Here is a 72,089-nt window from a genome sequence, read left to right as displayed (position 1 = left end):
CTTCATTCCAAGTTTCTTAGTTTTACAATGAGTATAATTCTCTTGTAAGTGAATATGGACAGAGCGTCCAGAATCTCTGGCGCTCTGCTTCATGATTGAATCTAATTAAGCGGCGCTAGGGGATGGATATTCATCGTGTTGAATTAGGGCGCCACGTGGAACATATGAACAGTTGCAATCAAAGCGCAACTAAGGCATATTTTGCTATCGACAACGGATATTCAAGCATGGTACACGATTTGAATACTGATTTCACTCAGGCCATACCTTGCATCTTTCCAACATCATCGAAAACTGTTGACTGCTTCTCTCTGCATGATTTCGTTCTATTTTCGTACTTTCTTACTTTCGTATACTTTCTTAGTTCTCTCGCGTTGGCGTCTGTGTAAGTCTCAGTGGGGTCTGTGCTCCTGTGTAGATCTCACTGGCTGATTGGCTTCTCTGCATACCTCATTGGCGCCTCTGTAGATCTCATTCGCGTCTTTGAAGATCTCGCTGGAGTCTCTGCAGATCCCATTAGTGTCTCTGTAGATGTCAATGGCGTCTCTGTAGATCTCATTGGCGTCCTTGTGGATGCCAAAGGCCCTCTCCGTTGACCTCATTGGCCTCTCTGTCGCACTGGCGTCTCTGTAAGTCGAACTGACGACTCAGTAGATCTCATTAGCTTCTCTGTTGTCATTGGCGTCTGCAAATTTCATAGGCGTCTCTGTAGATGTCATTGGCCTCTTTGTTAGTTGCATTCGCGTCTCTGTCGTATTGGCGTGTCTGTAGAACTTAGTGACATCTCTGCACATCACTAGTTCTTATACACCTGGATGGTTTCTACACTGATCTTATTCACGTATATATAGTCATGGCCGTCGTCTCTGTATTTCCCAGTGAGTATCTCAATAGATTTCTTAAGCCCAAGAAGAGAACTGCTAAGCGACTGCACAATTAGATCTCATTGTCATCTGTATAGCTCTCGTCGTCGTATATCAAGACTTTGTATCCGAGATGAGCTTTGCTTGTAACTGGTGCATCAATTTTATTACCGTTTTGTTATTAGCCAGTTTAGCAGGTAACATTTTAGGAAGAAGCTGCCATCAGTTTGCAGTGATGCAGGGAAGACGATACTCTAGGTATGATACCCAAGCTTCGAACTCATTACTCCGTGGATAATTTTCGATTATAGGTATCTCAGTCTCGCTTTGATTGTAGCTGTTGATAAACGCAACGTGCTTGCTGGTTTATTACACATGGATGTTTATACATCCCCTAGGTCATAGGCAGAATTCTATACAACTGTCAAAATAGGATCGTGGACGATTATCCATATTTACAAGCGTCCCTAGCTCCGGGTTTAGCGGAATTAGACATAATTGTGAATTGTAGTTCCATTGTTTTTGGGACTCCGTCAATATTTACATACGTGAGAACTATAATCATTGTAAACCAACTTATAGATGAGGCATTTGATGAATTAACTGGATGTTGATCAAAATTGTCATAGAGCACAAAAGATATAGGTGCTATACACATATATCCACATGCTCGACCAGTCGGTACATTGCTGTCCACTTAGGGATACTTAGCACTGCTAAACTTCAATCCCATTTTTAAAAATAAAATTATCTCTGTTGTTGTAGATACGACCTAACAGGAAACTGTTGTCGACTTTGCACAGCATAAGACTAAACAAGATGGTAAATGGTAACTGACTGTTTCCCCCACTCATAAAACCAACCGCCTTCGTGACAGCAAGTCATCATTCAAGTAGATAATATCAATCTTTCATTTTGCCCCCACGGGGACACAGATGATATCTTTGTCTGTGATAATGGTATTTTGGCAAATTATAGTTTGTGTGTGTATTTCACATGGCGGTTAGTTATTAAATGTGATCATTAGGTGTACCTGTAGGTGTCCGGTGTGACGGGTTTTTTTTGCATTGGGCATTTTTCAGAGGTATTGGGGTTTGTTTTAGTATGTGTAGGAGAAATCCTGCGCCTGCTGTGCGGGAATCTCGTAGGCTGACAGACAGGCTACCAATTGTTTCAGCTCACACGATGGCCTTAATGTGCCTGCTCTCACCTCCAAGACGACCATTAGTTAATGGATTTGAGGTTAGAAGTCATTCGAGAACAAGATCGCCCTGATTTAGTGGTATTAGTAGAGGGAGCCTTTCTCTGACATCCAGGTCCTCTCCAAAGGCTAGACTCCATGTAAAACACAGGCGGTTTTTCGGTTTTGAACAGACAGAGATGAAATTCGGAAATCTAGGAGAGGCATCCATTAGAGAGCGTTGAGCTGAGACGCGTGGGTGGCTAGATTCGTGTGTGAGACAGGAGAAGGTAGCAGGGCAGTCAACGGCAGATATCGATATGCCAGCCAGATCTCCTTCATTCCTTCTCCTTCGTCACCGAGGGTTTGTTAAAGTCAGAGGCACGACAGCTACTCGGGTTATTGAGTGCAGTTTTGGTCGATGGAAGGGATGCTAGCACGTTTTGCAGCAGTTGTCTTGAATGATCAGTAATTAGAACAGATTTTCTTCAACAAATGAGACTATTGGCGTTATTTGCAGTGAAGGAAACCACTGACATTTTCTAGCAACTTGTTTAGCTACTCAGTCCCGCTCGTCTCTTTAGATGATATCAGGTTTCATTTTTAGGGAGATGACATTTCCACTCTATATGTTCTTCATATTTCGCCCCAGTTTAGTTTGAAAGTAAACACTGTTAACTATTTTGTCCATTGCTATTTCTTCAACACATGACATGTATATTATCCGTTTCGACGTTTCCGTACAAAGGTATCTGTCAGTAGGGAGAGCAATTGAAGATTCAACAGCCACGTTATCCGGAGGTTTAGCAGTTTGCTACTGAATAATCAAGCACAGCACGTATATTACCCAGATGATCAACAGGTTCACGACTTAAGATTCAAGAGCACGTCGACATTTTTCAAATGTTCATCTGTTTTGAAACTGAAGATTAAGGCGCCATGTGCACATTACATCACCGTTACAACACTGCTAAGACAACTCTCACATCTTCAGATCTGCAGAAACCACAAAGCTACATACGTGCGCCTGAGGATTCAACAGCATAACACTATAAAAAGACTCACATTTAATCTACTTAATCATTTCATTTAGATCAATAAATTGTGTTCGCAACCGGGACACAGTGCAGGAAAAAGTTTCGATTTCCACGCATCTAAACAGCCAAGTTTCGAATATGTTGATGCGGTAAATATATCGTTTTACGTCATTAGTGGGTGGATATAATTTCACTTTGTGGAATGCTGTGATAGAACGACGCACCATGACAGATTCATTGACCATCTTTTATTTCAAGAGACGATGTACAGGAGTGGTGAAAGTGACATATAAATCCTTACACGTTAAATCAGACAGGGCTCATGCAAACGAGAATCTGTCATCGCCTTGTCTGTGACGTTAGGAAGACGTTGGCAAGTCAATGATCCGTGCACAAAATGGACACTAAATTTCAAATTATTATTCCGTGGTCAAAGATGATGACGCATGTGTCTCAGACGTGCCTTTCTTTCAACTGTGTTCACAGAAGCAACGTGCTGGTGTATGTAATGCTTATGTTTCCACTCAAGCTCCCTGGGGAAAACGTCTGATAATGGGAAATTTCCCTCATGCCTGCTAAGAATGTATCGCCTATACTCTTATGATGTATTAAATTGTAAACCAATCAAAACCTTTTAGAATAGGAATATTCCCACGACCGTATGATACAAAGGACTATATACTAGTATGAGAGTAAAATCAGGGCAGCAATGAAAGTCGGTGAAATCCAGCCTGTTGTCAATTTAGCTATAGTTATAGTTATAGTTATATCCTCCTCACGTAAATGTTTAAGTAGTAGAAACTTAGACATTCCCTACCTTAGTCAGAGTTCTGTTCACGTAAACAGTAGAAACTTAGACATTCCCTACCTTAGTCAGAGTTCTGTTCACGTAAACGGTAGAAACTTAGACATTCCCCACCTTAGTCAGAGTTCTGTTCACGTAAACAGTAGAAACTTAGACATTCCCCACCTTAGTCAGAGTTCTGTACAGGTAAACAGTAGAAACTTTGACATTCCCTACCTTAGTCAAGGTTCTGTTCACGTAAACGTCTACAGAATAACAACTTACTCCCCTTGCAAAATGGCTTCAGCAAAATTGGGTAAAGGAAAACATGATTTTAAATGCAATTTATTACAATGTCGCTAGTCTAGTAGCAGTAAAAATGTTGTTTTAAATTCACTTGTGACGCATATAGAAACGAACGCATATAACTTCGGCTAAATCAAATACCAGATCAGATGTGAAATCCCGTAATCAAAAACAGTTTTATTTTCGATGTTAAGAGAGGTGTGCATCCTTTTTCCCCGCTGTCTTCCACGAATATTACTGCTGGATATGACTATATGACCTCTCCTCATTAAATTATAATTAAAAATTCATTTAAAGATTAATAAACAAATAAGCTAGATTATATTTCTTTGGTTTGATTGTAATATTGATTAATTAAACTTGATAAGGTGCAGTATCAAGCATACCATCATGAAGGGTAAAAGAAGAGCTGCGACGACAGATTGGTGAATGGTCACACGAATCATCCGCTACGCGTCTGAAAAAAATCTCGATGAGAGATCTCTTCCTTTGACGACAAAGCTATTCTTTATAACTCACTAATCACAAGTACATGACTATGGTCGGGCAACACGAGCTAACTAGCCATCTACCGGGTGGTTCGAATCGTTGGGATATTTCTGCGTGAAGGATGGGTGGTCCTACAACTAATTGCTCCCCGGAATAAACAATCTTCTAATTCTGTTTTGTTGATCCCGAACGTCACAGTGTTTACAAACACAGAGCTGTGCAGCTTCGGGGGCAAAACAAAAACAGTTTTATTACCCCTCTGATGTCCATGTCTTCCACCAGAAGGTGATTAAATAGTAATTAGACGAGGTTTACCGATACAAACTGTTCTTCCTGGCTTGTAAGGAGTGTGTATTGGCGTCAGAAATGGCCTCAGGGATAAAGTTTGCACTTTGTGATGTGCATCTATATGAAATACATTTAGAACAAGTATGTTTTAGTGTTGTATTTTTAGCAACAAACATTCACTGAATGACAAGCGGTATTAAATAAGAACAAAGAACTGATAACAAATGGGCGAGTGCATGTTTGAATAAATAAAAGAAGGAATGTGTATAAAATTACCTTACCAGTTAAATGACTTATTCTGCTCATGTAAATGCTTAAATAGTAGACTTACTAGAACAGTGGAGGAACTTTTATTACAACAGCATCTGCCGTAACATCAACGTATTCCAAAACCACTTTTACTCTGGAAGACCTATCAAAAAAACTTCCTTTCCCAAACAGAGGAATATATCTGTACATTCCGGTCACACCGACACACCACGACATTATTGGATTCCAAAAAACCATAAATCCCCGTACAAAGCTCGCTTTATTTCTTGGTCAAAAAGCTGTACCACCACACTTGTATCCACTCTCTTAACGACGGCACTACAAGTACAGTCATTTTGGAGTAAGTACTGCTGTGCAATTGCCAAAAATTCAGGCATCAACTGTGTGTCTATGCTTATAAACTCGTCTCACTGAAGAACTAGACGCTCAAATGGGACATGGGATATCTCACACGGAATTTTTCCATGTTCATCGAGTTGCTTGAATTTCATTAACAACATCTATGTGAAATTCGGTCCACCCATATATCAACAGTGTATAGTTATTCCGATGGGTACAAATCGTGCCCCCCTTTCACTTATACCTGTCTCATTTGAATACGACGATATGCAAAAACTACCAGGCCCGATCTTTTCTCATTCACTAAACGGTATATTGATGATCTGCTAGCTTTAATCCATATAGCAAAGGCTGTGAAAGATACTTACCCACCTTCGCTGGATTTAAATGAAACTACAGACTGGTACATCTTATCTTCACCTTTATTTGTCCAAAGACCAAATCGGTTTCTTCTCTCGCAGACTTTACGACAAGACGGATAGTTTAGGACGTGTACATTTCTCGCCTTATAGCGTTTGTTATATCCTGTCTGCAGTGAGACGATTTCAATGAACATCAGAAGTTATTACTACAAAATCTAGTGTGTCAAGGTTATTCCATCAAACGTCTTTACTCTAAGCTTATAATTATCTGGTAAGTCAATATGGACAGAGCGTCCAGAATCTCTGGCACTCTGCTTCATGATTTTGCCTAATTCCGCTTAACCAAGGGTTAGGGGCTGTATATCCATCGTGTTGAATTAGGTCGCCACGTTGGAATTATGAAAAATTGCAACCAAAGCGCAACTAAGATACATATTCTATTATCGACAACTTGTATACCAGCATGGTACACGATTTAAATACTGATTTCACTCAGTCGCCCAGAACATATCTTGCGCTTTTCCAACATCATTAAAACCCTCCTTCTGTTCGAATGATTCCATTGATCACAATCACACTTGATTGTTTGTCTAGATTTGTGCATTACGAAAAAAATAGAAGGCAAACGTTAAAATGAAAATTTGCATCACTGGTCAGAACTCCTGTCTGCTTGGCTGCAATGTACGCTTTTCTGCCAGTTTGCCGCTGCAAGCTCGTATTGGTGAAATGCTGTATACTTGTATATTCTTACTGCGAAAAGCAGACAACTTGTCTAGATGTCAAAGTGACAATGATTCCCCAACAGGATGACTATGTCACGCTTAGAAATTAGGTTAGCCCCTTAGATCTTCAGAAATTGCTAGGACAATTCTTTCTGGACATTTATCTGTGCGTAAATTTGGTGTTACCAGGGAGAAAGTGAGGATTGATGACTTTTGTGACCGAACTAAGTAAGCTGTACCTGTCTGCCTGTACAAGAAATCACAATAATCCGTTAACTCCGGTGTCTATTTATACCTCGGCCATTTTGTTTTACCACATCTAGGCGATCGAGGTGAAATTGGTGTGGGTAATTTCGCGTTGAGTAGGCTTTAAATCTATTGGTTGATTATTCCATGACCTTTTTCGGTTGAATGTCAGCAGCAATGATAAACTGACACAAACCCCTGAGTTCCAGTAATAACACTTCAACATTTCAAGTGTGATTTATCTGCCATGTCATCTAGAAAGCCTTCAAGCTGAAATTATTTCTTTCACGGGGTTTTGAGGATTTTTGTCAGAAATATCTTTCATTAGGCCTGTTGGAAAAGGTTACAGAGGTATTGCCTTCGTTTTCCAATTTTTCAGAAGAAGCAAACGAAAGAGATACCCAAGATTTATTAATCTCACCGTATATTTACACTTGATTATGCGTGTTTCTCCGCAGCTGAAATGTCGCTTCCTGTTTGGCGGAGCATCTCGAGGACATGATCTCAGCCTACTCATCGCATAAAAACAAAAGAGAACCTGGACATGATTTTCTGTGTTATATGCAGAAACATTTGTTAGTTATTAAGAGTGGACAGAGTGTCCGCTTCGTGGTAAGGAGGCTCAAGCTACTCGGATTATGATTGTGTTGACATCTGGCTTTAACAATGACATTAAGAGAATAGGCATAACAGTGAACAGGTACTCAGTGTCCTTCCCACAACCAGGAGCTATACCCTTTACTCAACAGCAGGATATTATTGAACATTCCCTGTAGATCTAGAATACGAGGTTTACTTCATGTTTTTGTTTTGTTTCTTTTTTATGTCTTTGTGTATAAGTTTTGATTTATTTATTTATTTATTTATTTGATTGGTGTATTACGCCGAATATTTCGCTTATACAGCGGCGCACGGTATATATGTTTTGTGTATCCTGTTTAAGCTTATATGTATACACTTAGCACCGCCAGGAAACTGTGAAACTGTAGTTATAGTATAAAAAATGTAGAGTTTTCCGCATGATCTCTCTCTCTCTCTCTCTCTCTCTCTCTCTCTCTCTCTCTCTCTCTCTCTCTCGACGTTAGCATAAGGCATGGGTCACGGTGCATGCATGCGAAAGGATTAACCACCCTTTTGTAAAAGTTTAACTGAGCATACACGGTGATCATTTCTTAATTCACACCGACTGCCAGATTGGGCTGTTATGGGTTATTCTCAGAGTTCTTTATCTAGCTTGTTTTTAAGCACAATGGCTAAAACTGGAGAAGTAGGGGAAAGTCTACTTGTCAGTACCACTTCAGGAACCGTTCAGATCACTTGCTCTAAAAACGCCAATCTGGCCCGTCTGGAGGCGACGTCATAGCAATATTAAGGTAACGACTGAGGCAAAAGTCGTGGCGTTGTAACCCAGTTTTACTATCTGGGCTTCTCGATCATTTCCGGAACTCGTCAGCCCAGAAGTGGAACTCTTATTTTGGCCTTCTTTTGGACGAGCTATTAACTCCGTGTCATCCAACTTCAAAGACTCTTTCCGTCCTTTTCGTTTTGGACATAAAGGTCTCTCCAGAGTGCAATCAGAGTCTGTGAAGTGGGCAGACTCGGCGTTTGCAGGATACGGGGCCAGCTGAACAGGCCAGCGCTTCCCCGACACTGTCCGGATGAAAAATAGCTACCTCCCCCGCATCCCTTTTATCTGCCCTAACTACTATGCCCAAAGACATCACTGCTCTTTTATTCGCCAAGATTTACAAACCACTAAACTCTGCCTTCTCACCAATCACTCATGTCCCGCTATATCTTATTTTAACTGCCTCCCAAAAAATCTTACGTCACTGTACTATACAGGAGAATGTTCAACAGCACGTACACCAAAGCTGGGCTATTCCAAGATATATCGCTACAGTTATCATACAAAATAATATCTTAGGAACCATAACTGTCGCTGCAGAGAAATATTAACACAGTCAATGCATATTAGTGCAGTAGCCGCGATCTTTCCACCTAGACCTATTGAAACTGTCCAGGATAAAGCGGCATTGGAACAGTTTGTTTGCCGAAGAATGAAGAATTAAGTGAAGCTGAGGACAAAAATTATATGTGACTGTATAAAGGAGCACTGACAGAAATTTTTTTTTTGTCAAATTCGTTTATACAAATGATATCGTTTCAATAATAAATCTTATGGTAGGGCTGTTTTTCATACCCTTGCTTGTCTTGTTACAACCTATTTATATTCTGATGACAAAAACAACCCCAAGACTCTCAGAGCTGAAGTCAGTTAGAATCAACTCGAAGCATCAGTTAGTCAAGACGATAAGCCACTCGTGTTATTTTACAACTAAATTTCTATATCCTTCACTGAAACGCCTGGCATGGCGTTCTCTGCGATTGGAAATCCAAACCATGGTGGACTTGGTGTTGCCTTTTGTTTGCCGGAGATGTGGCATTCAGAAGTTTTATTAGTCGTTAAACAATTCTTAATGTCTAGTAAGGACATTCGCCGGTTGTCGTCTGGGAGGTCACTCTAGATGTAGACGATACGCCCTATCCTATAATGATGTCACGAGTTCAAAGCCAACCTCCGTTGGTTTGCCCGCGGCTTTAGTTCAAGAGATTTATCGCATACCAATCGATTGTCGGCAGGTTTCTGAAAGCTTTCCTATATTTCCTTCATCCACAAATCTGACTGCTTTCATGTAAATAAAATATAATCATTTTACATTATAAAATGTAAAGGCGTAATTCCTTAAAAGGATAGACAACACTATAGAACAAATGTATACGTACATGCACAAAGTATTCCACGAAGGTATAAAAAAGCGTAATTTCCCAAGCCCAAGGCACGAGTGACGCGACATTGTGTTTCTCTCACACTGCGTGGCAAGGATTTCAGATTAAAGGTTTATGTATGTTTGGCCAGGTCCGTTTACGTCTGTTTCCCTTGTCCGAAATAACTAGGCTTATATTATTTGTCGTGCTCTCTTTTAACACAAAGCAAATCGCATTTTAATGTGGACATGAATTAAAAAGCATAACCAACAAAACCCGATGAAACCCTAGACTTCAATCGCCAGAATTTAGTCTTATCTTTCTATTTTAAGATATTCCTGGAAGTCCGCTAAATAGTCCGACTAAAGTGAGCATAATGAAGGGCAAGACAGCCAGCGGAACCTGTAAATCTTGGGAAATTACCAACAGTGTAAAGAAGCTGTGGCGAAAGTCGAAGACGTCTTAGAATAGAATTAATTCGACAGAATTTCCAATATTACCCCTTGAATGGTGAGACAGGGCAACTTACTGTCAATGGATTGTTTGCCTTCCTAATTCCTGGGCAGTTGGTAACTTTGTGCTACATTAACGCTCAAAATGTTACCTGTGTGACAATGAGATATTATCGTGGAATCAGCAATTACAGGAAGCTTTTACAAGCCGTCCGATTCCACAAAGAGACACATGTAGTCAGATGATATGTGTACTTATGCTGTTCATCAATTCCTGATCCACAAAGCGATACATATAGTCAGATGGTACACATACTTACGCTGTCCATCAATTCTAACATACGTGCAGTCAGATGGTACACATACTTACGCTGTCCATCAATTCCTAACATACGTGCTGTCAGATGGTTTTGTGTTCTTATGCTGTTCATCAATTCCTGTTCCACAAAGAGATACATGTAGTCAGATGGTACACGCGCTTACGCTGTCCATCAATTCCTAAGATACGTGCAGTCAGATGGTACATGTACTTACGCTGTCCGTCAATTCCTTTTCCACAAGAAGGTACATGTAGTCAGATGGTACACGTAGTTACGCTGTCCATCAATTCCCAAGATACCCGAGTCAGATGGTACACGTACCTACGATGTCCATCAATTCCTGATCCACAAAGGGATACATGTAATTTACATGTGATTTGAAATGGATCCAGATCCCATGCATGCTTGTACTTTTCCTTCTGTGACATCTGAGGTACACGTCCGTTCTGTAGTCGTTGTTGACGTAATCAGATCCCAGAGAGTACATCAAACTGCCACGTACATGACTTTGTGTGACATGTGAGGTACACGTCCGTTCTGTAGTCGTTGTTGACGTAATCAGATCCCAGAGAGTACATCAAACTGCCACGTACATGACTTTGTGTGACATGTGAGGTACACGTCCGTTCTGTAGTTGTTGTTGACGTAATCAGATCCCAGAAAGTACATCAAACTGCCACGTCAATGACCTTGTATGACATGTGAGGTACACGTCCGTTCTGTAGTTGTTGTTGACGTAATCAGATCCCAGAGAGTACATCAAACTGCCACGTACATGACTTTGTGTGACATGTGAGGTACACGTCCGTTCTGTAGTTGTTGTTGACGTAATCAGATCCCAGAGAGTACATCAAACTGCCACGTACATGACCTTGTATGACATGTGAGGTACACGTCCGTTCTGTAGTTGTTGTTGACGTAATCAGATCCCAGAGAGTACATCAAACTGCCACGTACATGACTTTGTGTGACAGGTGAGGTACACGTCCGTTCTGTAGTTGTTGTTGACGTAATCAGATCCCAGAGAGTACATCAAACTGCCACGTACATGACTTTGTGTGATAGGTGAGGTACACGTCCGTTCTATAGTTGTTGTTGACGTAATCAGATCCCAGAGAGTACATCAAACTGCCACGTACATGACTTTGTGTGACAGGTGAGGTACACGTCCGTTCTATAGTCGTTGTTGACGTAATCAGATCCCAGAGAGTACATCAAACTGCCACGTACATGACTTTGTGTGACAGGTGAGGTACACGTCCGTTCTATAGTCGTTGTTGACGTAATCAGATCCCAGAGAGTACATCAAACTGCCACGTACATGACTTTGTGTGACAGGTGAGGTACACGTCCGTTCTATAGTCGTTGTTGACGTAATCAGATCCCAGAGAGTACATCAAACTGCCACGTACATGAGCTTGTGTGACATGTGACGTACACGTCCGTTCTGTAGTCGTTGTTGACGTAATCAGATCCCAGAGAGTACATCAAACTGCCACGTCAATGACCTTGTATGACATGCGAGATGCATGTCCGTTGTGTAGTCGATGTTGACGTAATCAGATCCCAGAGAGTACATCAAACTGCCACGTCGATGACCTTGTATGACATGCGAGATACACGTCCGTTCTGTAGTTGTTCTTGACGTAAACTTTCAAGTGCACTTGGTTCTATATGAATTAGTGTTATCTCTTCGCACGAAGTGTTGTAGTAAATATAGCGGTGATGAGTTAGTTAGTTGTCAGAAACAAGACCCAATGTGTGGAAGCATTTGCTTAATTAAGACGGTATTTTTTGCCTAAATCCAACACGCTACATAAGTATATTCTCAGGTCAGACTTTGTCTTAACTTCAAGACAGTTTACTGCTCTAAAATTTGATTTACGTTAGGACTTTTGAGTTATTTTAGACGTTCATAGCAAAATTTGAAATTTTCATAAATAAGTTCAGGGATAACAGCTGAGAACTGAGAACAGGAAAGAACGCAAATCGCGGTTGATACATTGTTCTACATGCAGTAAAAAATCAGTGTACAAATTTGACACCTGCTAGAGCCAACCATTATAATTATAGGTGTGTTTGAAATTTTGAAATAAGTCTTATGATGTTTGATAAATATGGCCCCAAAAAGTGATGAAAAATTAAGCAGGGGAAGCTATTACGAAATCACCTTCATGCATTTAACTGATGGCAAGTTCTTAAAAAGCCAACTAGAACGAGGAAATAACTCAAATTAGTGTTAGTACCGTGCTCTGCAGTAAGGAATCAGTGTACACAGTTTAAACTTCTAGAACGAAAGATTTTAATTGTATCTGTGTTTGAATTTTTTACTTAAGCCTAAAGACGTTTGATAAACACGGGCGCTGGTTCACAAAGCGCGTGTATATTGGCAAAGTTGATTGTGACTACATGTATGTGATGGTATTATAGTTACGTGTTGTCTTTCACGTTACATGTTGTCTTTCACGTTACATGTTGTCTTTCAAGTTACATGTTGTCTTTCACGTTACATGTTGTCTTTCACGTAGGTAGCTACCACTACTATGTAGCAACAGTCAGGTTGATCAATATAATGTTAAAAGCGATTGTAAGTTCCATGCAAGCAAACGTCAAATTATACCGTTTGTTTGCGCCAAGACATCTCGAAATTATGTGACGACATAAATCTCCTAACAGTCACAGCTCAGTGTACATTCCATTTAATTGGTTAAGCTCGGTAAATCGGTTTGTATTTCAAAAATGAAGACTGGTTGACCAGGATGCCCTTTCGATGAGCACGCCCTGACTACGTCAAGGAGACGACCTCTGTCAGCCTGATAAGCTTATCATATATACCCCGCCCAGTCTTCATGGGGGTGCGTGTATAGCTGGAGCCTTTGTTTTCACGTCAGATTGTAAACAAACTGCTCATTGATTGTGGAGGTCCGTCAGTCATTCGTGGTATTTGTGTATATACCTCACATATAGGCACAACGGTGCTAATATGCCCGCATACCTCAGACAGTAGACCTCCCACACTGATGCAGAACAATATATGTCGTTAAGATGGCTGGAATTCCCCAGGGAGTTCAAACATAACTGGGTGATTCCATATCCCCATTTGTCATTTGAGATAAATACATCTTATAGTTCATATAGGAGCCACTAGTCGCTCTGCACAGCGCATAAATCGCCGGGTACACACGGTGTTCCTGCAATCCCAGCGTTGGATAGGGCGTTGTAATAAACCCGCAACCTTTGGCAATTGAAGAACTTTCCTGACACAGTGTCAATTGCAGATCGAGCTCATTGTCATATTAGCAAAAAGCAAGTGATCACAAACAGGCTCCATCGATTTTCATTTTAAAACTACATCAAATATATTTTTAACAGTTTTGGGCGGTATATAGCTTGTTTTAACAATGTACATGGCCTGTTGTACGTAATGACACATTTCACCAAAATATGGTTTTAAAAGTTTAAAACTTTCGCGGTTCAACTCTTCATGCAAGCAATTTGACAGTTCAGCAGAACTATAGACATTTTTATAGGCTGTATATATATTCGGATAATTTATGTAGGTGATAAAATGGAGACAAAACTATCAAATACGTTGTTATTGTCTATTATGTACGTCATTAAATGCGTTCAAAGTTCATAATAAAATCACAGTTTACCGCACTGGTTTAACCACATGTAGGCGCTACACTTTCGCGATAAAAATGTGTACACCTGGATGAGTGGTGACTACAATATCGAATGATTCCATTCATTTTTGTGGGACGCCAAAGAATGGCTGCGCCTGTTCTTTTTTTAACCAGGGCAGACAAATAGAGATTTATGACCATGTTCAACTAAAACAAATAGGTGATTAACGAACAAAGCTAGTTTGCCTTCCAGAAGTAACAACCACAATTTGCCTCCCCCGCTTCTATATATACCCGTCGTCACGGCTGGGTTCCGCTCGGCGCCAGCCCCCGTCAGTGACAGCAGTCTGAACGCACACACAGCTCGGTTTCAGTACTAACTACGGAAAATGAACCATTCCCATTTTACATGATGGACATCATGAATTATCGAACAATGGCTTTTTCTCCAATTTGTTTCTCCAATGTGTAAAAACTGCATGACTGCTTCTTGGTACTGTTAGATTAAAAATATACAGAGTCAGCCTGCCACTGTAGTCACCGACTTCTCTATATGATTAGGCCTACACCATATTCAACAAGCAAAGCAATCAAGTCGATAGGCCTACTGTACATACAGCCATATAATTTGACTCATATCATATCTCATTTCACAAGAAAATCTACAGTTTCAAACTTCATGTTATTTTCAAGGAATATGAATGTCCACAGAGGTCTTTATATAGGATATGTGTTACCAGTAACTAAGGAACATGTTATGTACATGTCAAAACAGGCAGTGGGTTAGTTACATGGGTATAATACATGGATAAATTGTTGCTGGGAACAAGGTCGTACATGTATAAAGCTGTTAAGTAGCGAACAACAGATTAATAAGTACCTAAGAGTGTTTATCCGCAGGGCGACTAGTGACGATGCGTCTTTATTAGCATCGAACGGATGACCCTGCGGATAATCTGTGACATAATATTTGTACATATACAATGAGTAATATATATACATACAATGAGTAATAAAAGTGGACTGGTTTGATAAAATTAATCAATATAAATTATACAAGCACGATGTACGATATTAGGGCCGATGACTACCATTGAGACATGGGTTGTATTTATTTATGAAGAAAGTTTCTTTTACGTCTAATATATATACATATATATATATATATATATATATATATATATATATATATATATATATATATATATATATATATATATATATATATATATATATATGCACGCACACACGCACTTATATATATCTTATCTTATATATATATATATATATATATATATATATATATATATATATATATATATATATATTTGTTTTTTTTTGTTTTTTTTTGTTCATTTACTAAATGTGTATATAAGGTAACTTACATTAGAAGTGTGAAGAATGACTGAGTATTCAGCTTTGTACAAACGAGTGTTGTCTATAAAGCGGTCGATAAACTCGAGTTTTTCCTACCTATATCAGCGCAGACGTATCGGGCGGGTTGCATAGGTCGGCGTACACAGTATATATATTTGCTCAGAATATACGTTCAAAAGCTTCAGTCATTGATGAATATACATGTACATGCCATGTAATTATTCATTTTATTTATTTCAATGGGGCTGGCACGATGTATACACCTATGAAGGCTATAACTGGGTAGAGGAAACCCGGTGGTAGTGAGAATGTGAAGGAAATCGCCAACGGTACAAGATTAATTATAAGAAATACAAAAATATTTGATCCGATTAAATTTTTCAATTTGCATTCGATTTCTTTATGAGAACTACAAGTTTTATCCTATTTCATAATATCTGTGCACTTGTACCTCCGTCAATGACCTCACATCACAGTTAATGCAAATATCCGTGCACGTGTAACCCCGTCAATGACCTCACATCACAATTAATGCAAATATCTGTGCACGTGTAACCCCGTTAATGACCTCACATCACAATTAATGCAAATATCTGTGCACGTGTAACCCCGTCAACGACCTCACATCACAATTAATGTAAATATCTGTTCACGTGTACCTTAGTGAATGACATCAAATCATAATTAATCTTGTACCTCCGCCAATGACTTCATATCACAATTAATGCAAATATCTGTGCACGTGCACCTTTGTGAATGACATCGCATCACAATAATGCATATATGCATATATAAGTGTATGTGTAACTCCATGAATGACATCACATTTTATGTAAATATCTGTGTACGTGTATGTCCATGGATGACATCACATCACAATTAATGTAAATATCTGTGCGCGTGTACCTTTGTGAATGACATTACATCACAATTAATGTAAATATCTGTGCACGTGTACCTTTGTGAATGACATTACATCACAATTAATGTAAATATCTGTGCACTTGTACCTTCGTGAATGACATCACATTACAATTAATGTAAATATTTGTGTATGTGTATCTCCGTGAATGACATCACATCACAATTAATTTGAACATCTGTGCACTTGTACCTTCGTGAATGACATCACAATACAATTAATGTAAATGTTTGTGTACGTGTATCTCAGTGAATGACTTCGCATCACAATCAATGTAAATATCTGTGCACTTGTACCTTCCTGAATGACATCACATCACAATTAATATAAATATCTGTGCGCGTGTACCTTTCTGAATGACATTACATCACAATTAATGTAAATATCTGTGCATGTGTACCTCCGTCGATGACATCACATCACAATTAATGTAAATATCTGTTCATGGGTACCTTTGTGAATGACATCTCATTACAATTAATGTAAATATCTGTGCACGTGTACCTTTCTGAGTGACATCATATCACAATTAATGTAAATATCTGTGCACATGTACCTCCGTGAATGACATCACATCACAATTAATATAAATATCTGTGCGCGTGTACCTTTCTGAATGACATTACATCACAATTAATGTAAATATCTGTGCATGTGTACCTCCGTCGATGACATCACATCACAATTAATGTAAATATCTGTTCATGGGTACCTTTGTGAATGACATCTCATTACAATTAATGTAAATATCTGTGCACGTGTACCTTTCTGAGTGACATCACATCACAATTAATGCAAATATCTGTGCAGGTGTAACTCCGTGAATGACAAAACATCACAATTAATTTTATTTATTTATTTGATTGGTGTTTTGCGCCGTACGCAAGAATATTTCACTTATACGACGGCGGCTAGAATTATGGTGGGAGAAAAGACGTTCTGACGTGCCTGAAAACTCTATAGGTCAACTTGTAATCTGGAATTCTTCCGAGGCTATGTGATGCGCCATGTTACAGCAGCCGGAAGCACGATTTCGTGTCACTCGTACCCCACTCACATATTGTTAATACCCCTTACAGCGCATACGTCGCTCGCTTCATTTACTTCACTTCAACTAGACGCAAATTTTGTACAGAAATCTTGCACAACACCAATTTTTTAAAAATTCTATGTGGGATACGATATCAATGAATATATACATTCGGTCTGGTGTTGTCTTTTAAGTGTACATATTTGGAGGATATTTCATACTTGGAGGATATTTCATACTTGGAGCATATTTCATATTTGGACGATATTTCATACTTGGAGGATATTTCATATTTGGACGATATTTCATATTTGGACGATATTTCATATTTGGACGATATTTCATACTTGGAGGATATTTCATATTTGGAGGATATTTCATATTTGGACGATATTTCATATTTGGACGATATTTCATATTTGGAGGATATTTCGAATATGTAGGCTTACACATGATGTATTCATAGTGTCTGGGTGGCAAAGGCATTCAGATCTTGGAAAGGTTTAGCGATGGATGAAAAAGAAAATTGATTCCATCTCCATTTACGTTCATTTTGCGTATATATGTATATACATGTATGTCTTTGGGAAAAGCTAGGACAATCTTCAAAAACGATATTTTAACAACATTAAATAGGAATAGCTTTATAGCATATTTAAATATAATTGTACCCAGATTGGATACCTGAAAAGTTTCGTTATATAGTACATCAGCGACCACTAAGGCTATATACTTGACAAAACAACGAAAAAAGCCTATCTATACAAAAAAAAAAACAGAAAACCCACATGCGTGCAAGCAATATACGATTATAACGTATAAATATTGTCAAACATCAGTTAAATGCATGAAGTTGGTTTCTTAGAAATATGACACAATTTAATTTTTTGAAACAGGAAATACATGCATAATCCTTGCTGTTTGAATATTAGATTTTTCAGCAAATGTCATCTGTTATACATAGACTAGTTGGTTTCTTTAAAAGTTCTGAATATCCAATCGTGGAACATATATGCAGGCTAAATTATCATATTTAGACTCTAGTGGTAAGATTGAGACAACATGCTTTTTGGAAGGTGATTCGTTATAAAATTTCCTGCTAAATTTTTCATCATTTTCTCTGGGCCCTGGAGCATGACGCGGTACACAAGAACCTTGTTTCCAGCACACTTGCCGTGTAAAACGTTGATTTAGCCAGTGCACTCGCCATTAAGACGGTTATTTAGCCAATACACTCGCCATGTTAAGATATATTAGTGAAAAGTTCTGGGGCATGAAGTTAAAGAATAAAAAGTAAATAAATAAATTAATGTTGCGTGCATAATGAGCTTACTTTTATTATACTGTTATATTTTAAACTGCATTTAAACAGATCCTTTATACCACTCGGCCAGTGAGTGATTTTTGTATACCCTTCATGTAATAATTGTTGTCTGCCTGTGTACGTACAGGAGCTGAATAATATATAGACTTGTCTGTTGATTTCAGATAAAGGTTACCCCTCTAGTAAACGAGAAGAGGAGGATGTTACAAATGCTGCTGACGTCCATAATTTATATACTGCGTTAAGTTTTCCGAAATGTCTAATGCCGAACTGGGAAAAGAAATATAGCATAGCGAGAAAAACCTGAGTAGAGAGGATAGTAAAGGAATTGGAAACTGGTGAAATCATTGTCCTGTTAATAAGGCTGGCAGAGTTGTCTCCACCTGATCTGCTTATCGTATGAAACACTTTCAACTGAAGAAGAAAAAACAGCATATATGTAACATTTTCTTGGATTATTCATGAACATTAATAAATTATAGTACGGAGTACGCCAATATATATCTACTATGGCTTGATCAGAATAAGTTAGTTAAAGAAATATAAAAGAAAAGAATAAAGAATATTCTATACACAGTAACTTTTGCACAATGCAATAATCCGTATAAGAAAATATGTACATGAAAATAATTAGATTTATAAGAAGTCTATCAAGCAATGTTGAAAGTGTATGTACTCACTAAAATCCCAGCTGTATAGTCCTAGTATAGCTATTTACATGGCAAAGGATATTAACATATCCACACCAATGCACCCACACACGAACGCACGAAGTAGTCGTTAATTAAATATGTTGTTGATAAATGTTTACCGTAAAAAAATTCTTACATCTTGAACTTACATGCTGTGTACAAAAGACACTTGAGTAAGGACTGTAAGCAATCTTCAGTGTGCCTTCAGTTGGGTGCAACCAAGTCGTCTAGTAGTCCCAATAGTGATATTAGAGGCCTCCTTGGCTCAGTTGGTTAGCGCTGCTAGCGCAGCGTGATGATCCAGCAGTCTCTCACCAATGCGGTCGTTGTGAGTTCAAGTCCGGCTCATGCTGGCTTCCTCTCCAGGTTTTCCAGCAACCGGCGGATGGTCGTGGGTTTCCCCCGGGCTCTGCCCGATTTCCACCCACCATAATGCTGGCCGCCGTCGTATAAATGAAATATTCTTGAGTACGGCGTAAAAGAACCAATCAAATAAATAGTAATATTTGGGGACTTTAACACCATCTTTAATAAGCATATTTAATAAGTGACCCACAAAAAAGTACTAACATCATAAAGAAGATTATTCCACATTCCAGTGGTCGAAGGGACAAATGAGTTGTCGATGTTCGACATTGGGGGACTCGTAAGTCTTGTGAGTTTCATAGATTATATAGTATTGCGAATGTGACACTGGCATGTGTACAGATTGGCTTAAGTAACGTGGACATATACGTCATGAAACATTTTATTGGAAGAGCTTTAACTTGTGTCTCCTTCTTCACATGTGCATGTGCACAGATATTTACATTCTTCTGATAATGGAGGCAAACCAGTGTCTATGTATAATAAGTCTGGACTGGTACCACGAGTACACCCACATATCTTACTTAAACGCATCTTAGTGGAGAGTTTGTAATATTTCAGCTTGGTGTGCGAAACAATTATCTCAGATGACATCGGCATAGTCGAAATGGGGCAGGATAAAGGATCGATTTAAGCGCTCCATTGAGGTTATTTCAAACTTCTAAAACAATTTAACATGGGGGAAATTTTTAGAGAAAGATTGTTTATATGGGTATTCCACCTTGCCGATAATTCAAATGTAAGGCCGATGTGCTTACATGCATGTCGGGAGACATCCAAGTAAGAATTGCCTTGCATAAACAATGTTGCATGAGGATGAATGTTACGTTTATGTAAAAAGACAAGAAAAACCGGTTTTCCCCTTTATACCAGCTTCCTCGAGTTTATAAAGCAGGTCTTTATGCCAAAACACGATCGAAGGCCTTTTCAGTGTCACAAAACACAGCATGCAAATCTTTCCCACATTCAAGCTTACCGCGTATATATATGAGTAGAAGTAAAGATCCACTAGTTGCAAACTGTACCGTGACCAGAACGAAATCTAGACTGCAAATTACTGAGCACATTGTTATCGGTCATGAAATTGTAAAGGCATTGTCTAAACACTTTCAAGGACTTCAGTTAAAGTGTTCCCGAGTGAAATGGGCCAGTAATTTTCAATATTGTCAACCCGACCTTTTTATAGATAGGAGTTATATTTCAAAACCAGTGACATAGTGCAACTTGCAAGACAGAGATTGACGAGTGAAGACAACGGCCTGGATAACTCTGAAGCTTGAGGGAATATCCCTATCTCCCTGAGATGACATCGTGACAAAGTCTATGGTGTCACTGCTCATTAAATGCGTTTCCCATAATTTCTGCCTCAGTAGGCCTATATATATTATCATTGAGCTGCACAGAGGATAGGCTACATATTAATCAACGTCCACCAGTTTTTCAAGTCAAAGGTTTCGCAAGAAATAGCTCTATGCATCTAGACCCTTATTATAGTTTTTTCTATTCTTTCTGTTGAGGGTAATGGTAGCATTTCTAATCAGTCGAAAATTTGCCCAGTTGATCTCACTATTCGAGCTCTTGGCTTGCTTATGTCTCAAACATAGCTCCCATGCCGATCTTGTTCACGACTATCTTTTTGGCCCCTGGCCGATGGATGGAAGACCCAAACTCAGCCCTCTGCGACATACGGCTGTAGCTGTATTCGAGCGGAGAGCTTTGATAAGGCCATTTGTTTGATGTTGAACGCCATACTCAAGAAATTTTTAAGGTGCGGTGGTGTAGTGGATAGCTAGAACAGCGTCTGCATGCTATAAACGGTAAATCAAAGATTCAGAGCCGAATAGAGTTGTACCTGAGACTTAAACATCAATAATCTTGGCAGTACCTCGTTAGGCGCTCAGTGAAAGAGAGGCAGCGCAAACACTGTGACAGATAGGCCCGTTGTCATTATAATTTGACTGTGTGAAGAGTCGTGTCTGGTGTCGTCGATATGCTGATCCAGTGAGGCAGCACTGTAAATATGCCGGCATTGACACAATTTCTATAACCTACTACATGGAGACGCCTTCGTCATATATGACTCAACATTGTTACATTGTCACACTGTGGGTATATCAGCCCACGTGCATCCATATACATGTATGCCCGTTCTTCCCACCAGTAGAGACCGAGTTCTTGGAATTAAGGTAGCCATATACCCCACTGACGTACACGCCGACAGGAATGTCAGATTTGGTATTCAGATAATAAGGGAGTAAAGGAGCTACATTCCTGCTTCAACCGGGGTCAACTCGATTCAATTTCTGGGTCTCTATGATAACCTGCTGTAAATACAATGTATACCGTGGGGTTTTTTTGTTTGTTTTTCTTTTTTGTTTGTTTTTCTTTTAGTATTTAGTATTTATTTATTTGATTGGTGTTTTTACGCCGTACTCAAGAATATTTCACTTATACGACGGCGACAAGCATTATAGTGGGTGGAAACCGGGAAAAGCCCGGGAGAAACCCACGACCATCCGCAACTTGCTGGAAGATCTTCCCACGTACGACAGGAGAGGAAGCCAGCATGAGCTGGACTTGAACTCACAGCGACCGCATTGGTTGTTTGTTTTTTTGTTTTTTTTTATTAAAATGTTATTTTGGATGATGTGATGTGCTTGCAACAAACGCAGCATACTGCATGAGGTTAGAAGTTCGAATTTGGTATATATTTTCAGTTAGGGGTAAGTATAGATTCATATTAAACTATAAAGCCATTAAATTTCTGGTTTCCATGGCAATAATTATAATGATAGATCAGATGATTTGATCGCAACAGAAGCCATGTGAGATTATCTCGGTATACGTCAAAATTTATTTATTTCATTGGCGTAACTTGCACTTAAGGATTTGAATGTTGACAGTGTACTTAATGTGCTTGTCCATAATTAATACGGGACCTATGAGGTCCGCTCAAACCCAGCCTTGGTCAGAGAACTTAGATTCTGCGTTCTCACTGGTTGTGGAGCTTTGGTGACAATAAGCAGTCTATGACGGGCGCAGGGTCGTGTGGCCGTTATCCTCTTGTGTCCGTTATTTGCCCGAGATGGTCTAGGACGGGTGCAGGGCCGTGTGGCCGTTATTTGCCTGAGGTGGTCTAGGACGGGTGCAGGGTTGTGTGTCCGTTATTTGCCTGAGATGGTCTAGGACGGGTGCAGGGTCGTGTGGCCGTTATTTGCTTGAGGTAGTCTAGGACGGGTGCAGGGCCGTGTGGCCGTTATTTGCCTGAGGTGGTCTAGGACAGGTGCAGGGTCGTGTGTCCGTTATTTGCCTGAAGTGGTCTAGGACGGTGCAGGGTCGTGTGGTCGTTATTTGCCTGAGGTGGTCTAGGACGGGTGCAGGGCAGTGTGGCCGTTATTTGCCTGAGGTGGTCTAGGACGGGTGCAGGGTCGTGTGTCCGTTATTTGCCTGAAGTGGTCTACGACGGGTGCAGGGTTGTGTGTCCGTTATTTGCCTGAGATGGTCTAGGACGGGTGCAGGGTCGTGTGGCCGTTATTTGCCTGAGGTGGTCTAGGACGGGTGCAGGGCCGTGTGGCCGTTATTTGCCCGAGATGGTCTAGGACGGGTGCAGGGGCCGTGTGGCCGTTATTTGCCTGAGGTGGTCTAGGACGGGTGCAGGGTCGTGTGGCCGTTATTTGCTTGAGGTGGTCTAGGACGGATGCAGGGCCGTGTGGCCGTTATTTGCCTGAGGTGGTCTAGGACGGGTGCAGGGTCGTGTGTCCGTTATTTGCCTGAAGTGGTCTAGGACGGGTGCAGGGCCGTGTGTCCGTTATTTGCTGAGATGGTCTAGAACGGGTGCAGGGTCGTGTGGCCGTTATTTGCCTGAGATGGTCTAGGACGGGTGCAGGGTCGTGTGTCCGTTATTTGCTTGAGGTGGTCTAGGGCGGGTGCAGGGTCGTGTGGCCGTTATTTGCCTGAGATGGTCTGGGACGGGTGCAGGGTCGTGTGGCCGTTATTTGCCTGAGATGGTCTAGGACGGGTGCAGGGCCGTGCGGTCGTTATTTGTCCGAGATGGTCTAGGACGGGTGCAGGGCCGTGTGGTCGTTATTTGTCCGAGATGGTCTGGGACGGGTGCAGAGCCGTGTGGCTGTAATTTGCCTGAGGTGGTCTAGGACGGGTGCAGGGCCGTGCGGCCGTTGTTTGTCCGAGATAGTCTAGGACGGGTGCAGGGCCGTGTGGCCGTTATTTGTCCGAGATGGTCTGGGACGGGTGCAGGGTCGTGTGTCCGTTATTTGCCTGAGATGGTCTAGGACGGGTGCAGGGCCGTGTGGACGTTATTTGCCTGAGATGGTCTAGGACGGGTGCAGGGCCGTGTGGCCGTTATTTGCCTGAGATGGTCTAGGACGGGTGCAGGGCAGTGTGGTCGTTATTTGCCCGAGATGGTCTAGGACGGGTGCAGGGCCGTGTGGCCGTTATTTGCCCGAGATGGTCTAGGACAGGTGCAGGGCAGTGTGGCTGTTATCGGTACATTTGCGAAAGTTCGTCAGTAACTTGCCAAAGGCCAGAGGTTTTTCCTCGGGCGAGCCGGTTCCTCTACCCAGAAAGATTAAGTGAAAATGTACTGAGTTATATTGTTAAACAATAGTCAAACAGATAAATGAACAAATACATAAATAAATAAAATAAAAAATAAAAGAACTCGATCTCTAAGAATTTTTATAAGTGGGTTCACAAACATATATTAGCCTCCGAGCACCTCCACCCAAAAGACCTTATCGCCGATATATAAGTGAAACATTCATGCGTTAAACATCAATCAAATAAATAAAAAAATAAATGTTATGCATTAATCTGAATCCAGACCAAGAGAGCGATTGGAATGCATCTGCCTCCACGAGAGCCTCACGAGGCAGTGCATGCGCGCTGTGTACCGGAAATACAGACCACGCTCATAAACCTTCACGGTAAACGTGGGAAACCGGCTTTATTCGTTGTAGTCGAAAAGTGATTTTGTGTAGATCTGGTTATTGAGAATCTGTCCCTCCCATAAGGTAAGTCTCCCAGGGATATATCTCCTGTATACAACAGCACCAAAACAAACCTAATATTCATCCGTTCTGCTTTTGTGGGTTATGCCTGCCTGTTAGGTGATGCAATCGCGATGGCACAATTCGTTTTTTTTTTCTGAAATCTGACATATCATGGTGGAATTTGTAGGTTTATGACCACAGGTAGTGCATGTGTTTGTCGTTGTCCTCACTTCAGTGAAACTGTCGTCACATCCCGTACCAAAAGTTGCAAAACACTTCAACAAGAGCATAAACTTTACAACTTCCTAGCCCTACAACAGGCAACATGGTTCCACTTACACTGCTTACACTCCGATGGAGATATACCACATACTAGTTAGAGGATGACGGCTTTATTTCTTGTATTTTCTGAGACCTTGCGTGGTGCTGGTAGTACAATTCTAGGGCTAGACTTATGCTTTAGCTTGGTGGTAGGCGAAATCAAACTGAAGGGCCTGGAGCGCTCTATCAAACTTAGGCTCTAAATGCCTCTACATGTGTTTTAGTAAAACCTGCATATTGTTTGGTCGTTGGCCTACCTTGTTAGAAAGGAAACTGAAGGTAAACATCAGATCTCCTTCTCAGCCATCCTGCACATCAAGTTTGACATCGATAGCCAATATCTACTCTAGGAAAACATCAAATTCTACCCCTTGTAACAAATAATTCTAATACACGGCACAACATACCCTAGCCGCTTTCTCAGCCTCCAATGATTTTCCATGGAATGCCGATTCCTACAGAGCATTTCACAGACCTGTATAGTAGCAAAAGTAGACTTTTGGTGCAGAAGGCCCAGGCAGGTGGGTGACTGATCAGTGATGGTTGGGTGGGTGATGGGTGGGTGACGCATGGGTCATGGGTCATGGGTGGATAGGTGGCGGGCGGTTGGGTGGGTGATGGGGGAGAATTCAACATTATGAAAAGCACATGTTTTGTTTCTTGTATTTTTGTTTTTTTTTCCATCGAACATAAGGGTACTCTTAGTAGTCATTAGATTTTGTTGTCAACAGTGTATCTTGCAAGCAGCCAGCACAAAAAAATGCATCAGCCTTATGTTACATTTGGTCAGTCTATGTGAAATGTCACTGCACAGACACTGTTTTGGTAAGTTATGTTTATTAATGTTTGAGGAGGGAATTTTTACTTTCATTGATTAATACCTGATCAGGATTGACAGTTTTTTTTACATGTTGTATACTGCTTAATGTAAAATAAAACATAATGATATTGGAGTTGTCCCAAACAAGCATGTCGGTTGTCTGATGTTAAATGCTAGAAACATGATGAAAGCAACATGAAACCCAAGGGACTTTAGCATTCTGGGCACGATGCAATAGCTTGGAAATTGTTAGGCTGACTGAGTATACATGCCAGCAGCCTGGTATGTATACTTAAGAGTTACTGTTTTGATCTGGAAAGTGTTTCATTCGTAAGGTAAAAAATTTTTGTCATTTATGCCAATTTTCTCTAATTTTAGTGGGTGTGTTACTTCTTGTATTTTTCTGTTTTTAGACACAGCCGTTTGCTGACACTGGGCACAAGCGACAACCATTATGGATTCAAGTATCAGTGGCTCTGGACTGAGGAAATTGTTTGTGGATTTCTTCAAGGAGAAAGGCCATACCTATGTTCATTCCTGCTCCACCATTCAAACGATGACCCCACCCTGCTGTTTATAAACTCAGGCATGTGCCAGGTAAACCTCAACAGATGTTTTCTACCTGCGTTAACTCTGTGAAATCTGTTTTATAGGTATTACATGTTGGGCACATTACGTACATATACTCAAGAATACATTAGCTGTATGGTGGAGACCTAGTTAATGTGACAAAGTGATGGATTAATGTTTACAGCATTAAGCCATCCTTGGAGCACAATCTGACTTGTATCACTATAGCTTGGTTGGGTTTTTCTTCATTATTCTGACTAATGAAAAAGAAAGGGATTTTGAGAAATTAACATTTATTTACTGATAAATAAAAGAGAAAAAACTTTGATTAAAATGCCTTTTTTTGAATGCTGAGTCGAGGTACGAACAACAAACACATTTTCCCCAGTGGAATATGACTTGTATACACTTAAGTTGAATATTTGATTTTTCACAGTAGGTGTATGAATCTTTAGTCAGAACTTGATAGGACTAGCTTCAAAATTTACTTGGTTAGTCTGTTAGGCTGGAATGGTTTTTTCATGGTACCAAAAGTCATATGTATTACTGCTTAGCAAGCAAATCTTATTTGACCAAGGAGCATCTCACCAATGTGATCACTGTGAGTTCAAGTCCAGCTTGTGTTGGCTTCCTCTTCAGTTGTACATGGGAAGGTTTGTCAGCAACCTGCGGATGGTCATGGGCTTCTCCTGGTTGCCGTCGTGTGAGTGAAATATTCTAGAGTATGGTGTAGATCACCAATCAGATAAATAGGTAAATACATGTAAATAGGTAAATAAACAAAACGATTTGTTGTAGTATAAACCGATCTTTCTGGGGACAGTTGACCCTAATAGTGACATGGGTAAGTATGTGCGTGCTGCAAACAGCCAGAAGTGTATCCGTGCAGGAGGCAAGCATAATGACTTGGATGATGTGGGAAAAGATGTCTACCATCACACATTCTTTGAGATGATGGGTAACTGGTCCTTTGGGGATTACTTTAAGGTGAGTGGAAAGTGATGAAGCAACATGAAAACATTCTATAAAATAAAGAGTGTGAAGAAAGATGTGCCAATATATATATATGTTATTGTTCATAGAAGAAGAAGCCAGGGAATATACATGTATGTTATTGTTCATAGTAGAAGGAGTCAGGGATATATGTTATTGTTCATAGCAGGAGGAGCCGGGATGTATGTTATTGTTCATAGCAGAAGGAGACAGGAATATATGTTATTGTTCACCAAGGATATAGGTACACGTAACACCATTTTCAATGGGCTGCCTTTTCCAGAGTAATGGCCACTCCCATCCAGCCTGAGCTGAACTTTGCCCTCTTGCAATACTTGAGTAATAGATTACTAGTTTGTTCATAAAAGGTCACTTGAAAAACCAGAAAGGACAAAAGGCTATACCTCGGGATTTTAATAGAAAGGAAAAGTTCCCCATTAAAAAATGCCTGCCATTATGAATTTTGAAGAAAAAAATATGAGTGGGTGCTGGTTTAAGTGTTAGCCACATTTTATTTTTTGTATCTAAAAATTTTCTGGTTGTATTCTTTCACAATCTGATTTGCTCATTCTCCAATGTGTACAGAAAGAGGCTTGTGCGTTTGCCTGGGAGCTGCTCATTGATAGACTGAAGATTCCTGCTGATCGTCTGTATGTCACATATTTTGGTGGAGATAAGAGTATGGCCTGGATCCTGATCTGGAAACAAAGCAGATCTGGATGGAAAACATCGGGTAAGTTGAGGCCTCATTCCATGATGACAGGCTGTGTGAAGAGAACCTGGACAATGGCAGGAGGCCGTTCTTGAGGACCAAGAGTTGTCTTCCTGGATTGTGGTCAGCCCATTACTGACATATTACATGTTGTTTTGAACTCTGGGATACAGTAAAATTGGATGGTTTAATCTAATTCAGAGTTAAATATTCAGAAGATACCCTTCCAAATATTGATGAAAAAGATCACTTTTTAAGGCAAAAACTTAGCAGAATTATGTAACTGTCTAAAATGCCCTTTGTTATTGAAGAAATGGTACCTGCCTTGTAATAGGAACAATAGGGCTATGTTGTGCGGAAAGGTCCTAACCTGTATGAAAGAAAAAGCAACATTCTAATTCACTGATAATGGTTGCTTGGTTAAATAAAACAGTTCATCACATTTAATCGTGTGAAATTAATTTTTCAAAACTAACTTTTTGTGGCATTTTGTACATGAAACGATTGGTAGTTCCTCTCTCAGGAGAATTTGTGTGATCTCTGTTAGATGTAGGGTAAAGCCATCATAATTTATTCATTCATTCTCTGTCGTGAGTCAGTGCCTGGTGTGGTTTTCAGTCTACCTGCTGAGAGAGTGTTACCTTTTGGAATGAAGGACAATTTCTGGGAGATGGGGGAGACAGGGCCTTGTGGACCGTGTACAGAGATCCACTTCGACCGTATAGGGGGCCGCGATGCCAAAGACTTGGTCAACATGGATGACCCAGATGTGCTGGAAATCTGGAATCTCGTATTCATACAGTTCACAGGTAAGTGTATCCTGACATACTCTGCTGTAGTTTGAACCGTGTTACAAGTAGGGCATTAAACAATGTTCTGTCAAATAGGTCAAATATTCATGCATTGCCTCCACACATTCAGATAAATAAAGAACCATGCATTTCTGTAGGAATTCTGTTTTCTAAATCTAAGATTAATTTCCTCTGTGGTTTGTATTTTATTGACTTGAAGTACCTGTATTTTATTGACTTGAAGTACCTGTATTTTATTGACTTGAAGTACCTGTATTTTATTGAAGTACCTGTATTTTATTGAAGTACCTTATTTGCAGAGAAACTGATGGCTCTCTCGTGACCTTACCCAAGAAGCATGTGGACACAGGCATGGGGTTAGAGCGGGTTGTCTCTGTGCTACAGGGCAAACGATCAAACTACCGACACAGATCTCTTCACACCCATTTTCGAGGCCATTCAGAAGGTTTGTAGGGAAGTGCCCTGAGTGTTAGTGCACTCTTTACATATAGTTCTCAGATGCTTTCACACAAGAGTTTTTGGCCAATGTCTGATGTATCTGTTAAAACAACAGAAAACTGTAAACCTTTTTTTTACAAAATTACACCACAAGATGGTTGATCAGTTTATGCAATATATAGAAAAAAATAGTACAATTCCATTGATTAGTGGCATATACAAAAGCAATACTGGGTATATAAAAGCTATACTAGCAATATAGCCATCAAGCAGTAGCTTGGTTACAAATATATTGGCAAACACATATAATCATACCACAGCACATTGTTTGGGTGGAGATTTCATGTAATCATACCACAGCACATTGTTTGGGTGGAGATTTCATATTATCATACCACAGCACATTTTTGGGTTGGCGTTTCATATAATCATACCACAGCACATTGTTTGGATTGGCATTTCATATAATCATACCACAGCACATTATTTGGGTGGAGATTTCATATAATCATTCCACAGCACATTGTTTGGGTGGAGATTTCATGTAATCATACCACAGCACATTGTTTGGGCAGAGATTTCATGTAATCATACCACAGCGCATTGTTTGGGTGGAGATTTCATATAATCATACCACAGCACATTGTTTGGGTGGAGATTTCATGTAATCATACCACAGCACATTGTTTGGGTGGAGATTTCATATAATCATACCACAGCACATTATTTGGGGTGGAGATTTCATGTAATCATTCCACAGCACATTGTTTGGGTGGAGATTTCATGTAATCATTCCACAGCACATTTTTTGGGTGGAGATTTCATATAATCATACCACAGCACATTGTTTGGGCGGAGATTTCATGTAATCATTCCACAGCACATTGTTTGGGTTGGCGTTTCATATGATCATACCACAGCACATTGTTTGGGTGGAGATTTCATATTATCATACCACAGCACATTATTTGGGTGGAGATTTCATATAATCATACCACAGCACATTATTTGGGGTGGAGATTTCATGTAATCATTCCACAGCACATTGTTTGGGTGGAGATTTCATATTATCATACCACAGCACATTGTTTGGGTGGAGATTTCATATAATCATACCACAGCACATTATTTGGGTGGAGATTTCATGTAATCATTCCACAGCACATTTTTTGGGTGGAGATTTCATGTAATCATACCACAGCACATTGTTTGGGTGGAGATTTCATATAATCATACCACAGCACATTGTTTGGATGGAGATTTCATATAATCATACCACAGCACATTGTTTGGGTTGGCGTTTCATATAATCATACCACAGCACATTATTTGGGTGGAGATTTCATATAATCATTCCACAGCACATTGTTTTGGGTGGAGATTTCATATAATCATACCACAGCACATTATTTGGGTGGAGATTTCATATAATCATTCCACAGCACATTATTTGGGTGAAGATTTCATGTAATCATTCCACAGCACATTGTTTGGGCAGAGATTTCATGTAATCATACCACAGCACATTGTTTGGGTGGAGATTTCATATAATCATACCACAGCACATTGTTTGGGCGGAGATTTCATGTAATCATACCACAGTACATTTTTTGGGTGGAGATTTCATGTAATCATACCACAGCACATTGTTTGGGTGGAGATTTCATGTAATCATACCACAGCACATTGTTTGGGTGGAGATTTCATGTAATCATGCCACAGCACATTATTTGGGTTGGCATTTCATGTAATCATACCACAGCACATTATTTGGGTGGACATTGCAGGGAACAGATTGTCGTGAGTACACAGGGCATGTTGGGAAGGATGATGTGGATGGTGTTGACATGGCATACAGGGTTCTGGCAGATCATGCGAGAACATTGACGATTTCATTGGCCGACGGAGGACGTCCTGATAATACTGGAAGAGGGTGAGTGGGTTTTGGATAAAGATTTGGACAGTGTTGACATTTTACACCCATAAATTGTTAAAAAGGGAATGAAGGAATGTAATACAAATGCTTCTTGACCCATTCACTCCTTACATACTGTTAAACTAAAAATATACATCTTCCTCATAATATAAGCCACTAAGGTGTGGAATACTGAAAGTGAAGGGAGGTGAAAGGTTGCATTTGGAGAAGATTTCAATCAGCGGTTCTGGCATCTCCCTTTATTGTGGATATACATGTAACAGTTGTGACAAAGTACAGATTTTTATGGATAAAATTGAGCGTTGATCTGGTCATATGTTAATATTGTACAGCTCAGACTGAAAGTCAAAACCAGGCAGGAGATTAGCATGATCCCAGAGGTCTTATAGAGAGTTTGTAGAGGGCCTGTAGACAGACACTCACCTGCAGAGTCAGTGAACCCGTCCACTGTGACTGATCACACACATGCGGCTGAGCATTGGTAGACCTACATGCTGGCTGTGGGAAGTTGATGAGTGAAATTATAGTTCTTTGTTAGAATGATTTAAAAGATTGGTACTTTGACGAGGATACCCCAAGCAAGAATGACATCCCCGTATTAGAGTATGAATTTCATGTAGGGCCTACAGAAGTGGTAAACAAAAAAACACACGATACAGACAAGGTAAATTTTGTCTGTATGACTGTTGAGAATTTGTAGTTGAACGAAACTATGTAGGAAATTAAAGCACACTCATGGCAAACGCATGAACAAAAAAAAACTGATTTGTTCGGAATTTCTTTCTCACGGAAAAAGAAATAATATATTCCCATTGTCCCCAATTCACTTTATTCAAGCTTTTGGCTGAGGCTTACCAGGCGGAGTATGCCTTAAATATTTCCTTTTCTCTCTCACTACAAAATTTCTCATGGATTTCATTCACTTCTGTTAATTTATGCTTAACAATACATGATTTGCCACCAACAGCCAGATGAATTCAGATATCAAATTTTAAATGTGAACTTGAATAAAAGTTGAGGCAAAATGTATGTGTATCAGTAAACATATCATTACAAGTTGTTATTTCCTTTTCTCAGTTGAAACAGTAATGTTTGGTGTTTACAAAACCGGTGTGAAAAAATATCTTGTGTTTAAGACATGCAAAAGATTTGGCCAGTTAAATATGAAATTATCTGTTGTATGGTTCTATGTGGCATAATACTGTATGAATGTATATCAGAATTAGTCTGCCAACCATCAACACTAATCGACGACTCTGATCACATATTTACTCCCTTTATCAAGATGATTTTGTTGTGCTGAGGTAGGTTACATATTTCAAGGTAAACTTTCCCCTGTTCACGGGCTAGGATGTGCTCTAATAGCTGAAGCATGAGGACTGCACGGTTTGTTTGCAAAACTAGGATATGTCTGTAGATGGAACTATACTCACACCTTCCGATGATAATCCTGCTTGCCTCAGCAGATCTCTGACACAGCCCAGTAGAGGGTTTGTCATGCACCAGTAGAGTGTTATCTGGGTATCTTGAAGCGCGATACGAGCAGATACACAGTTGACTTTTAGCTTGAGCTGTAGATTGAACAGTCTTTGAAATTCACATTTTAAATAAATGAGGGGATCTAATGTCATGTGTCTTCTCAGAGAAGTCAATTTTCAAACATGCTTGGTGATTGTTTTGACAGGTAATTGGTTCTTTTGAATGTGAATTGTAGATATGTGCTGCGGAGAATCCTGCGACGTGCGGTGAGATATGCCACAGAGAAGCTCAATGCTAAGCCTGGCTTCTTCGCTTCACTGGTGGACACTGTCATTGACTCATTGGTTAGTGATCACCTGTAACAAAGTCTTCAATAAACAGTGACAAATCTGTTTACACAAATAAAAACAGAAAATTGATGTTAATTTCACCAGCTATGTAACTGAAAGTAATCAGGCTAGTGAGAAATTTTATTTAAAATACATACCTAGACTTTATTCTTAAAATTATTTTTTTTCTTAAAATATTTTTGGGTAGGAGGAAATGGTGGAGAATGACATATACATATTCAAATTCTTGAATTCTCTACTGGGCATTGTGGACCTAAGTCATAACAGTAAATACCACAGGCATTATATTATTTTCCTTTTTTGCAGTTGACACCAAATATTAAATTTGAAAATTAAAGTAATTAAAACAGATGCATAATAAGATAATGAGTTCATAAGGAAAGAACATTTTACTCATATGATAGTGTGCAGCGTCCTTTACGTGGACTACAGATTTGGAAATCTCCTGGTATGGTTGTACATTGTGTGTTTTATAGGGTGGTCCATATCCTGAACTAAGGAAAGATCCTCAGATGGTGAGTTTGAATGTGCTTCAGTCACTCTTGTTGGTATGTAGAATAAAGATACTTTAGTGACTGAAGGTGCATACCTGCGCAGAGTTAGCTCTGCTTTGTAGCTTGACGTAATGCTTTGTGCCAGAACAGGAATTGCTGAGTACATGTACATGGTAAACTTGGTTGTCATCACTCATCATTTCCTGTATCATGAACAACTTATGACCTTAAAAAATCGTAAGTTGGCCTTCTTTCTTTAGATTGTGGTTTACTACATAAGTATTTATTGTGATAGTGAAATTGTTCATTTCACTATCACAGTGGCTATCACAAAATTTCCAGTGATATGTAAAATTTCCAATGACGTAAAATTTTGTAACTTTTCTCTCAAATTACAATGTATATGGTCATTCTAATACCAATGCTGTTCACATTTGAAGCCTTGATACGTTTTGTTAAGCTGTTTACATCCAAAACTGCTTCATTACAGATCAAGGATATCATTAATGAGGAAGAGGCACAGTTCTTAAAGACACTGAACAGAGGGCGAAGGTTATTGGAGCGTACCATTAATAAACTGGGGGATACCAATGTGCTGCCAGGTGAAAACTATGTCACGGCAATATTTATTTATATATTTGAGTGGTATTTTATGCTATACTCAAGAATATTTCACTCATACGACGGCGGCCAGCATTATGGTGGGAGGAAATCGGGCAGAGCCCGGGGAAATCCAGGTAATAATCCACATTTGTACATGCAAATTAACAATTAATTACAGGTATTGTTTTGAAAATATTAGTTTAATCACACCATTCTGAACACCTGTTTGTTAATCAAGCGTAATCCGTGTGCTTACAGGGGATGTTGCCTGGAGATTGTACGATACGTATGGTTTCCCTGTAGACTTGACTCAGTTGATGGCAGAAGAAAAAGGCCTCAGCATCGATATGGGAAGTTACGAAGAATCTAAGAAAGAAGCACAGGTGAGCTAATGGCAGCTTGTCATTACTTACTCAGAATGGTAATTGATGCATTTAGGACACCTTGTCACTGCCTGTCGTTATCAGCCTGTTTCATTTTGACAAAAACGTTTTTAATCTTGAAGGCTTTCTGAATGTTTGCTTGGCCAAGATGTTGATAATCCTGTCACATTCACTTCTTCTTTTCTAATGTTCGACCAGTTTGGTACCTGGCAAAGAATCAAAATACTATATCACAAATATTTCTGAGTACTGCTTAAGTCTCAGATATACACATAAATAAATAAATGCAAATGTGATTTGATATTTCCTTTTGTGTGGGCTATTGTAGACATTTGCAGCAGGTTGATAAAAGATCTGGGCTATGGCTGTGGACAGGATTACATCTGCGTAGTGAGCATCACTCTAACCCCACTCTAATCACTCTAATCTTGCAAGAATATGGCAGAAATATTGCTGACATGGCATTAAGCTTAGTGCTTTAGTCTGCTAATACAAATGGTAAGATGTAGAACAACTCAAGTGTATCCCATTTGTTTGTCATTTTAGCTGAGATCTCAAGGCTCAGGAGGTACCACAGATGACCAGGTTGACCTTGATGTCCATGCCATCAGTGACCTTCAGGGCCGTGGGATTCCGGTCACTAATGATCTGGCCAAGTACAGATACAGTGCGGACGATGAGGGCAATTACAGTAAGCTTTCTGTGAAGAAAATTGTTGTCAGTTGAAAATAGTGTTCATTCTGGGTGAGGTTGACATCCAAAATCAACTGAAGACGACCACAGTTTGCCTCAAAAAGTGCAGTTTTAGAGATATGTACAAGTCATACCAGATTACTCATTGTGCCGAAACTTCCATTTTTATCAGCCTACCTACCAAACAAACCTTTCAACCATTTTAAGAGATGAATAGAACTCTAAGAATCAGGCAAAATGAGGATCTTTGTTGTGGCTGAAATTTAACACATCTTGTAGACCAGAAAAATCATTGAGCAGTATATGACTGTTGTGTTCCCTGTTTCTTCACTGTTTCCGTGTAGAATTTATTTCAGAGCTTACATTTTCTCTGTGATAGTTTTTTTGGGGTGTTTTATTTTGTTACCCCCAGGAAGCTGTAGACATTTAGTAACTTAATAACCCATGATGCCTGTTTTCTTGTAGAGTTTGAATCAAGTTCAGGGAAAGTGCTGGCGTTAAGGGTGGGGAAGACATTTGTGGACTCGGTCAGCACAGGTCTGGAATGTGGCGTGGTACTGGACAAGACGTGTTTCTACGCTGAACAAGGGGGACAAATCTACGACGTTGGTTTTATGGTCAAGGACGGGGAAGAGGTGTGCATGTCAGGCTCCAATCTGTTGAGTGAATGTCAGATAGCTGCTACCCGTACTGTGTAATCCTGGTCTGAAATTGTGAACCAATGAAACTGAATGTCAAATATCTGCTACCCAAACTGTGTAATCCTGATCTGAAACTGTGAACCAATGAAACTGAATGTCAAATAGCTGCTACCCGTACTGTGTAATCCTGATCTGAAACTGTGAACCAGTGAAACTGAATGTCAAATAGCTGCTACCCGTACTGTGTAATCCTGGTCTGAAACTGTGAACCAGTGAAACATCTTCTTGACTGTGACTTCTATGATTGTAAAAATAGTTATTGTGCAGCACAATTGCAGGATTATTAGTCGCACAAATGTGGGTGCACTGGGCAGAAGTTGTGTAGGGTTTATTCTCATACATGGACCACTATATATATGACGTTTACATATTTTCTTTTTATTTTTTTGTAATGAAAATAAAGCATGTCTCATATTGTTCCTGTTTTTAGCATATATTATTACACACAGCTTTATCTAAGATACTGAAGTAAACCTATTGCAGTTGTGCACATTTTCAGGAAGTGGAACTGGCTGTGAGGAATGTACAGGTGCGTGGCGGCTACGTCCTCCATGTGGGGGTCATAGAGGGCACCCTGAAGTTGGGAGATACAGTCAGACTCACCCTGGATGAGGTAAACACTTACACCTCAAAACATGGACAACATAATACCAGTACTCATGTTTGCTGTTTTATACACTGAAGAACAGGTAATTTGAAATCAGTTAGCTCAGTGAGTCATTTTATGGAGGCTACATATACAGTCTGCATCATGGATGCTTATATGAGGAATGTAACCTTCCTGTTAATTACATGGGGAACTGACCTTCCTGTTAATTACATGGGGAACTGACCTTCCTGCTAATTACATAGGGGAGCTGACCTTCCTACTAATTACATGAGGAACTGACCTTCCTGCTAATTACATACATGTAGGAGAACTGATATTCCTGCTAATTACGTAGGGAAATGACCTTCCTGCTAATTACATAGGGAAATGACCTTCCTGCTAATTACATAGGGGAGCTGACCTTCCTGCTAATTACATGAGGAACTGACATTCCTGCTAATTACATAGGGAAATTACCTTCCTGCCAATTCTGTTTAAATACTGTGAAGTATTTAATTTTCGCATGGAACTATTTTTCGCGGATTGGAAAAATAATTCCAGCAAAAAAAATATCCAATATTGAGTCATATCCTACAGGTAGTAGTAATAATGAAGTGAAATCTTTGTCAGGGTGACAGGAGTTGCGCTAAGAAAACTTGATGGGCCAGCTAAATTTTTTAACAACAGGGAAGGGAAGTTATAGGAAAATATATACAAATTCTGGTCCTAACGCTTGGTGGGTATAAAACAAAGTGGGGGTTTACTCATCTTTAGTTTGATCAGTGTTCACTATGCCCATTAAGTGAAAGAAAAGTAGATAACAGCACGTGCTGGCTTCTAATGAATGTTGCTCTGATACACACTGTCCCATTGGCTGTGTCTCTCCTATAGTCCAATGAGTGAGCTTCTAACAAACTGTGAAGTGTGTACAAAAATGCAATGGCGGTTTGACAGCTAAGGCAATGTTTGCAGTTTCTGACCTGCTTCAGAGGACGATTAAAACTGAAAACTATGCAAAACTTACCGATAAAGAATGAGTGACTGGCGTCAATAATGGTGAATTCACATGTTTTGCGTTGAACTGCTGAGTACTTGCGTTGAGTACTGCTCACGGTAGGTGTGAAAGTAATCGTCTTACATAGTGATAATCCATCCCCCCAGGGCCTCCTTAGCTCAGTTGGTTAGTGTGCTAACGCAGCGTAATGACTCAGGAGCCATTCACCAATGTGGTTGCTGTGAGTTCAAGTCCAGCTCATGCTGGCTTCCTCTCTGGCCTTACGTGGGAAGGTCTTCCGGCAACCTGAGAATGGTCGTGGGTTTTCCCCAGGCTCTGCCTGGTTTCCACCCACCATAATGCTGGCCGCCGCCGTATAAGTGAAATATTCTTGAGCGTAAAACACCAATCAAATAAACATATAAATAAAATCCATCCCCCATTGCTTTAATCTCTGATCCAGATCACGAGGATTAGATACCGCAGGAAACAAAGGAGGATTAAAGCCACCCGTGGTGATGCCTGTTTTACGTGCTTGAATAAATTTGGCCATATTATACCTTAAAATTTTAAGATTTTAAGATCTGTTTTTTAGTATTCTCTTAAATATGCAAAAAAATTATTTCCCGCAAACATATTTTCGGAGAAAATCCACGAAAATAAATTTCAGTGAATAACAGTACTTCTTTGATTCTCAGCATTAAGGAAATGTTATAGTCTACAGTGTCAGAAGTTCTGAAAGTTGGATTTCATTGTGAAATAAATAACAGAACATAATCTGTTGGATCTCCATTGCTCACTGATTTCATTTATAGTTTTTGTGGCTAGTAACAAAGTAAAGTCAATGTGCTGGCCAGGCATTAGCCAATTGTTTCGTGTGATTATGGATGGACTATACCTGTATTGTACCTGCCGGTAATTTATGCCAAAATTATTGTATACGGATGGAAAATCATTATATTTTTACTGTTTTGGTGTATTTCTTACACTCATCTGAGAAGTGTATGACATACCTATAACCCTGTCATCACTTGTTTGTTTTCTCCCAGTCACGAAGAGTTGCTGTGATGAAGAACCATACTGCCACGCACATGTTAAACTTTGGCTTGCGGAAGACGCTGGGGGAAGCAGACCAGAAAGGCTCCCTGGTGGCACCAGACAGGCTTCGCTTTGATTTCACTGCTAAGGTGACTTTTTTTGTCTAAAAGTCTTATTTAGATAAGCTGTTGGAACATTCAGGGACAAAGCGGAAAATTGCTGCAGTTTGAAAATATTGACATTTTAATCTTTGAGGCATTATGTATCGTGGTGTCTTGACATCATTACCTGACTGGGAGTTAGTTGTTCTGGGGCTGCTTGCACAAAGGGATGGTAAACCTTAGCTGATTGTAAATCACTAAGACTTTGATCGTAGCCTTAGCTTACAATCAACTTCCTCGTGCACAAAGGTATTATAAGCTATGATTGTTGTTGACCCTGTTGTAAATATTTACAAAATTAACAGTAAGTGGAAATGCTTGCCTTATGGATAGAATGTTAGTTAGTGATTGTCTCAAAAAGATGTTATGAGCATTTCTTGTATGTGGTTAGATTCAGGGTCAATCCTGGGTCAAGTCACGCCTAACACTTCAAAAGAGGAAGTTGTAACTTCCTCGCTTGGCGTTCTGCATGAAGGGAATAGTGTAACCACTGTTGACCTGTATCAGTATAATGGCTTGGGCGGGCCGCTTACTTGCCTTCGGTGAGGTGTCTCAGTGAAGCAGCACTAGATAAAAGAGCGGTGGAAATCCGTCCTTCAACAAGGAGGTACATTACATAAACTATCAGGATTCCTTGGTCGTCATATGACTGAAAAATTGTTAAGTACAACGTTAAACCCCAAGCACGCACTCAGTCTTTTGAAAATGAAGGGAAGACAAGTTTAATATTAGCCAGCACATTGTCAATTTACAGAGGATAGCTTTATGTATGAGTCAGAATTGGCCTACGATCGTGATCGTAACTTCAAAAATTTACAATCGCCTTAAAATTTTCTTTGTGTAAGGGGCGCATCTCATTTTTACAAATTTGATATTATCAACATTGATAGTATCACAACATTAAAATAAATTCTACACATATGAATGAAACATTTTTGGAGACCTGTTGAATTTTGCAAGAGCTACAGTGTATGTACATCATGAATATTTTGAATATTTTTTGCATTAGGACTGTTCAGATTTCCTTTTCTCTGTACACATTGGCAGAAACATGAGTGACTCTGTAGACCCCTTGAATAAAGTTGTGGCTCTCTGTATTATGGCAGTGTTGGAATACAGGCAAAAATGAGGATAAAATTGGCAGAAATATGAGTGACTGTAGACCCCTTGAATAAAGTTGTGGCTCTCTGTATTATGGCAGTGTTGGAATACAGGCAAAAATGAGGATAAAACTGGCAGAAACATGAGTGACTCTGTAGACCCCTTGAATAAAGTTGTGGCTCTCTGTATTATGGCAGTGTTGGAATACAGGCAAAAATGAGGATAAAATTGGCAGAAATATGAGTGACTGTAGACCCCTTGAATAAAGTTGTGGCTCTCTGTATTATGGCAGTGTTGGAATACAGGCAAAAATGAGGATAAAATTGGCAGAAATATGAGTGACTGTAGACCCCTTGAATAAAGTTGTGGCTCTCTGTATTATGGCAGTGTTGGAATACAGGCAAAAATGAGGATAAAATTGGCAGAAATATGAGTGACTGTAGACCCCTTGAATAAAGTTGTGGCTCTCTGTATTATGGCAGTGTTGGAATACAGGCAAAAATGAGGATAAAATTGGCAGAAATATGAGTGACTCTGTAGACCCCTTGAATAAAGTTGTGGCTCTCTGTATTATGGCAGTGTTGGAATACAGGCAAAAATGAGGATAAAATTGGCAGAAACATGAGTGACTCTGTAGACCCCTTGAATAAAGTTGTGGCTCTCTGTTTTGTGGCAGTGTTGGAATATAGGCAAAAATGAGGATGAAGTGTTGTGCCAGCGGGAGTGGTACACTCTATGGCGGATCCGATTAAACCTATCTCCAATATTTTCACGTGGGCGTGACTAACTCACAGTGGGTGAGGGTAACTGGTCAACCGGTCAGTTGCAACCGAAAGTAGACATCCTACAAAAAATCAGTGTAGTGCCCCTTGTTAAGCGAATGCCACATGTTGTAAGATAGGGTGTCCAGAGTTTGACTGACTGTAAGACGGGCAGTGACTTAAAGAGCTGTTTGTCGCAGCTAAAGTGGTAAAGTGACATAATTACACGAGGAACTGTATATGTCAGAAAAATCATCATCTATGCCCCATCAGCTTGTATATTTTTATATTACATTAGTTATGGTTTGTAATGTATGCAAACTGCTGATATTCTACTGGGATGTTCATCTTTTATTTAGGGAGCTATGACTGCGAAACAGATCGAAGAAACTGAAAATATCGTGAACAATATGGCCAAGAAAAATGAAACGGTATATGCTAAAGAAGCGAGTTTGGGTGTGGCAAAGACAATCCAGGGTTTGAGAGCAGTATTTGATGAGGTAAGTCAGCTGTTCATTTAGAACCACTAAGCTTTTATGGTAAAAGGTTGCCTTCCAGCAATATTGCGAAGACATTAATCTTACTCTGCGGTTGTGTTTCACATGTGGAACAATCCTTGTGACTTGTCAGTTACTTGGTTAGTGATTGTCTTCAGGAATGTTTCCTCCACCCATGAAACTGACTGGCCATGTATATAATGTGTATATAAAGTGTATATAATGTCTACATGTATATAAAGTGTATATCATGTCTACATGTATATAATGTGTATACAAAGTGTATATAATGTCTACATGTATATAAAGTGTATATTATGTGTACATGTATATAATGTGTATATAAAGTGTATATAATGTCTACATGTATATAAAGTGTATATTATGTGTACATGTATATAATGTGTATACAAAGTGTATGTAATGTGTACATGTATATGAAGTGTACATAGTGTGTTTATAATGCGTACATGTAGTGAAGTAGTACTGAGAGCAGTGTTAAGCCCTTGTTTGTTGTGATTATCATGACAGGTGTATCCTGACCCGGTGAGGATCATTTCTGTAGGTGTGCCTGTAGAGGACTTAGTCAGTGACCCCATGGGACCAGCAGGCACCCACACAACAGTCGAGTTCTGTGGTGGAACGTGAGTCTAATGTAGCAATAATTCATTTATTTAACTTAGTCAGTTTACAAAGAAACTTTTCTTCCCCAAGGCCTTCACTCACAAAACAATGTATAGTAAACAGATTGTGTGTTCCAGTGTCATATCAATAGATATAGCAAATATAAACAAGACACAACATTAAAGGATTAGTGTACAGATAGGTTGTTTATCCAGAATTAGCTACCCATGTATGTACTGTTAAATTGAGTGTAAAAAAAATATTGAGAAAAGGTACATTAATCTAAGTAATGTGGCTTTACTAGATAATGAGCCTGGATTATGCTTTTGTTCCGCCAACTCTTGGTAGTCTTCGCCGAATGACATCATACAAATCCAGCCTTTACAAGCTGTCAGAGTTTCACCATTTAGTTCAGCATTAAGAAAGCCACACAAGTGACAACAAGCATGTTGAATTTCTGCATGAAATGGTTTGCTGTCCAGCATATGGAGTTAGTTTTTTTCAAGTTTTTAGACGATTTGGCCCTCAAGAAAGCGTCGATTCATAACACAAGACAGATTTTATACCCTCAGCCGTGTCTGCTCTCGTCATTTTCCAGCAGAAAGCTATGAGAGGAATACAGATCAACTCGAAAGATTTGGCTTCTATAGGTGGAGCAGTCGACTAAAACCTGAACCTACTACACCCACTGTAGCAACCATGGTGACAGACCCAACCCAGAACGCCTTTATTGAGACAATCTGCCCCAAAACCCCCAACATATGTATGATAAATGGCCCTCCTCAAAGGCTTTCCTCTCAACCTCCCTGACTTCTACACAACATGGACTTTCCAATTCCATCGGCATCTCCAAGCCATTTCCACAACCACACCAGCACACAGTGGTTATAAAATAGTATTATTAAACTGAACTGAAATCTGATAGATAACAAATCTCTGTACACCAATGCCAAAGTTCGCCAACACATCGCACATGTGTTCGTATTGCACATGTGTTCATATTGCACACGGTCATAGGCCCCTAATAAACATAGCTTATTCCAAATGCTGACAATAACATGTACCGGTAGCTGTCAACGTATATGTGTGTGAATTTAGAATCACTCGAGGAATAGATTGATACTTTTTTGAAGCGGACAGAAGGAAAGACTAGTCATTATTAAATCTGATGCACACAAAATGTTGACCAACAGTGTAACACAGGATAAAGCTATAGCTTACCAGTCCGTATTGCCAGTGCGGTTGGAAATGCTTAGACAAAGATGAAATGTACGTCTGATTATTCAGAATCTGAAGTCCAGTCAGAGATGTCAGTGTTATATATCAGATCTTCTGTGTAGCTAAAACCCATCTCGAAAATGACATCGTTTTGAGATGAATTCCCAAGTTATTTTCCCAGCTAGACTCGGGTTGACCATCTATGACGTTACCCGCTGGCCTTCACGGTGTGGCCGGCTGGAGATCGGTGAGGGTAGTAAGTCTATTGCTTTTGGTGGCTTTGTAGTCAAAAGTGCATTTCTGAGGCCGTCCCAGTCCCAGTAACATCGTGTTTAAACAGGTTGTAATTTTCATAATTAGGACAAGTTGCTAAATCTGGTTTGTAAACCTTTAACAGTGTCTCATGTTTGGAATATAAACATACATAGAAAAAAATCATGGAAACAGTTGATCTCAAGATCCACCTGTTGGTGAATGCGGAGGAAATTTTTCAGGAAAATGGATGGATGTGGGAAGAAGTGTCAGCATAAAATTCAGTGTACCCTGTAAATACTGAATCTCCCCAATCTGAAAGTAACCTCCTTTGTCCTTGTGCTGTAGACAGTGTCATGTCTGGTGTCCTTAGCATGGTATTCTAGTGAGGCAGCACTATGTTATGGATTTTGACTGGTCTGTTAAAAGGGGCCATGGTGAAATAGTGTTAAAATAGAAAGTGACAAAAAATGACAAATGAAAATTGAATGAGCGATGTAAAAAATACAAACAAAAACAATAACCTCATCACCAAAAGCACAGAGGCTTCTGGTTTGCTCCACTTAATATACTGTTGTATATTGTAAGTGACCAAAAATTTTGCCCATGACCAAGTACATTTTACCTGATTCCAAGAATTCTGTTCAGCAGAAAGGGTTTTTTGGAGGTTGATGTGTTTGCCTGTACAAATGAACTTTGCGGCACATAATTTTAAATCTGTTACCATATAGATGTGAAATATTCTTTAGTACGCCAATCAGTTGGATAACTGACTACTTCTTGTTTGGGGTTTCAGGCATCTGTTAAAATCTGGCCATGTAGGACACTTCGCCATTGTGTCAGAGGATGCGATCTCAAAGGGCATTAGGAGAATTGTGGCAGTCAGTGGAACAGAGGCTAACAAGGTACGGGGTCTGCTGGTCCGCTGAAAACAGTGGACTGTGTCATCCAGGAGTAGTGCATATGACTCTAAATTTCACCCATGACTACAGTAATTCTGCAACCTTTTCACATTTTGGTAAGGTGTTTATTCAAGGCATTATTCTCTGTAGACTGATAAAATTATGCATTTTTGTAGCCTTGCAATTGACTAATCCAACCAAATGGAGTTTTGTCTCCAAAATCAAATTAAAAAAAGTGCATAAATTGCCCTGAAAATTGCTCTTTCGTATTCAAATAGAAAAGAGAAATTTAGATAAGTTAGAGTAAATGACCTAGAATTTCTTTCAAAAAAACATTGGCATTTTTAGTTTGATATAATTGAAATAGAATATTATTTTTGATGCTGAGGCTTTTATCCAGCAGGAAACGAAATGACCCTACCTTCCAAACAAAGTTCAGAGCACCTTTCTACAAATTAGCGGTACTATCAGTCAGGTAACTGGAGTCATGGCTGAAATCAGCAGTACTATCAGTCAGGTAACTGGAGTCATGGCTGAAATCAGCAGTACTATCAGTCAGGTAACTGGAGTCATGGCTGAAATCAGCAGTACTATCAGTCAGGTAACTGGAGTCATGGCTGAAATCAGCAGTACTATCAGTCAGGCAACTAGGGTCATGTCTGGAATCAGCAGTACTATCAGTCAGGTAACTGGAGTCATGGCTGAAATGAGCAGTACTATCAGTCAGATAACTGGAGTCATGTCTGAAATGAGCAGTACTATCAGTCAGGTAACTGGAGTCATGGCTGGAATCAGCAGTACTATCAGTCAGGTAACTGGAGTCATGGCTGAAATCAGCAGTACTATCAGTCAGGTAACTGGAGTCATGGCTGAAATCAGCAGTACTATCAGTCAGGTAACTGGAGTCATGGCTGAAATCAGCAGTACTATCAGTCAGGTAACTGGAGTCATGGTTGAAATGTCAGGTCATAGACCATACTAAATCAAGAGATTTGGTGCTCTTGGATGTTTTGAGAAATTTAATTGGAAGGTAGGGGGATATGCTGCTTGAAAAATGTTTCAGTTTCAAAGTAGTATTTTAGGACTCAAGAAGTGCATTTTTTTGTGGGATTGGGGCTGTATGAATTATTTTACGGTTTAAAGTTCTGTCAAAAGGTGCCTGTTTGCAGAAAGTGGGACAAGAAAAAGATATAGCTTGGACACTTGTGAACTATCTGTGACTCACCAGAATTGTGCGCTGGTACTTTCAGGCGCTGCATAAAACTCAAGTGTTGGAGAAATCTGTGGAAGATTTGACCAAGAAAATAGAGAGTAACAACAAGGAGTTCACGGACAAGCAACTGACCAGGGAGATTGTGGAGCTGGATGATGTAAGTAGACACTGGTCAAGTGGTCAACTTGCTTTACATGTCACCTCTAGCCTCATTCATGTCACTGGCCAAGTCAGAGAGGCGTAAGCGAGAGACAGTCGTGTCAAGTATGTATGACTTCTTCCACGAGGGATAAACAATCTCATGTGGCAAACCTAGAAATCTTTATATCCCTAGATAACAATTCACTTTATGCAAATATTTTTACTCTTGGACCCTTATAGGGGCTTACGCATTGTTTCAGGACAAAAACATCAAATGAGTCGAGTCCTTGACTGTTCATAGAATCTTCAATGTTATAACACAGGCATAAATGACCATGTGCTGCTGTTTGATGCATGCATGACCCTGTCTGATCCATGCGTGACCCTGTCTGATCCATGCATGACCTTGTCTGATCCATGCATGACCATCTGTGCATGCAGGACCCTGCCTGATCCATGCATGACCCTGAATGTGCATGCGTGAACCTGTCTGATCCATGCATGACCCTGACTGATCCATGCATGACCTTGTCTGTGCATGACCCTATCTGTGCATGATCCTGTCTGTGCATGATCCTGTCTGTGCATGACCCTTACTGTGCATGACCCTTACTGTGCATGCATGACCCTGTGTGATCCATCCCTAACTTTGTCTGATCCATGCATGACCCTGTCTTATCCATGCATGACCCTGTGTGATCCTTGCTTGACCCTCTCTGTGCATGACTCTGCATGACCCTGTCTGATCCATGCATGACCCTGTCTGATCCATGTATGACCCTGTCTGTTCATGACCCTGTCTATGCATGACCCTGTCTGTTCATGACCCTGACTGTGCATGCGTGACCTTGACTGTGCATATATGAACCTGTCTGATCCATGCATGACCCTGTGTGATCCTTGCATGACCCTGTCTGTGCATGACTCTGCATGACCCTGTCTTATCCATGCATGACCCTGTCTGATCCATGCATAACCCTATTTGTGCATGACTCTGACTGATCCATGCATGACCCAGTCTGTGCATGACCCTGTCTGTGCATGACCCTGCCGCCACAATTACTGTGCGTGGATGACCCTGTGTGATTCATGCATGACCCTGTGTGATCCATGCATGACCCTGTCTGTACATACAGGACCCTGTCTGATCCATGCATGACCCTGTCTGATCCATGCATGACCCTGCCTGTACATGCATGACCCTGAATGATCCATGCATGGCCCTGTCTGATCCATCCATAGCCCTGTCTGATCCATCCATAGCCCTGTTTGTGCATGTATACTGATGCTCCACCAAAAGAGTTTTCAATCAGTCATGTTCATACTTCCACAGTTGCTGGAGGCGTGAGGTGGATTACCTCAGATTTTCAGCAGGTTTAACTTGACCAGTAATGTTGACAGACGAGGTGTAACTCATGTTTATATTTGTGTTTGTTAGGATGTCTCTCAGGCTGTCATCCCGTACTGGAGAAAGGATCAACTAAGAAGTAAACTGAAAAGTCTGAAGAAAAAGATGGATGACCTTGACAAGGCCAAAAAGGCTGCTGTGATGACCGAGGTCAGTATTTTGTACTTTGTAACAATAACAACAGCTCCTTCAGATATGATACATGTAATTGTGGCAGTTGTTCTGTGTGTAGCTCCTTCAGGTATTGTACATGTAATTGTGGCAGTTGTTCTGTGTGTAGCTCCTTCAGGTATTGTACATGTAAATGTGGCAGTTGTTCTGTGAGTAGCTCGTTGAGATATGATACATGTAATTGTGGCAGTTGTTCTGTGTGTAGCTCCTTCAGGTATTGTACATGTAATTGTGGCAGTTGTTCTGTGAGTAGCTCCTTCAGATATGATACATGTAATTGTGGCAGTTGTTCTGTGTGTAGCTCCTCCAAATATGATACATGTAATTGTTGCAGTTGTTCTGTGTGTAGCTCCTTCAGATATCGTGCGTGTAATTGTGGCAGTTCTGTGTGTAGCTCCTTCAGATATGATACATGTAATTGTTGCAGTTGTTCTGTGTGTAGCTCCTTCAGGTATTGTACATGTAATTGTGGCAGTTGTTCTATGTGTAGCTCCTTCAGGTATGATACATGTAATTGTGGCAGTTGTTCTGTGTGTAGTTCCTTCAGATATGATACATGTAATTGTGGCAGTTGTTCTGTGTGTAGCTCCTCCAGATATGATACATGTAATTGTGGCGGCAGTTCTGTGTGTAGCTCCTCCAAATATGATACATATAATTGTGGCAGTTGTTCTGTGAGTAGCTCCTTCATATATTGTACATGTAATTGTTGCAGTTGTTCTGTGTGTAGCTCCTTCAGGCATGATACATGTAATTGTGGCAGTTCTGTGTGTAGCTCCTTCAGATATGATACATGTAATTGTGGCAGTTGTTCTGTGTGTAGCTCCTTCAGATATTGTACATGTAATTGTGGCAGTTGTTCTGTGTGTAGTTCCTTCAGATATTGTACATATAATTGTGGCAGTTCTGTGTGTAGCTCCTTCAGATATTGTACATGTAATTGTGGCAGTTGTTCTGTGAGTAGCTCCTTCAGATATGATACATGTAATTGTGGCAGTTGTTCTGTGTGTAGCTCCTCCAAATATGATACATGTAATTGTTGCAGTTGTTCTGTGTGTAGCTCCTTCAGATATCGTGCGTGTAATTGTGGCAGTTCTGTGTGTAGCTCCTTCAGATATGATACATGTAATTGTTGCAGTTGTTCTGTGTGTAGCTCCTTCAGGTATTGTACATGTAATTGTGGCAGTTGTTCTATGTGTAGCTCCTTCAGGTATGATACATGTAATTGTGGCAGTTGTTCTGTGTGTAGTTCCTTCAGATATGATACATGTAATTGTGGCAGTTGTTCTGTGTGTAGCTCCTCCAGATATGATACATGTAATTGTGGCGGCAGTTCTGTGTGTAGCTCCTCCAAATATGATACATATAATTGTGGCAGTTGTTCTGTGAGTAGCTCCTTCATATATTGTACATGTAATTGTTGCAGTTGTTCTGTGTGTAGCTCCTTCAGGCATGATACATGTAATTGTGGCAGTTCTGTGTGTAGCTCCTTCAGATATGATACATGTAATTGTGGCAGTTGTTCTGTGTGTAGCTCCTTCAGATATTGTACATGTAATTGTGGCAGTTGTTCTGTGTGTAGTTCCTTCAGATATTGTACATATAATTGTGGCAGTTCTGTGTGTAGCTCCTTCAGATATTGTACATGTAATTGTGGCAGTTGTTCTGTGAGTAGCTCCTTCAGATATCATACATGTAATTGTGGCAGTTGTTCTGTGTGTAGCTCCTTCAGATATCATACATGTAATTGTGGCAGTTGTTCTGTGTGTAGCTCCTTCAGGTATTCAACATGTAATTGTGGCAGTTGTTCTGTGTGTGGTGCCTTCAGATATTGTACATGTAATTGTGGCAGTTGTTCTGTGTGTAGCTCCTCCAGATATGATACATGTAATTGTGGCAGTTGTTCTGTGTGTAGCTCCTTCAGGTATTGAACATGTAATTGTTGCAGTTGTTCTGTGAGTAGCTCCTTCAGGTATGATACATGTAATTGTGGCAGTTTTGTGTGTAGCTCCTTCAGATATCATACATGTAATTGTGGCAGTTGCTATGTGTATAGCTCCTTCAGATATGAGACATGTAATTGTGGCAGTTGTTCTGTGTGTAGCTCCTTCAGGTATGATACATGTAATTGTGGCAGTTGTTCTGTGTGTAGCTCCTTCAGATATTGTACATGTAATTGTGGCAGTTGTTCTGTGTGTAGTGCCTTAAGATATTGTACATGTAATTGTGGCAGTTGTTCTGTGTGTAGCTCCTTCAGGTATTGTACATGTAATTGCGGCAGTTGTTCTGTGTGTAGCTCCTTCAGATATTGTACATGTAATTGCGGCAGTTCTGTGTGTAGCTCCTTCAGATATGATACATGTAATTGTGGCAGTTGCTATGTGTGTAGCTCCTTCAGATATGATACATGTAATTGTGGCAGTTGTTCTGTGTGTAGCTCCTTCAGGTATTGTACATGTAATTGTGGCAGTTGTTCTGTGTGTAGCTCCTTCAGGTATGATACATGTAATTGTGGCAGTTGTTCTGTGTGTAGCTCCTTCAGATATCGTACATGTAATTGTGGCAGTTGTTCTGTGTGTAGCTCCTTCAGGTATTGAACATGTAATTGTGGCAGTTGTTCTGTGTGTAGCTCCTCCAGATATGATACATGTAATTGTTGCAGTTGTTCTGTGTGTAGCTTCTTCAGATATCGTACATGTAATTGTGGCAGTTGTTCTGTGAGTAGCTCCTCCAGATATGATACGTGTAATTGTGGCAGTTGTTCTGTGTGTAGCTCCTTCAGATATTGTACATGTAATTGTGGCAGTTGTTCTGTGAGTAGCTCCTCCAGATATGATACATATAATTGTTGCAGTTGTTCTGTGAGTAGCTCCTTCAGATATCGTACATGTAATTGTGGCAGTTGTTCTGTGTGTAGCTCCTCCAGGTATGATACATGTAATTGTTGCAGTTGTTCTGTGTGTAGCTCCTTCAGATATGATACATGTAATTGTGGCAGTTCTGTGTGTAGCGCCTTCAGATATGATACATGTAATTGTTGCAGTTGTTCTGTGTGTAGCTCCTTCAGATATGATACATGTAATTGTGGCAGTTCTGTGTGTAGTTCCTTCAGATATGATACATGTAATTGTGGCAGTTGTTCTGTGTGTAGTTCCTTCATATATTGTACATGTAATTGTGGCAGTTGTTCTGTGTGTAGCTCCTTCAGATATTGTACATGTAATTGTGGCACTTCTGTGTGTAGCTCCTTCAGATATCATACATGTAATTGTGGCAGTTGTTCTGTGTGTAGCTCCTCCAAATATCATACATGTAATTGTGGCAGTTGTTCTGTGTGTAGTTCCTTCAGATATGATACATGTAATTGTTGCAGTTGTTCTCTGTGTAGCTCCTTCATATATCATACATGTAATTGTGGCAATCTGTGGATGGTCGTAGGTTTCCACAGGGCTCTGCCCGTGTTCCTTCCGCCATAATGTTGGCCGTCGTCGTATAAGTGAAATATTCTTGAGTTTGGCGTAAAACACCATTTTCCAGCAATGTTTTTTCCCGCACATTTATGGGGAAGTGAAATTGTTGCCGGAGAACGAATCTGCCTCCCATATTATAATTGGTGCATATTATGTGACGGAAGGTCATTCGCCACTGAGAATTTTGAGTTCAAAGAAGATAGAAAATCTGAAGATTTTCATTACCAAAAATTTTGAAAGTGTATGTACAGATATGTGAAGAACATGTATCATACCAAATTTTGGGGACCCATTTATGACCCTGTTATGTTGACGTGTGCCTTATAATGAAGCATGTTACAATGCAGGAATGGTTTGGTGGCCTAGTGGTGAGAGTGTCCACCTCAAAGTCAGGAAAGCTGAGAACAAACATAGATCAGGTCATACCAGAGATCATAAGAAAATGCTACTTGTTGTTGCCTTGTCACTTGTCACTGAGAGATTAGAGCAAGGAAACATGGCTGGTTGGCCCAGTGTCAGTATAATGTGACTGAATGGGTTATCATGTCTGGTGTTGGTGGCATGTTACGTTAGTGATGGCAGCATTTTAACGGCATGGACTCACTGTGCCACAAGAAAAAACAGTGTACATGTACGCGGATGAAAAATTGTTAAGAAGGATGTTAAGACCAAAGTATACATACATATAATGAGGGAGAGGTGTGGAGTCTTGTAAAACCTCAATCTGCCATAAGGCTGGAGAATATAGAGATCTTTGTCTTGTCTTTTGACAGGTCGTGGAGGAAGCTAAAAAGATGATAGAAGCTAATCCAAACAAACCTGTTGTGATTCATGAGTTCAAGGCAGGCTCTAATGCAAAGGTAGGAAAAGTTTCTTGCTGAAGTCTTTATTGAAGTCAAAGATTAGCTGCCATTTTCTTCGGGGGGATGGGGGGGGGGGTAGGGAATTAATTTCAAGAACTCAAACATAAAACGCCAATATAATTTCATTTGAGCAGTTGGGTTTGGATCAAATTAAATTTTTTATTTATCTGCCCTTTTAAGGTGTACAGACTGAAAAAAGTAAGTGAAAATACATCTGATGTAATAATTTTGATAAAACAATATTTTTGTTTAGCAAACTTGAAACTTTGCTGTGGTTCGGCAAGATTTTTTTGAATTGGTGCTAAATACACTTTGGTATTCATGGAACAAGCTCCAAAGTACTCTCTGATGTTCATGGAACAAGCTCCTAAATACTGTCTGGTGTTCGTGGAACAAGCTCCTAAATACTGTCTGGTGTTCATGGAACAAGCTCCAAAATACTCTAGTATTCAAGGAACAAACTCTTAAATTCTATCTTGGTGTTCATGAAACAAGTTCCAAAATACTCGCTGGTGTTCCTGGAAAAAGCTCCTAAATACTCTCTGGTGTCCATGGAACAAGCTACTAAATACTTTCTGGTGTTCATAGAACAAGCTCCTAAATACTCCCTGGTGCCCATGAAACAAGCTCCTAAATTCACTTTGGTGTTCAAGGAAGAAGCTCCAAAATTCTCTCTGGTGTTGATGGAACAAGCTCCTAAATACTCCCTGGTGTCCTTGAAACAAGCTCCAAAATACTTCCTGGTCTTCATGGAACAATCTGCCAGTAGTTTCTGGTGTTCATGGAACAATCTGCAAATACTTTCTGCAGTCCATGGAACAAGGTCCAAAATACTCTCTGGTGTTTGTGGAACAAGCTCCAAAATACTCACTGAAGTTCATGGATCAAGCTCCAAAGTACTCTCTGGTGTTCATGGAACAAACTCCAAAACTTTCTGGTGTTCAGTTCACTTTCAGTGTTGTGCTTCGGTCTGGGTTAGTAGAAACTGCTCAATCTAATTATAATGAGCAAAGCCTTATCAGAAAGTATATCTCTTATGACTGGTCAGTTTGAAAGCTATAATTTCCTCATAGGTCAGCTTTTTAAAGTTTCTCAAATGACCAATCAAAATTTGTCTTTTCAGGCCCTGGATGCAGCCATGAAGCAATATAAAACTCTCTCCCCAGAAACGGCGGCCATGTTTTTCTCTGTAGACCCTGATGTGGGGAAGATCCTTTGTATGAGCTGTGTGCCCAAGGTAAGTTTGACAGGCCATGTGCGGGAATAGTTCACAGGAACAGCTTCTAACCAAATCTGGCCGTGAACAATAATCCAATAAGTCTAATCAAAGTAAAGAATGTCTGACACGTTAGGGTGTCATTTCAGTGCAGCTGCACTCTTAACCTGCCAGGGACTGACCTTTTTGGGAGAATCCTCATTTTAAGAGAGATGACTGTAACAGTGTTATACCTGGTAACTGAGTTAAAGGGTACCTGCAACGCTAGGTGTTTGTTTCTTAATATGGCCTGAAATGAGAAAACTTGTCAGCTTTCTTCTTTGGGAGTAAAAATGGCTGTAAACTGCAGTTGACCCAAGGCCCCTGCGATTGATTACCATATCATTACCTTAAAACAATTTGCTGAACAGTTTTTATTCTCATATTATGAATTATGCTGCATGATTTTATCAGAATGAAATTTTGAAACACCATGAAATAAGTAATGGCATTCCTCTCTTGCAGTCTTCAATCACAAAAGGCCTAAAGGCAAACGATTGGGTGGGCCACCTAACGACTGTGATCAATGGGAAAGGCGGTGGGAGGGACACGTCTGCACAGGCCACTGGGACCAATGTCAATGCTTTGCAGGAGGCTGTCAAACTTGCAACAGAGTTTGCAAGCTTAAAACTCTCGTGATAGAAACCACACACTTAATTTTTCATTTGTACAGGATGTATTTTCTCTGCATTACCTGAACGTACTGGAACATAGTATTAAGGGTACAGATTTTCAAGGCTGTTAAAGTGAATAGGACTGTTGTCTCTATCTTCATTTAAAGATACATGGAAATTTTCAAAACTGTCCATCATCGTCAGATGACTTTTGTAAAGTGCTCAACATCATCAGTGGCAGGAGTAATGCCTATATTTACAAATGTGTAAATCATTGCAGTCATTGCATTATATATTTTTTCATGCATATTATTTATGATTTTTAAAGACATTATAACTGAATCCTGTTTGTTCATCTTAAGTAGATGACTGAACCATACTTCTGGCCTAAGTTGTGAACATAACTTTACAAGTGTCACATAGTTCAAGCACTCTTATTTATGTCTTCCTGAAGTGCAATTTCCTGTCCATGCATTGGGTAGTTCCTGATAATTTTTGTTAACCAAACTAGTGTTTTTGTGTTGTCAAGCCGCTCTTCAATGTATCATGTAGTGTTGCTGAAAAAATTGTACTTTTAGTAGAAAAGGGATATATTTTCCTGTAGGTTATGTGGTTTGGGTTCATGTAGAATGAAGGCAACTTCTTTCCAGATGTGTTTTCCTGAATAGCACCCCACCAGTCCATCATTAATTACTTTAAATAACCTAAAATACCATTCATTGCTATGTTCCTCATTCCAGCTGGAGTTTCTGTTGGTCGTAGAAAGGTGTTATGAGATTTGTTGAGAATGTACCCTTGAGGAAAACTGTGAGTGAACTGTGTGAGCATTCAGTGAAGTAATGATTTATGACACTTGCAGTTGAGATTTCAGGCCCTCTACAGTATTTCGCATCTTGAATTTGATTGTGAGATCAGTCTAGGTGTAAATTATAACCAACATTTCTGTTTCTGGCCCTGCCTTTTGACAATGAAATTCTAGATCCCCCAGCTGTTACTGTTTGAGGCCTTGGTGGCAGTAACTATTGATGGCACTCATTGAACCATTATGGTTTTCACAGAGTTTATTCATTGATTTTTTTTACGTCGTACTCAAGAATATTTCACTTATACGACGGCAGCCAGCATTATGGTGGGTGGAAACCGGGCACAGTCCGGGGGGAAACCCGCAACCATCCGCAGGTTGCTGACAGACCTTCTCACGTACGGCCGGAGAGGAAGCCAGCATGAGCTGGACTTGAACTCACAGCGACGGCATTGGTGAGAGACTCCTGGGTCATTATGCTGCGCTAGCGCTTTAACCGACTGAGCCACGGAGGCCCCTTGTTCATTGAAGAACCTTGCCTTCCACCAATGTGGTGTGCACATCTGCAGGTCACTAATGGAAAAGTCCATCAGGAACTTGCCAAAAGTCAGCGGTTTACCCCCAGGCACTTCGTGTGCCCCAAACATAAAACAACAATGAAATATATAGACAGACATATGCCCATTGCTGGAGTCATTATGCTACTGTAAGTTCTGGTGATACATGTCAAATCTTGACATGTACATACACTGTGAAATGTCCTGCAAATACCTCTGTGGTCAGAGAATGACAAACAAGCTTAACGCTGATGTAACCAAAATAAAGAATTTTTTTGTTTGTTCACCATGTATTTCTCTTGTGTTAATTTTATTCTTAGTGTTAGTGTCTGGAATACACACTGCTTACCTGTGATACAGTGTTCTCTATTGTCATTTTACAACAGGGTGGGGAAAATCTGTGAGACTTAAGGTGAGTGTCCACTAAAATGACAGTCACTGTAATCAACATCTGCATTAATAATTTGAGGAGTCCCATGTATTATTTCACGGCAAGGCTGTTACACCAGGTGAATGTCAAGAAATTCTGCTTATGGTTGCTCTTCTGGTGATTATGTATCAAGGAATATTAGAACCTGTGTCACTTATATTGACAACATTTCATCACAGTGGGCTATTGTGTGCAGGAGTATCCATGTGAGAGTGACTGATTCGTTGATCAATCTAGCCAAACCAAGCGCCTGATGCCAGTCTCTGTTCATTCTCCTGAGTGAGTCGCAAAATTTCCTCCTAACACTAAACTCCATTGACACAAGCCAAAATATTGTGGAGTCCGTACTCTTTGCCATGAGAGCTGGACCAGGCGTATGAACTCGTGGACTTGCGGTTAAAGGTGCTAGCCTTTCAATTGCTGAGACACACGAGATGTGGGTGCATACAGGGCTTTGAACAGGGGATCTGTAGATTTCCACTTTCGGTGATTCTTGGGATGGTCGTGTAGTCTTTCATTCATTGTAGACCACTTGTCTTCCACCAATAGGTTCGTCAGTCACTTGACAAGGGTCAGTGGTTTATCCCTGGCACTCTGGTGTCCTCCAGCCATAATATTATCCACCACTGTGTAAGTGAAGAATTCTTGAGTATAGCGTTAAATAACAATGAAGTAAATTAACTCTGAAGTAAATGTTGTATATTCTTGAGTATAAATTGACAGGCCAACACACAATCCTTTGTTTGACAAGGCTGGCTCATCTACATTTCACCATCTGCGGTTGGCACGGCCCACACACAGCTTCCAACCCCTGAGGTTAACATTGCCCAACCACGATTTTCAACGCCTGTTGTTGACATGGCCCACACACAGTTCCCAACCCTTGAGGTTAACATGGCCCAACCACAATTTTCTACACCTGTGGTTGACACGGCCCACACACAGTTCCCAACCCTTGAGGTTAACATGGCCCAAGCATGGTTTCCTACGCCTGCGGTTGACACGGCCCACACACAGCTCCCAACCCTTGAGGTTAACATGGCCCAACCACGGTTTCCTATGCCTGCGGTTGACACGGCCCACACACAGTTCCCAACCATTGAGGTTAACATGGCCCTACTACGATTTCTTACGCCCGCGGTTGACACGGCCCACACACAGCTCACAACCCTTGAGGTTAACATGGCCCAACTACAATTTCCTATGCCTGTGGTTGACATGGCCACAACACAGTTCCCAACCCTTGAGGTTAACATGGCTCAACCACGATTTCCTACATCTGCGGTTGATGCGACCCACACACTGTTCCCAACCCTTGAGGTTAACATGGCCCAACCACAATTTCCTACACCTGCAGTTGACATGGCCCACACAGTTCAAACCCTTGAGGTTAACATGGCCCAACCACGATTTCCTATGCCTACGGTTGACACGGCCCATACACAGTTGCCAACCCTTGAGGTTAACATGGCCCTACCATGATTTCCTATGCCTGCAGTTGACACGGCCCGCCCACTCTTCCCAACCCTTGAGGTTAACATGGCCCAACCACGGTTTCCTACGTCTGTGGTTGACATGGACACACTGTTCCCATCCCTTGAGGTTAACATGGCCCAACCACGATTTCCTACGCCTGTGGTTAACATGGCCACCACACAGTTCCCAACCCTTGAGGTTAACATGGCCCAACCACGATTTCCTTCGCCTGTCATTGACACGGCCTACTCACAGCCCCACCCAGCCCCACCCCAACTCCCACATCTCACTGTTGTTTACAAGGCCCACACACAGTTCCCAACCCTTGAGGTTAACATGGCCCTACCACGATTTCCTACGCCTGCGGTTGACATGGCCCACACACATCTCCCAACCCTTGAGGTTAACATGGCCCAACCACGGTTTCCTATGCCTGCGGTTGACACGGCCCACACACAGTTCCCAACCATTGAGGTTAACATGGCCCTACTACGATTTCTTACGCCCGCGGTTGACACGGCCCACACACAGCTCACAACCCTTGAGGTTAACATGGCCCAACTACAATTTCCTATGCCTGTGGTTGACATGGCCACAACACAGTTCCCAACCCTTGAGGTTAACATGGCTCAACCACGATTTCCTACATCTGCGGTTGACGCGACCCACACACTGTTCCCAACCCTTGAGGTTAACATGGCCCAACCACAATTTCCTACACCTGCAGTTGACATGGCCCACACAGTTCAAACCCTTGAGGTTAACATGGCCCAACCATGATTTCCTATGCCTGCAGTTGACATGGCCCACACACAGTTGCCAACCCTTGAGGTTAACATGGCCCTACCATGATTTCCTATGCCTGCAGTTGACACGGCCCACCCACTCTTCCCAACCCTTGAGGTTAACATGGCCCAACCACGGTTTCCTACATCTGTGGTTGACATGGACACTTTGTTCCCATCCCTTGAGGTTAACATGGCCCAACCACGATTTCCTACGCCTGTGGTTAACATGGCCACCACACAGTTCCCAACCCTTGAGGTTAACGTGGCCCAACCACGATTTCCTTCGCCTGTCATTGACACGGCCTACTCACAGCCCCCCCAGCCCCACCCCAACTCCCACATCTCACTGTTGTTTACAAGGCCCACACACAGTTGCCAACCCTTGAGGTTAACATGGCCCTACCACGATTTCCTACGCCTGCGGATGACATGGCCCACACACTGCTCCCAACCCTTGAGGTTAACATGACCCAACCACGATTTCCTACGCCTGGGGTTGACACGGTCCACACACTATTCATCAACCCTTTAGGGTAACATGGCCCAACCACGATTTCCTACACCTGCGGTTGACACGGCCCACCCACTCTTCTCAACCTTTGAGGTTAACATGGCCCAACCACAATTTTCTATGCCTGTGGTTGACATGGCCACAACACAGTTCCCAACCCTTGAGGTTAACATGACCCAACCACGATTTCCTATGCCTGGGGTTGACACGGCCCACACACTATTCATCAACCCTTGAGGTTAACATGGCCCAACCACGATTTCCTACGCCTGGGGTTGACACGGCCCACACACAGCTCCCAACCCTTGAGGTTAACATGGCCCAACCACGATTTCCTACGCCTGTGGTTGACATGGCCACAACACAGTTCCCAACCCTTGAGGTTAACATGGCCTAACCACGATTTCCTACATCTGCGGTTGACACGGCCCACCCAATGTTCCCAACCCTTGAGGTTAACATGGCCCAACCACGATTTCCTACGCCTGCAGTTGACATGGCCACAACACAGTTCCCAACCCTTGAGGTTAACATGGCCCAACCACGATTTCCTACGCCTGGGGTTGACACGGCCCACACACTATTCATCAACCCACGAGGTTAACATGGCCCAACCACAATTTCCTACGCCTGCGGTTGGCACGGCCCACACACAGCTCCCATTCCTTGAGGTTAACATGGCCCAACCATGATTTCCTACACCTGGGGCTGACACGGCCCACACATTATTCATCCACCCTTCAGGTTAACATGGCCCAACCACAATTTCCTACGCCTGCGGTTGACACGGCCCACCCACTCTTCCCAACCCTTGAGGTTAACATGGCCCAACTACAATTTCCTATGCCTGTGTTTGACACGGCCACAACACAGTTCCCAACCCTTGAGGTTAACATGGCCCAACCACAATTTCCTTCGCCTGTCGTTGACACGGCCTACTCACAGCCCCCCAGCCCCACCCCCACCCCCACTTCCACTTCCACTCTCACATCTCTGTTGTTGACATGGCCCACCTACAATTTCCCAATCCTTCACTGACAACAGCCCACAATTTGCCAATCTACGGGTTAACGCACCCCTCTCATCATTTTCAGGCATGTATATCTTTCCACTCACTCTTACAGCTTTTTTGAATTTTTGCTATGATTTTAGAAAGCCCATATTAATACCATTCACAAAATATCAGCCTTTTCTGTGCATGTTACCACTCAAAATCAAGTCCTGAGAATTCCTCTCCGTCATTCAGTAGGAAGGTCTGCCAGCAGCCTGCCGGTGAATGTCGGTTTGCCTCGGTCTTTGCCTGGTTTCCTCCCACCATAATGCTGGCCCCCGTTACATTCTTGAAATATTCTTTAGTACGGTGTAGAACACCAGTGAAATAAATACATAAAATTATGATGCAGGTTGCATTACAACTATTGTACACTTCACAATAATTTTAACAGTATATATTGTTACCAAAAGGTGAATACTTTGAGCTATTTTTGGTAAATACAGAAAAGTTTAATATCAGCAAATATGAATTTTTTTTTTACTTAATTTAACGTTATTTTCAAGAAGGATATTTCACTGTGGCTTTGGCACCCACTACTCCCATATTATGGATGAAAACACTTGAAAAATGAAAGACAAAATAAAGTGTCATTGAATTGTACTTTTCTGTTTATCATTCAGACACTATAAAACACTGACAACCTTCGGTGTGAAATACGTGCATTTTTAACATTGTACAATATTAATTGTAAAACAAGTCGTTTTTTGATACATTCTGCACTACTGATTATAAATAAGTGAACACATTTCGACAATGAACAGGACAGAGTAAAGGCTCTTCTTCCCTCACACCCATACATAGCCTGGACTTGTATATGGCCAAATTTTCTTACTCTGAGTTTGATTTCAGTAGCAACAACAATGTTTTCTTTTTTTCACATGATACATGCAATTCTCTTATGAATATTTTACATTTAACACATTTAGATTAACTGAAGAGCAAAACTGTATCAAAACTCCTAAACAACAAAACAAAAACAAAAAAAAACAACCTTTACGTTGGATCGAAACCTTGAGGTTAATATTCTCTATTACATGTGTATGTGTGCTATAAATAATTTTGCCACTTTTTCACCGCATCACATCTATTTTGGCATAGTTTAATGGCACTACCTAGATTAAATAAAAAAGCAACTGTGAAGTCCTGTTGTGGTATCTGAACTTCCTATGAAAGGTTCATTACTCTGGGTGCTGAAGATTGTCAACAAAACACAGATACGTAGTCATTTTTCACCACAGTTTTTGTACATGTACATTTAATCAATTTACCACACAGGAGCATTGTAATTTATCAAGATCACATCCACCATATTGGAACAATGTTACCATGCAACATTGTGCAATATGGCTGCCAAAAGAAGAATTTGGAGACCATTTGTGTACATAGAGGTTTCAGCTCACACACAGCTTTTATGCAAGCATGGAAAAACACTTCATCAATACTGACAGGACACAGGCACCATGTAAAAAACCCAGTTATATCATATCACATCAAACAATGGCACAGTTGATTTGGTTCTCTGTGGAGAGAGGAGACATTATCCTGTATCAAGAACACTCTGTGCTCTGATCACTCTCTGTGGAGAGAGGAGACATTATCCTGTATCAAGATCACTCTGTGCTCTGCTCACTCTCTGTGGAGAGAGAAGGCATTATCCTGTATCAAGATCACTCTGTGCTCTGATCACTCTCTGTGGAGAGAGGAGACATTATACTGTATCAAGATCACTCTGTGCTCTGATGACTCTCTGTGGAGAGAGAAGGCATTATCCTGTATCAAGATCACTCTGTGCTCTGATCATTCCCTGTGGAGAGAGAAGGCATTATCCTGTATCAAGATCACTCTGTACTCTGATCACTCTCTGTGGAGAGAGGAGACTTTATCCTGTATCAAGATCACTCTGTGCTCTGATCACTCTCTGTGGAGAGAGAAGGCATTATCCTGTATCAAGATCACTCTGTGCTCTGATCACTCTCTGTGGAGAGAAGAGACATTATCCTGTATCAAGATCACTCTGTGCTCTGATCACTCTCTGTGGAGAGAGGAGACTTTATCCTGTATCAAGATCACTCTGTGCTCTGATCACTCTCTGTGGAGAGAGGAGACATTATCCTGTATCAAGATCTCTGTACTCTGATCACTCTCTGTGGAGAGAGGAGACATTATCCTGTATCAAGAACACTCTGTCCTCTGATCACTCTCTGTGGAGAGAGGAGACATTATCCTGTATCAAGATCACTCTGTGCTCTGATCATTCTCTGTGGAGAGAGGAGACATTATCCTGTATCAAGATCACTCTGTGCTCTGATCACTCTCTGTGGAGAGAGGAGACATTATCCTGTATCAAGATCACTCTGTGCTCTGCTCACTCTCTGTGGAGAGAGAAGGCATTATCCTGTATCAAGATCACTCTGTGCTCTGATCATTCCCTGTGGAGAGAAGAGACATTATCCTGTATCAAGATCACTCTGTGCTCTGATCACTCTCTGTGGAGAGAGGAGACTTTATCCTGTATCAAGATCACTCTGTGCTCTGATCACTCTCTGTGGAGAGAGGAGACATTATCCTGTATCAAGATCTCTGTACTCTGATCACTCTCTGTGGAGAGAGGAGACATTATCCTGTATCAAGAACACTCTGTCCTCTGATCACTCTCTGTGGAGAGAGGAGACATTATCCTGTATCAAGATCACTCTGTGCTCTGATCATTCTCTGTGGAGAGAGGAGACATTATCCTGTATCAAGATCACTCTGTGCTCTGATCATTCCCTGTGGAGAGAGGAGACATTATTCTGTATCAAGATCACTCTGTACTCTGATCATTCTCTGTGGAGAGAGGAGACATTATTCTGTATCAAGATCACTCTGTACTCTGATCACTCTCTGTGGAGAGAGGAGACATTATCCTGTATTAAGATCACTCTGTACTCTGATCACTCTCTGTGGAGAGAGGAGACATTATCCTGTATCAAGATCACTCTGTGCTCTGATCACTCTCTGTGGAGAGAGGAGACATTATCCTGTATCAAGATCACTCTGTGCTCTGATCACTCTCTGTGGAGAGAGGAGACTTTATCCTGTATCAAGATCACTCTGTGCTCTGCTCACTCTCTGTGGAGAGAGGAGACTTTATCCTGTATCAATATCACTCTGTGCTCTGATCACTCTCTGTGGAGAGAGGAGACATTATCCTGTATCAAGATCACTCTGTGCTCTGCTCACTCCGTGTGGAGAGAGGAGACTTTATCCTGTATCAAGATCTCTGTACTCTGATCACTCTCTGTGGAGAGAGGAGGCATTATCCTGTATCAAGATCTCTGTACTCTGATCACTCTCTGTGGAGAGAGGAGACATTATCCTGTATCAAGATCTCTGTACTCTGATCACTCTCTGTGGAGAGAGGAGACATTATCCTGTATCAAGATCACTCTGTGCTCTGCTCACTCTCTGTGGAGAGAGGAGACATTATCCTGTATCAAGATCACTCTGTGCTCTGATCACTCTCTGTGGAGAGAGGAGACATTATACTGTATCAAGATCACTCTGTGCTCTGATCACTCTCTGTGGAGAGAGGAGGCATTATCCTGTATCAAGATCACTCTGTGCTCTGATCACTCTCTGTGGAGAGAGGAGACATTATCCTGTATCAAGATCACTCTGTGCTCTGCTCACTCTCTGTGGAGAGAGAAGGCATTATCCTGTATCAAGATCACTCTGTGCTCTGATCATTCCCTGTGGAGAGAAGAGACATTATCCTGTATCAAGATCACTCTGTGCTCTGATCACTCTCTGTGGAGAGAGGAGGCATTATCCTGTATCAAGATCACTCTGTGCTCTGATCACTCTCTGTGGAGAGAGGAGACATTATCCTGTATCAAGATCACTCTGTACTCTGATCACTCTCTGTGGAGAGAGGAGACATTATTCTGTATCAAGATCACTCTGTGTTCTGATCACTCTCTGTGGAGAGAGGAGACATTATCCTGTATCAAGATCACTCTGTGCTCTGATCACACTCTGTACTCTGATCACTCTCTGTGGAGAGAGGAGGCATTATCCTGTATCAAGATCACTCTGTGCTCTGATCACTCTCTGTGGAGAGAGGAGACATTATCCTGTATCAAGATCACTCTGTGCTCTGATCACTCTCTGTGGAGAGAGGAGACATTATCCTGTATCAAGATCACTCTGTACTCTGATCACTCTCAGTGGAGAGAGGAGACATTATCCTGTATCAAGATCACTCTGTGCTCTGATCACACTCTGTACTCTGATCTTCTCTGTGCTCTGATGACTCTCTGTGGAGAGAGGAGACATTATCCTGTATCAAGATCACTCTGTGCTCTGATGACTCTCTGTGGAGAGAGGAGACATTATCCTGTATCAAGATCACTCTGTGCTCTGATCACTCTCTGTGGAGAGAGGAGACATTATCCTGTATCAAGATCACTCTGTGCTCTGATCACTGTCTGTGGAGAGTGGAGACATTATCCTGTATCAAGATCACTCTGTGCTCTGATCACTCTCTGTGGAGAGAGGAGACATTATCCTGTATCAATATCACTCTGTGCTCTGATCACTCTCTGTGGAGAGAGGAGACATTATCCTGTATCAAGATCACTCTGTGCTCTGATCACTGTCTGTGGAGAGAGGAGGCATTATCCTGTATCAAGATCACTCTGTGCTCTGATCACTCTCTGTGGAGAGAGGAGACATTATCCTGTATCAAGATCACTCTGTACTCTGATCACTCTCTGTGGAGAGAGGAGACATTATCCTGTATCAAGATCACTCTGTGCTCTGATCACACTCTGTACTCTGATCACTCTCTGCACTCTGATCACTCTCTGTGGAGAGAGGAGACATTATCCTGTATCAAGATCACTCTGTCCTCTGATCACTCTCTGTGGAGAGAGGAGACATTATCCTGTATCAAGATCACTCTGTGCTCTGATCACTCTCTGTGGAGAGAGGAGACTTTATCCTGTATCAAGATCACTCTGTACTCTGATCACTGTCTGTGGAGAGAGGAGACATTATTCTGTATCAAGATCACTCTGTGTTCTGATCACTCTCTGTACTCTGAACACTCTCTGTGGAGAGAGGAGACATTATCCTGTATCAAGATCACTCTGTGCTCTGATCACTCTCTGTGGAGAGAGGAGACATTATCCTGTATCAAAATCTCTGTACTCTGATCACTCTCTGTGGAGAGAGGAGACATTATCCTGTATCAAAATCTCTGTACTCTGATGACTCTCTGTGGAGAGAGGAGACATTATCCTGTATCAAGATCACTCTGTCCTCTGATGACTCTCTGTGGAGAGAGGAGACATTATCCTGTATCAAGATCACTCTGTGCTCTGATCACTCTCTGTGGAGAGAGGAGACATTATCCTGTATCAAGATCACTCTGTACTCTTATCACTCTCTGTGGAGAGAAGAGACATTATCCTGTATCAAGATCTCTGTACTCTGATCACTCTCTGTGGAGAGAGGAGACATTATTCTGTATGATGATCACTCTGTACTCTGATCACTTTCTGTGGAGAGAGGAGACATTATCCTGTATCAAGATCACTCTGTACTCTGATCACTCTCTGTGGAGAGAGGAGGCATTATCCTGTATCAAGATCACTCTGTCCTCTGATCACTCTCTGTGGAGAGAGGAGACATTATCCTGTATCAAGATCTCTGTACTCTGATCACTCTCTGTGGAGAGAGGAGACATTATCCTGTATGATGATCACTCTGTACTCTGATCACTCTCTGTGGAGAGAGGAGACATTATCCTGTATCAAAATCTCTGTGCTCTGATGACTCTCTGTGGAGAGAGGAGACATTATCCTGTATCAAGATCACTCTGTACTCTGATCACTCTCTGTGGAGAGAGGAGACATTATTCTGTATGATGATCACTCTGTCCTCTGATCACTCTCTGTGGAGAGAGGAGACATTATCCTGTATCAAAATCTCTGTACTCTGATGACTCTCTGTGGAGAGAGGAGACATTATCCTGTATCAAGATCACTCTGTACTCTGATCACTCTCTGTGGAGAGAGGAGACATTATCCTGTATCAAAATCTCTGTACTCTGATCACTCTCTGTGGAGAGAGGAGACATTATTCTGTATCAAGATCACTCTGTACTCTGATCACTCTCTGTGGAGAGAGGAGACATTATCCTGTATCAAAATCTCTGTACTCTGATCACTCTCTGTGGAGAGAGGAGACATTATCCTGTATCAAAATCTCTGTACTCTTGATCACTCTCTGTGGAGAGAGGAGACATTATCCTGTATCAAGATCACTCTGTACTCTGATCACTCTCTGTGGAGAGAGGAGACATTATCCTGTATCAAGATCACTCTGTGCTCTGATCACTCTCTGTGGAGAGAAGAGACATTATCCTGTATCAAGAACACTCTGTCCTCTGATCACTCTCTGTGGAGAGAGGAGACATTATCCTGTATCAAGATCACTCTGTGCTCTGATCACACTCTGTACTCTGATCACTCTCTGTGCTCTGATGACTCTCTGTGGAGAGAGGAGACATTATCCTGTATCAAGATCACTCTGTACTCTGATCACTCTCTGTGGAGAGAGGAGACATTATCCTGTATCAAGATCACTCTGTGCTCTGATCACTCTCTGTGGAGAGAGGAGACATTATCCTGTATCAAGATCACTCTGTACTCTGATCACTCTCTGTGGAGAGAGGAGACATTATCCTGTATCAAGATCACTCTGTGCTCTGATCACTCTCTGTGGAGAGAGGAGACATTATCCTGTATCAAGATCACTCTGTACTCTGATCACTCTCTGTGGAGAGAGGAGACATTATCCTGTATCAAGATCACTCTGTGCTCTGATCACACTCAGTACTCTGATCACTCTCTGTGCTCTGATGACTCTCTGTGGAGAGAGGAGACATTATCCTGTATCAAGATCACTCTGTGCTCTGATCACTCTCTGTGGAGAGAGGAGACATTATCCTGTATCAAGATCACTCTGTACTCTGATCACTCTCTGTGGAGAGAGGAGACATTATCCTGTATCAAGATCTCTGTACTCTGATCACTCTCTGTGGAGAGAGGAGACATTATTCTGTATGATGATCACTCTGTCCTCTGATCACTCTCTGTGGAGAGAGGAGACATTATCCTGTATCAAAATCTCTGTACTCTGATCACTCTCTGTGGAGAGAGGAGACATTATCCTGTATCAAAATCTCTGTACTCTGATCACTCTCTGTGGAGAGAGGAGACATTATCCTGTATCAGGATCACTCTGCGTTCTGATCACTCTCTGTGGAGAGAGAGGAGACATTATTCTGTATGATGATCACTCTGTACTTATCCAATATTGATCTGTAGAACCAGTGATGATTCCTAACTGAATGTCATGTACCGTATTATCTTGTCTTTAGATAGGCAGACAAGCAATAACTACTTCTGTAAATGTCATAGGCTGAAAATTTGATTTAAAACTGCATTTTTTTAGAGTTCAGCCTGGTGTTGTATCTTTCCCTTCTTCATAATAAAGTTAGATATGCATACATATACACATACATCGGTTCTGCTAGAGGATATTCACAAGCACCGGAATATACAACTGTCCTTGCACAGGAAGCGATGCCGCAGATGCATGGGTGTGTACTTCTATAAACATGTCCCAGGGTATCAGTATTATTGGTTCATTATTTATAAAAGGAAAATCAACCAAATTGGACTGTGTACGATAGTAGGCCTATATATATTTTTTAACATTTAAACCAGTACAGGATGATTACTAAGAAAGATCCTCAGGGTATTATTAATTAAGAATCTTCCAATGAGAAGAACATTAGCAGCTAACATTAGCAGCTAACATTAGCAGCTAACACGATCTCGCAAACTATATCAGGGCTCTTCCAATGAGAAGAACATTAGCAGCTAACACGAACTCACAAACTATACCAGGGCTCTTCCAATGGGAAGAACATTAGCAGCTAACACGAACTCACAAACTATACCAGGGCTCTTCCAATGGGAAGAACATTAGCAGCTAACAGGACAAACTATACCAGGGCTCTTCCAGTGAGAAGAACATTAGCAGCTAACACAAACTCACAAACTATGCCAGGGCTCTTCCAATGAGACGAACAATTGCAGCTAACACAAACTCACAAACTATACCAGGGTCAGAATTAAACTTACCATTACAGTAGTGAAAGACTGTGGTGGAATGGACTGCCTATTAACTTTAAAGCTGAATTTGTAGTTAAACTTCAATGTTTAAATGTTATTCACATTTGTATTCACGTGCCAATATGACAATAATTTAATTACTATTTTTATACACACTAAAAATTAAATTCAACAAAAATATATACTGCCATCAACAACAATGATAAGTTACACATACCGTGTGTGTAAAATGAATACACATCGCTTGCCTAAGGAAGTAGTACCGTACAAGAATAGGGTAGTTTCCCAGAGGAGATGGTTGTAGAACCTATGTTATGTGATCTGCTCACCAATTGGCAGTCTGCTGGATAGCAATGGAATCATTTAGTAACATGCAATTCATCCAGTTTTAGTTTCACTTTCTCTGCTACATATAGACAAAATTGTGTCCAATACCTTAAGTCCTGTCAAAAACACATAGGGAATAACCAATCACTCGGAAGTTCATAATAACATTAGCTATAAAAGCTCTGTGTATTTCTCTAGAGGAGACTTCATTATTTCTTTTCTTACAGGTAAGAAAGACATTTAATACTGTGTAAAATTTTTCACACAGGTGCTAACAAATAAACATAACTGAATACAGAATAGAAAAGTGCCGGGCCTGAACTCACGGCAAACTTGGTGAAAGGCCTTAAAGTGAGTCCTCCATAAATCAGTGTTGTGCCACACATACAAAAAATCTTACACAGCATTGTTTTTGTGCAACAGAAAGCTAGAATGCATCACAGGAGTGTATGAAGTAAATACATATTTATATGATATCTACATCTTCATCACAAATATAAAACCACAGGTACTATCTGAATGCCTGAGACTCAGGGGTAGAGTTGGCGGCAGAGTTACCTCCCCCTCCACAGCAACCTCTTCTTCGCCTTTCTGGACTCTGTTGATGGATGTTGATGGTACTTCGTGGGCGATACTGGTTCGCAGGCTCGACGTCAGACGGCAGTTTTGTGGCTAAAACACAGATAAAGTTGGGCTATCATAACTGAACACTGGGGTATAATTCTTCAAACATATCCTTGGATACAGCACTGAAAATGTCTACTACAGGCAGCACACATATTCCGTAAGATGGATCGGAAGCTTGAGATCACGTGATCTCCTTAGTAACAAACGGCGTGCAGGGGTGAAGAAAACTGTCCTCCCAATGTTACAGCATAGGAAAATGCCCATTTTTTAAGTGCTGTCAGCGATCTTGTATCCGCTGGATTTGTATAATTGTCAGCTATCCAGATTGTCTGAGTATTTCTGCAGAGCTTTCCTGATGTTATTTTGTACAACTATGCCTTTTCCTCACTGCTTTAACACTGGGCAGCCATTTTGTTTTAGAGATGAAAGGGTGGTCACGTGACCTCCAACTTCGAACCCATCTTACAGAATCACTCTCTTTGACATTGTTTCTCACATTAAATATATGTGATGAATCGTTAAGGTAAAACTCACACACAGACTTAAAAGCTCAATTTAAATCAACATCTAGTCAATACAAAGGAAAACACAGGAGAAATGTGGGTGAAGTATCGACTTAAGCAAATAAAATGAATGTACGCTATTACACGTAATTGTAGCATACATAAGTGCTGCAGTCTTGGATTTAAGTTACCATTAAGCAGAGTTTTGTATTAACTTCCATGTTATTTACATGTAGACAATGTTTTCACTGCAGTGCCCAGATGTGTACCGTCCTGAATATTTGTAACTTAGCCTACATGAAGTAAAACATTCCTGAGTGCTGCTTCAAACCCCAATCAAGCAAATCAAAGTTGACACTTACCTAACTGAGAAAAGAGTTCGGGCACGTTAGCCGCAGTGAGGGCACTAGTCTCCGTAAACACAGCCCCAATCTCTTCAGCATAGTCCTTAGCATCTGAAACAGGAAAATGTATTGCCAAGTATAAACTATAGGTAAACCTAGTAAAAACAGCTAGTAACTTCATAGTCCAAACCAAGCAACAAACACAGCTTGTGACTTCATAGTTAAAACCAAGCAACAAACACAGCTCGTAACTTCAGACCAAGCAACAAACACAGCTTGTAACTTCATAGTTCAGACCAAGCAACAAACACAACTTGTAACTTCATAGTCCAAACCAAGCAACAAACACAGCTTGTAACTTCATAGTCCAAACGAAGCAACAAACACAGCCTGTAACTTCATAGTTCAGACCAAGCAACAAACACAGCTTGTAACTTCATAGTTCAGACAAAGCAACAAACACAGCTTGTAACTTCATAGTTCAGACCAAGCAACTAACACAACTTGTAACTTCATAGTCCAAACCAAGCAACAAACACAGCTTGTAACTTCATAGTCCAAACCAAGCAACAAACACAGCTTGTAACATCATAGTTCAGACAAAGCAACAAACACAGCTTGTAACTTCATAGTCCAAACCAAGCAACAAACACAGCTTGTAACTTCATAGTTCAGACCAAGCAACAAACACAGCTTGTAACTTCATAATTCAGACCAAGCAACAAACACAGCTTGTAACTTCATAGTCCAAACCAAGCAACAAACACAGCTTGTAACTTCATAGTTCAGACCAAGCAACTAACACAACTTGTAACTTCATAGTCCAAACCAAGCAACAAACACAGCTTGTAACTTCATAGTTCAGACAAAGCAACAAACACAGCTTGTAACTTCATAGTCCAAACCAAGCAACAAACACAGCTTGTAACTTCATAGTTCAGACAAAGCAACAAACACAGCTTGTAACTTCATAGTCCAAACCAAGCAACAAACACAGTTGGTAACTTCATAGTTCAGACAAAGCAACAAACACAGCTTGTAACTTCATAGTCCAAACCAAGCAACAAACACAGCTTTTAACTTTATAATCACCTAGTCTATATTGTGCATTAATTTAACCACAGAATTCAAATATTTAAATCCTTGAACCATTTTTGATACCAAAAAGTTTTCAGTGACATGTTTCTTCTCTTTTTCTCTTCATACTTTGGTGAGCTGTACAATCAGACTGACATGTTTGAAATGCTGTGTCAGATGACTGACAAATACCACAACATGTGCCCTAGTTCTTCAACCTTTTCGCACATGAAAGAGCGAATTTTAATGCATTTTTATGCACATTTTTAATTTGATTTTGGAGACAAAACTACATTGGGTGGATTGACTAGTTTCATGGCTTCACAAAAGGCATAATTTTCAGTGAACACTCAAAAATGCGTTTGGAATAAACACTTGCAATCATGCACAAAGGTTGAACAATTACGGTACACGAATATTTTACCTTTTCTGCTGACTTCCCTGAGATCTTCTAAATCACATTTGTTTCCTGCAATGGCCAGCACTATTCTCGGCGGACCATGCCGATGTAATTCTTTTACCCAGTCTTTTACTGTATGGAATGAAGACTGAGAAGAAAGAGAAAAATGTAGCAATTTCCCATCAACATAACTTAGTTCGGTAGCAAGGTGGGATAAAAGAGATTGCCTGTAGGAGACACATGAATGCTAAAAACATTACATACTGAAGATGTGAATTTTTGTCATTTATTCTATTTTATATGCATACAGCAAATCACCAACGAAACATCCCCCCTTGTGATCAATACCCACACATTTTGTTTGACACTGCGTTTGCTGTTACTGGGCACCAGCTGGTGTTAGGGGTATGACATACATGTAAGCTATGCCTGCTAAAACTCACACAGCCCAATTTGTAACGTATATCCAAGTCATGCACAAGTCTCAGACGGCTCAGATAGTGTAAGTACTACTACTGTCTAGCACTTGACCAATCAAGTTGTTTTAAACATACATTTTTTGACACATACACAGTAAGCCAGAAGCTTTAAAGTGTAATATACACATGCGGTTGTGTGTTCGAATTCAGTTTGTAGAGTAGATTAACGATGGAGAACACTGAGGAGCTCAGCTTTTGTGAACATTAAAAGTTCCTGAGGGAATGAGGTGTCATTTGTACCTTGGGATCACAGGGAGATGAGTTATCTGTCAACTGATGTCAACAACACTCACCCAACATTTCTGACAAGTTATGTGATACAGTAGGACTTTTTTTTATGCATAGGTCCTAGGAACAGATGAGTTATAGATGTGACTACCTGTAGTCAGGTATGCTGTACAATGTACTTTGTGTATGTAATCATACTTACTTCTTTTGTGACGTCATACACAACAATAGCGGCTGCTGCTCCTCTGTAGTACATAGGGGCAAGAGCCCGGTACTGAAACACACCAAGCAAAACTACGTTCAGGTTTAAGTCCTCAAGTGAAAGAGAGAGGGATTTAGAGAAGCTCAAAGTTAAACAAGCCAAATGTTTCGAGCACAGTTGCCAGCAACAGAACTTACTGTTGTTCTGCCGAGTTTCAAGAGTGCCCTAAGTGAACCAAGATTAAAAGGCACAATGTACTTTGTACAACCAGCTCCATAACATCCACACACACAGGGAAAAATTTACTTATTTATTTGATTGCACCGTACTGAAGAATATTTCACTTTTACGGCAGCAGTGAGATAGCAGAAAGAAAATGGGCTCTACCCATGACAATCTTCATATTGCTGGCGTAGAGGCATTTGTGTCATTGTTCTATGTCAATATGCTAACCACTCAGACATGGAGGTCAGCAGCACTCTTTATTAATATTTTTATATTGCCAGTTCTGGAATATATAATATTTTATATATTATTAAAAGTTCTATTGAAATTTTAAATAAGAAAATATTGCCCAGCAAATTAATTATATTCATTAAATATTTACATTTACATATTCTGACAGACAAAACTAACAAAAACAAGCCTGAGAAACAAACCTTTTCCTGACCAGCTGTGTCCCATATCTGGAATTTGAAAGTCTTGTCACCATGCACCAAATTTTTTGTCATGAATGAAGCTCTGT

The 72,089-nt window shown here is 40.7% G+C and overlaps 2 protein-coding genes across 2 annotated transcripts in view; one reads left to right on the top strand and one right to left on the bottom strand.

Moving 5' to 3' along the window:
- The first annotated feature begins 24,674 nt into the window (after window positions 1-24,674).
- LOC135474740 (alanine--tRNA ligase, cytoplasmic-like) lies at window positions 24,675-55,002 on the top strand. The gene is given in 26 exon segments (XM_064754317.1): window positions 24,675-24,794; window positions 26,328-26,462; window positions 26,465-26,511; window positions 27,283-27,471; window positions 28,063-28,156; window positions 28,159-28,210; window positions 28,808-29,002; window positions 29,301-29,403; window positions 29,405-29,446; window positions 31,227-31,372; window positions 33,090-33,198; window positions 33,681-33,719; window positions 34,189-34,300; window positions 34,560-34,684; window positions 35,231-35,375; window positions 35,843-36,012; window positions 36,578-36,691; window positions 38,711-38,848; window positions 41,082-41,222; window positions 41,751-41,863; window positions 44,110-44,218; window positions 45,466-45,585; window positions 47,008-47,127; window positions 51,392-51,478; window positions 52,605-52,718; window positions 53,202-55,002. Coding segments are annotated over 25 exon segments (2,892 nt in total). The 5' UTR covers window positions 24,675-24,794; window positions 26,328-26,368; the 3' UTR covers window positions 53,376-55,002.
- Window positions 55,003-66,828: 11,826 nt separating this feature from the next.
- Window positions 66,829-72,089, bottom strand: part of LOC135474936 (ras-related protein Rab-22A-like) — a 6,672-nt gene continuing 1,411 nt past the window's right edge. The window contains exons 3-7 of the mRNA XM_064754631.1: window positions 72,004-72,085; window positions 71,345-71,416; window positions 70,460-70,583; window positions 68,977-69,069; window positions 66,829-68,156 (exon numbers count right to left, since the gene is read on the bottom strand). Coding sequence (XP_064610701.1) covers window positions 67,996-68,156; window positions 68,977-69,069; window positions 70,460-70,583; window positions 71,345-71,416; window positions 72,004-72,085 — 532 coding nt within the window. The 3' untranslated portion in view covers window positions 66,829-67,995. The remainder of the gene's footprint in view (window positions 68,157-68,976; window positions 69,070-70,459; window positions 70,584-71,344; window positions 71,417-72,003; window positions 72,086-72,089) is intronic.

This window comes from Liolophura sinensis, chromosome 9 (assembly GCF_032854445.1).
Source record: "Liolophura sinensis isolate JHLJ2023 chromosome 9, CUHK_Ljap_v2, whole genome shotgun sequence".
Taxonomy (NCBI): Eukaryota; Metazoa; Mollusca; class Polyplacophora; order Chitonida; family Chitonidae; genus Liolophura; species Liolophura sinensis.
The sequence above is the reverse complement of the archived record's forward strand: the minus strand, read 5'-3'. Positions and strand labels throughout refer to the sequence as shown.